The 59,261-nt window shown below is 42.3% G+C and overlaps 3 protein-coding genes across 3 annotated transcripts; 2 read left to right on the top strand and 1 right to left on the bottom strand.

The window, feature by feature from the left end:
- Positions 1-10,000: 10,000 nt before the first annotated feature.
- LOC137913674 (probable G-protein coupled receptor 149) lies at positions 10,001-17,315 on the top strand. The gene is made up of 5 exons (XM_068757310.1): positions 10,001-10,930; positions 12,463-12,643; positions 12,773-13,266; positions 16,111-16,254; positions 16,803-17,315. Exons 1-5 carry the CDS (start codon positions 10,001-10,003, stop codon positions 17,313-17,315), a joined length of 2,262 nt encoding a protein of 753 aa, XP_068613411.1.
- Positions 17,316-19,492: 2,177 nt separating this feature from the next.
- Positions 19,493-35,263, top strand: LOC137913661 (ATP-dependent DNA/RNA helicase DHX36-like). Its single transcript, XM_068757298.1, has 26 exons — positions 19,493-19,732; positions 20,354-20,511; positions 20,617-20,730; positions 20,881-21,103; positions 22,280-22,318; positions 22,469-22,639; positions 22,822-22,901; positions 24,528-24,602; positions 25,084-25,250; positions 25,366-25,447; positions 25,591-25,731; positions 26,699-26,804; positions 27,643-27,730; positions 28,639-28,694; positions 28,809-28,873; positions 29,373-29,516; positions 29,806-29,923; positions 30,649-30,747; positions 31,188-31,361; positions 31,457-31,543; positions 31,628-31,711; positions 31,853-31,952; positions 32,089-32,179; positions 32,834-32,954; positions 33,628-33,780; positions 33,872-35,263. Exons 1-26 carry the CDS (start codon positions 19,493-19,495, stop codon positions 34,094-34,096), a joined length of 3,201 nt encoding a protein of 1,066 aa, XP_068613399.1. The 3' UTR covers positions 34,097-35,263.
- Positions 35,264-35,658: 395 nt separating this feature from the next.
- Positions 35,659-53,070, bottom strand: LOC137913664 (rho guanine nucleotide exchange factor 26-like). The gene is made up of 14 exons (XM_068757301.1): positions 51,640-53,070; positions 51,056-51,107; positions 50,588-50,730; positions 48,732-48,788; positions 47,885-48,045; positions 46,144-46,296; positions 45,873-46,002; positions 45,276-45,350; positions 44,823-44,912; positions 44,379-44,533; positions 40,696-40,905; positions 36,266-36,336; positions 35,988-36,092; positions 35,659-35,801 (listed from the first exon to the last, which is right to left on the bottom strand). The coding sequence occupies exons 1-14, from the start codon at positions 53,068-53,070 to the stop codon at positions 35,659-35,661; spliced, it is 2,976 nt and encodes a 991-aa protein (XP_068613402.1).
- Between the last annotated feature and the right edge of the window lie 6,191 nt (positions 53,071-59,261).

Raw genomic sequence — 59,261 nt, 5'->3', positions numbered from 1 at the left:
AGGAGCAATCCATCAAAGTTTGACTAGATCTGAATGAGTGATGCTTTTGTCCAAAGACATTAACTGCTAAATGGATTATCATGATCCTGCATGGAGGGATTGAGCATGTTCTATGGAAGAGTGCATCCAGACAAAGAGGTGGAGCTATGACTATTTTACCAGTTGTATATTAACTACCTGATAGAGTTTCATGAAATTTGGTGGAAGGGTAAATAAAGTATGTATCAATTTGCCATTCTGATGACACTCTTGTATCAGAATGCAATCGAAATAGGGATTAGTGTTTAATTGATTTAAAAGCAACTGCCCTTGTAATATTGGAATAATCAAGACATCAGTGTGTCTCCATAATCCCCCATCCATTGCAAAACACTGCTTGATAAAAAAGAAAACAGGTCACTTTTACTGTATAGTGGAGAATTTAAGACTCATAGCAAATAGTTTTGATATTTTAGAACCGGAAACAAATACTGACAGACGTCTGAGACTCAGAGACAAAACCTCAAATACAAATCTTTCTGCTCTCTCAGCACCATGGACAGCATCATGGATTCATCAATACACACCATTATGATATTTCATAAAGTCATGGCCTTAATGTCTGATCTGCACAAGCCGACACCCCCCCATCGCAACCAGCCATATTAGATTATTTCTGCTCTTGCATAGCTCCAGTCTCCACTGAGGGATTTCCGCTAGTATGTTCAGCTTTTGAATATCTGCGAAGCTGAAATAACAACAATATTCACAGTAGCTGTCAACACGTCTGAGGGATGTTCACATTTGCTGACAGAACAACCTCTGTGATCACATTTTCCAACATTTTGTCAGCATGCCTCACATAAAACTCCTAACCCTTCTCCCTTATCTTTTGGGGTTTGTTCAGTGTCAATAAACTCAGCATGTTTTGGACTTTTGGTGAATATTGGATTTTTATTGCCCTGTTCCCCGGGTGATACAGGTATTAAAAGAATGTGTGCAAACACAGACGGCTTTATGCAGTCTCTCCACATCTCTTTGGATGTTGAAGCATTTCACGCCGTCAAGTAGTAACATGAACATTGTGATAGTAACATTTAGAGGCAGATTGTTCCCTGGTGGCTCGGCAGATGTGGTTAGAACTCTTGCTTGGTGGAATTTATGTGCTAAGCTACCCCAAATCTGTTTTGATTTATCATCAGAATTTTTAATGGTGACCGTGCAGTTTTGCTATCCAATGGCAGCCACTGTTCATAATTACTTTCCAGGGAAGAAATAGTCCACAGAAAGAGTTTTATTAGGAAGGAAACCACAAGACTAATAAAACGTGATTGATTGATGTAAAGGCACAAAGCACACGCTATCAGCTAATATGTTTTATAATAATAAAATGCAATGTAAGTAAAAGGTTAAGGATGCGTCTTTGGTTGAATCAGGATCACTCAGATGCCCCCCACCCCTGTTTACTGGGAAATATGACGCTTTCTTCTTAACCTGCTGTGACATAAACATCTGCACTCTACCACAAGGGACAGAACCACTCACACACACACACACGGGAAAGAACTCATTGATTTATTGTATGCACATTAATACACTCATAACTGTCACTCAGAGAGAGGGCTGTCAGACTAAGATTTAGTGGAGGTCATGAGACAGCAAGAAATGGAAAAGCAAAAACAGACACAGATGTAAAAGAGGAAAATGCACCCCAGTCCCAACATACTTAATATTTTCATTACAACACCACAAAAATCAAGAGCTTTAAATGTATATATTTATGTTTTTTCTTGCTGTTTGTTCGTTATTTAAGATGAAGTGGATGAAGGAAAATTCTGCTAAGCTCACACAAGAGGAAGGAGATTTATTTATATATGCATACAAACATTTATGTGCCGTCTATCTTTCCTGGGGATAAACATGACCTGAATCATAGTACCTACAATTAACCTATAAAACAAGCATCAACTGCTCAGCTGATAGGAATGAAGTATTTGCCCCTGACATATATACGATTGCACACACACACAGGTAGAAACATATAGCATCTGTGATGAGAACTTTCATTCTCTTTTTTCTGTGTCATCCTAATGTGCATCACTGCGTTTTATAATCGTCAGTTTAGTAGCTATCGAAATGACACACTGGTAGTATCATTTCCTGTTTTTGGTTGTTATCCTTTTCACTTGCCGCGACTTGCGTTGTCACAACGAGCTTGAACTTGTTGATGTTGAAAGACAGGTGACTCAAACAGCTCATTCCCTTTATAATTAGATTTAGACCATCCACATGGCGAAGGTCTGCACTCTCTGAGTGCTTTTCTATTTTTATCTACATTTTTAGATTCCTTAACCATGAAAACATAACTTTATCAACTTGATTCACGTTGATCAATATTAGTTTAGAAGTTATTCACAAAAAGCACACTTTCAGTAATGACAGATTGTTCTGTATCTAGATTCGTAGCTTTTGAAGTTACAACACATCTGTTTGCCCACTACTAATTCCACAGTGTCTTGGTGAAGGCCAGCAAAAACAGAACCTCCTTTGTGGAGGTAATAATGAAATACCGTAATAAGAGAGTATTGAAAATGTCCAAAAATAAAATAATTTTGTTGTGAAAATGTACCCCGATTTCAACTGGATCTATTTCCTCAGGTATTTAATATAGAACCAGGGAATACGGGACAACACATAGAACGGGAGAGGCTGAAAATACTGATGAAACAGAGAGGTTATTTTGGCAGAGAACTGTCCAGACTCCAGAAAGTCAGGTCGTCATCTTCTTCCTCTTCTACTTCTCCTACTTCTTCTTTATTTCGGGTAATATGGACACCACCAAGCGTATTACTGCCCTCGTCTGGTCTCTTTCTTAACTACATCTTCATGGAGACTGCAGTATCATGCAGGAGAGAGGCAGGTCCAAATAGGCAGGAGCTGATCAGGTGAGTTGTGTAACAGGTGCGCCTCGTTCAGTTCAACGATTAATCTGTGCTACTTTAACCAAGTAAAATGAAAAGTATTGTGATCGCTAACTCGGTTATATACGATGCTGCTTGAGTTGTGTTTTCTCTTTTCATACTGCACCAAGAATCAATTTGACTAATTAAACCGTTTAGCCAATAACTTTCCAGATAAAAAGCTGAGCATCTGAACTTCTGAAAACGTATTATCCATCAGTTACAGTGTGAATACAACACAGAATAAAATACCAGGCAAACAACAAGCCAAAATGTGTTCTTGTTGATAGTCGATATTTTAATGTAAAATATTTGTATGTAAAGGATGTACTGTACATGACATTCAAAGATGGTGTTAAATATATTCTACTAAACTTTATAAGCACTTTATATGTTGATCATGAGAAATTGTCTATGAAATATACTGGCTTTTTTAAAAAAAAAACCTTCCTGACTCCAACTTACAATATTAACTCCAGGCCATATGGTTTTTGCACAGGATGTTTTGATCGTAATAGGAACTGACTTCAACACAGATTAGGTTCTTTTTTTTATATTTACTCTTCCGTCGCACCAGATTTTTCAGCAGGGCTCAGGTTGTGGCATTAAACGGTCACGTACTGTAAAGTAAGAATACAGACGGAATGATTGAAAGAGGCCTCTGATCAAAGTGTAGGGCCTTGACTGGCTCCCAGGGTACGATTTTTTGAAGCTAATGCACTTTTTGACAAAAACGCTTTTCGGACCAGCATCTGCTCACCTTTGTTCTCGTTTCCACAAATGGATATCATGCTTTTTCAACTAATGTTTTTCTTTGTGCGCCAACAGGATCTGTCAACTGCCAGTGACATTCCTACAACTGCACTTGGGATTACACTCTCCATTTCTTCCCCCTCGCTTGTGTTAAATCCTAAATGCTTTGACAGGAAATGTTTAACTATGTTTGACATTGAACTGTCAATGCAGGCAAGACAAACTGACCTTTACTTTATTGTATTCCCATACACTATGGGACTAATGTGATTTGAATTTTCCATTTTGCTCAGTTTCAGCTGTAAGACAGGATAACATTAATCATGGAAAATAGACAGCAAATATAGGGTTAAAGTTCCATGAAGATGAAGTACAGTAGCAAGCAGCACATTGATATCTGTTAAAGCTAACTACTGAGAGCTGCCCTCTACTCTCTGATCTGAAATGTTCTCTAATGAAACCAGATCATTTCCACCATAAACTGTGATGAAAGTCTTATTATATTTATTCATTCATTCAGTTTCGTCAGATTTTTCACTTTACGGAGTGAAGGGATTTGCTGGAGCCTAATGCCAGCTTGCTATTGGCGAGAAGCGGGGGTTACACCCCGAATGCCTTACCAGCGCATCGAGGGGCCACACAGAAACACACACAACCATTCGCACACACTTATCCACTCCGGACGATTTAGAGCAGAAATAGAAATAGAAATAGAAAGCCTTTATTGTCCTTGCATAGTAATCAATTCATCTAAATTAGATGTTTTTGGAGGTGAGAGGAAGCCGGAGAACCCGGAGAAAACCCATGCAAACACGGGGAGAACATACAGACTCCGCACAGATAGGATTCAAATTTGGTACCTTCTTGCTGTAAGGCAGCAGCGCTAACCACTACGCCACCATCCTCTATTTTAGGGCGGAAAGACCCAGACTGAAGATATACTTCAACAAAATGAAACCTGCTACCAGTTAATCTGTTGGGAAGTACACGTCTGCACTGTTTTAAGGAGCACTCAAGTTTGATGGCTCATCTGCTTAAAAGGTTTTAAAAGGTTTTCCAAGTCATGCTTGTCAGCGGCATTTGGATGACAACCAAGCTCATGCATGGATGCCAGTAAAGAAAACACTTAGATAAAGGCTCAATCCCATTTGATATGCTTGATTATGAACATTAAAGCATGTATCTGTCTACATAATTTGCAAAACTCAAGGTTTTTGACACCTTTGTCTCATACTTCGTAATTTTACCCCTCACACACTTTCCCATTTTCCTCCTTCGTTCGAGCTGACGCCTTTCTCTGGAAACGCTATCTGATGTCTAACTTCAAAAGAGTCAGTTTATTCTAAAAACACTGCCAGACATATAGCGTTCGTTAATTTCTGAGAGTGAGCCATGCACGCTGCCACTCTCTCCCTGCCTTCATCAGTGGGAGGAAGGGGAACACAATGGGACCCAGAGGGAGGGAGAAATGCTAATGAAACCTAATGATAATCTCCGGTCTGCTCATTAATGTAGAAACATACACACAACATGCACACAGGCAGAGAAGGGAGACTCCGCCACAGAAAAAGGTTGTGCTGTCCTTTAATCTGCTCTCTCTCTTTCTCTCTCTGTCCTTCCTATTAATGCCATCTTTCATTCTATAATAATAACAAGAAAACAAATAACAGATAATCATCATTATCAATCATCAGATAGATTTTTTTCCATAATTTTAACTCCGCAAGCATGATGCAGCTAATTGCATTCTTGCCAAATATTTTTTTTCCTCCTCCAGTAATTGATTCTAGTAAGCCGGGCATTCTGCAGGGTCATTAGTGCAAGACAGGCTGTCGGACTGGAAGCTTCACGTTCTTACAGAGTGATGATTAAAAAAACAAGAGGCTAATTTGTCGCATTTCTCCACAGTCAGGTGCCTTGATGATTCCTGTCCCTATAGGGCTGTGGCAGCGACCCATATGTAGCTGCACTTGATTGTCAGCATCCCTTCATATCTCTAACAACATTTCCAACTTGTATGAAAAGCAGGTATGAGTTCAGGAGATTATGATAATAATGTTCATCACTTATTGGCTACATATTTTGACTGATACATTAGGACAGCAATCCTGCAGTATTACAGGTCCATCTGGTGGAAATACTATGTATGACCTGGCAATAACATTATTTAAAAGTTAATGATTTTTCTGGTCTTTGAAAGATGTAGTCCTTTGGTTACCCAAGCATCTGTTTTTTTTCTTTTTTCTGATGTTAATTCTGGATATCTCCTCCTGATCTCTAAAACTGTAGGAGCACATATAAAAGTAAATGGTGTCTTCAGCTTCAGGCCAAATCAAGCGTGCACCCATGAGAGTTACAATATTTGCTTTGTATCTACTCTTTGTGTCTCTATAAAGAATGCAGCGTGATGCCATCCATGAAATACAAAGATGAAATTCATAGCTGGAAGGGCCGAGACCTTCTTCAATGTGCCCACTCATTTAGAGAAGTCAGACTTCTGTAGCCTCATTATTTATCAATATATTTTTAAATGAAAACCTTTATAGTAATGAAAACCTTTGTCCTGTAAAGACCCTTATATTCCTAGCACAAACAGGAAAAGGAAGCTACACAAAACAAACCCAAAAGAGAGAAGAGGAAAAAGGTCAAACATTTAAAAACATTAGACCTGCAATACATTTCTGTGTATTTGTAGTTATGTATTTATTTGTTACATTTTGTTTAATATATCAAAGTAATATATGATTATTCATATTTGAAAAAAATCCCAGGCAAAGATCTCATTGATTAATAATTGGCATCAGATTATTGCTTTGTATTGGCAGATTTTCACGGTCAGGGCTCAGAACCGTCCGAGAAGTGAAAGTGCATCTTCATCAGCAGCATATAACCTTAGGAAGATAATGAAAATAATAAAAGCAATTGTAATTTGCAGTTGACCATTATATTGCTTAACATATCATTACAGAGTAAATATTAATTTAAAAATCCATCACTATAAAATAATGGCACATTTAGATTGTTCCCCCCATAAAAGTTGCATTCATCATGTAATTTTTTACGCCAGTGCGGAATAAATCTCCTTGACACATGAAAAAGGCACAACATCACCTTCACTTTCTGCAGAAACTGAAGAGAATGAGCCTTCCACCTCCAATCATCACCATCTCCCTGTTGAGAGCCTCCTGACTGTCTGGGGACTGCAGAGAAGCAGAGTGCAAAACCCCTCCAGCACATGGTGAGGACAGAGAAGAAGGAATGTTATAGGGGTCTGCCTCCCCTCTATCCTGTCACACTAACAGGATCACTGTGTACACTGAGCCTCCTTCATCTTTGAGGACCCTTCCCGTGGACTGTTTGTTCCCCTGCTATGCAAAAAAAGCTGATGAAAAGCAAACCATGCACAACAAGGTCCAACAGCCTCCAGCCACCTGTTTTACACACTTCTCCCATACTACCCCACCTCCTCTACAGCCCTCCTCCACAGCAGACACTGACCCTCCTCTGCCCATCACAAATCCCATTGGATGGACAACAACAGACATTGTTTTCCCAAGTGGCACCATCACTTTCAAATGCAGATATAATCTTCAATTCTGCTTCTGCCTCTGCCCAAAGAGCCGCCACATCGTGCTTGATGAGACTTCGGATCATGATGCACTCTGTCGACTCTGTGTGTGTTTAGGGCTCCAGCTGCTTTACACTTCAAAGCTATAAACTAAATGCTCTGCTGAATTTAAGATTGACCGACAGAAACCAGCACACAAGTAGTTGCAATGTAACTTGTGCAGATATGTATGGAAATATGAGCATATGTAGATAATGAATAATGAATCTACTGAAGTGTCTGCAACATGTTAAATTCATTTATCACTGATTAGCTGATTTCATTTTACACTCCAGATGAGCTGTGGCTAACATAAGAAGGTTTTACTTCACAGCTTTTCCATTGTTTCATTTTCATTTCCAAGATAAGATTAAAACCAATTAATGATCAATTGAATGACCGTTGCTCTCAAAGTGAACCCTTGCTTTATTAGTCTGAATATAATTTGTTTTTTGCTTCATCGGAGTTCATTAATGGTCTATTAAAGTGGACATAGCAATTAAAATGCCATATTTTAGGCAATACCTTTTAATGTGTTGCACAAGGTTGTTATCGCTCATTATAACAGGCCTCATTTCACAGATTTAATGAGTCATAACTCTCTACAAAGGCCTCCACAATCTACAGGGAATGAATGGACAGTTCCATCCGGTTTGCAGAGAGTCTGCTCATCTTTTCTCAGTACCTTATTATAAATCGGTGGACATGAACATCTGAAACTCAGCCATTTTGCAAAGGAAAATATATTTGTTTGATTTGGAAGATTGATTGTCATCCGGCAGCACTTCTGTTTGTGATTGTTCAGTTTAAATCATTCATTCATTTATTCATCTTCTTGACCGCTTATTTGAAAGTAGATTTGTCACAATTATACACAAATCGCATATTTTGTACAATGATGAGAGGTACTGCTAATTTTGCTTTGCTCTTTATAATATAAGGAACATTTAATAATTTAAACATTTCTGTTTTGACAGTGCACTACTTCATGACTTATAGATATATATAAATATAGAGATTTAAAAACACATGACTAATTTTACATATTTTCATAGAATAAATATTTACTTCTGCAGTTTTGTTTCTTCCTTTCTTTGTATTCATCTGGCCATCTTTATTTTCAGTCTTTCTGTCGTGAATACATGATGAGATCCCTTTTGACAGTGTTACATTTTCAGATATTTGAACACATTCCATTTGATCATTGTTTCTCAATTTCTCATCGATGCACTACAAGGCAATGAAAATATTTACAGAACACTTTCACCTTCTGCCTTTTAATGCTCACATGAAACCACTACTGTGATGTGCAGCACACACAAACACACACAAAGTAGGTCACCTTCATGTGCGAGGATGAGCTCAGCGAGGGTGTGTGTGTGTTTGTGCACCTTTGTTTGTTGTGTTTTGTTCTTGTGTTTCTCCATGAGTTCTCGAGGCCCCTGGATAGTCTAGTCATGAGACTGACTGGCTGTAAGTCACTTAGCGCAAACTATAATTCAATTGCAAAACATAAAGTTGCTTGCCCTTACAGTCTTGTTTCACGGTCACTTTGGTGTAAGCTGTGCAAGGCTGAAAGAGCTAAGCTACATCAGAGACTGACACTGATCAGTGAATGAGAATATGACATCAGGTTAATAAACTTAAAGTGTTGGCTGTCGCCATGCAAAGCCCTGACACATTTGCATAAAGGGAATGAGTCCAAAATTCATTCATTCATTCATTTACGGTATATTGACCACAATGAGGACAAATGAGCATCCATGCAACCATATAAATAATGAGGAGTCCTTCAGCCTGAAAGTCCTTGAACGCAACAGGAATGGATGCCACAAGGCCACTTCCAGAGTATAGACTCTCACTGACCACAGACAGATATAGAATTTCATTTTCTAACCCATGTCGAACTCCCTTATGTTTGATTCTTTTTTTTGAGTCAGCAAGCGTTGAAGAACTTGATTTTGAAGTACTCCAATGCTGTGAATGTGTCCAGCAGTCCTTGTCTCAGAGCGCTGTTCTACTCTGACAGTAACATAGCACGTATAGTATAAAAGATGTGCTGTACATGCCTCTAAAAGCTGACTCTGTTTTCAGTCTGGTTTTATTATGAATCACCTTCTGATTTTAATTCTGACTCCAATAAGCTAGAAAGTTTTTATTTAAAAACATGTTTTATTAAAAGAAGGCTCGTCTGCTGTAAATTGGTTGCACGAACATAACATTTGTGCAGAGGTTGTTTGCTTTTAAATGGAATTACCCACAATAATTATTTTCTCACTTAAAATCAGTTGCGGTGAAATGTCCCTAATCTGGGAGGGGGGCGGTGGGTTTCTCTTGACCCGAGACTAAAGACTCTTACGATAACGCAGCCTGACGCAATGAACCAGGCCATGTTTTGCCCAATCGCTGATAGCTGACGTGAGAAGAAGCGGCGATGACGGCAGCGCGTAAATCGACTGCTGGAATTAAGCGGCGCTCCAGTTGCGCGCACCACGGCACCCGGAGGCTCCAAGTCGGGACGGCTCTTTTTATCGGAGCAGGAGTCTCTTCGTGTCTCTCTCATCATCCCCACTGTGTGTTTATTATTATTATTATTATTTTTAGAGATACGGCGCATGTTGTGCATTCTTCACAACTATGCAACACAGTAAACTTTTACCAGTTTAAAGCGCCCAAAGACAGGGAAGTTAATTTCATAAAAATGTCCACGACGCACCTCAGCTCCCCGGCGCCCAACCAGAGCTACCTTTCCACGGCCACCGACGAGAAGACGGACCCCGCGGGGGCGGAATCGCACATTCGCCAGCTGCTTTTCGGCTTGAGCGCAACCATCGCCGCTGCTACCTTCGTGGGAGGCGCGTATTCGCTGCGCTCTCTTCTCCGGATGAGGAGAAAGACCTCCTTATGCCTCATCGTGGCGTCCATGTCGGTGGACGACCTGCTCAGCGTGGTGCCCCTCTCCTTGTTCATGCTCCTGCAGTGGGGGGCAGATGGAGGAGGCTCTGGCCGCCTGTGCACTTTATCCGGACTTCTCTACGTGTTCCAGGCTGTTTCCAGCAATATGAAGGCTTGTCTTATTGCAGCCTACACTTTTTATGTCACTAAGAGATTTGGAGTGCTTCAATCTGTCCGCCGACCCCTACAAGTCACGTGGGCCATCGCCGGTGTTTGGGCTGTCAGCCTGGTCGTCAGTGTGTTACCTTTGTGCGGGTGGGGCAGCATTACGCCAGCTTCTTTGGGGTGTTTTCCAGACAGCGACAGTTTTTACATCCTGCTGCTTTTCTCTTTATATTCTCTTTGTTTCTGCGGCTTGTTATTTTTCTTCATCCCCTTAACCTGCCAGCTGTTGTGCTCCAGAGAGCCCCAAAGGACTTTGCTACACCCCATGGAAAGGGGACTAAGTGGTTCCGCTCCCCTCTGTGAGCTCCAATCGTTTTCCAGGGATAGTCTCAGCAGATGTTTCGGCGCCTACAACGAGCTGAGCCCAAGTTCATCCGGGACGGGGCTCAGGGAGAAAGAGAACAGCTGCATTTCCCCAGCATCTGTCGAGGACACACCGGTGGTGTTCGCGCAAAAACGCTTCTCCCTGATCCTGGCTGTGGTTCGAGTTATTTTATGGATGCCAATGATGGTAAGTATAGCTTGAAGAAGAATGGATTTTACAGCAGCAAAACACAGGCCTGTGCACTTCAATGCTCTGCCAAACCACCTTATCTAATACTGTACATACATATATTTCTTCTCCTTCACCTAAAGTCATATTGTCATGTCGGGTGTCATTAAGGAGCCAGTGTCTTATCAGTCCAACGTTCTTGTCTTGAACAACACCTGAATGTCAGTCACTGTGTCTCCTTACAAAATGCTGTGCATGTCTAAAAAAACTATTTACAAAACGTCCACGGCGTCGATGGCGTGCCGAAGAACCACTTTATCTAATACTGTACATTAGCCATTCTTTATTTATTGATCCCCTGCTAATCAAGAATTAGTTTTAAGATTTAATTTCCTTGTTGGATGCATTTTTTTATGCTTTTTCAGTTGGGATGGTATGACTATATTTATCATTATCATAGTACAACACCAACGATTGTAAATATATCAACTTCTCACCCATTTAAAAGAATCAAAAGAATGAATCTGACAAAAAAAAGAATGATGAAATTCCTTTTATATTTCTTCTCCTTCACCTGTAGTTAAAGTCATATTGTCATGTCGGGTGTCATTAAGGAGCCAGTGTCTTATCAGTCCAACGTTCTTGTCTTGAACAGCACCTGAATGTCAGTCACTGTGTCTCCTTACAAAATGCTGTGCATGTCTCCCACTGCTTCGGTGTTTGTTCTTGCTCAACCTAAAAGAGACATTTCAAATGATAGCTGCTGTGCATGACGGAAAAACAAAAACAACATTCCAATGTTGCAACACAAAATTAGCAAAAGAACTACATAATTATATTGCAATAATCAGGTCTCAAGATGAAGAGAATTCTCAATATTTACATTTGAGACTTTTTTTAACAATGTGACATTGTTTTGTTTTGTTTCGTCTTGTTTCTCTTTAACTTGTCAAAGATTTTGTGTCTGCAATTTTCAGTTTCATTTATCTCCAAGACATCTCCACCATATAAAATGTTTTTCCTTTATAAATCCAATCACCTTAGATTATAGTTTCAGGGCTACGAGTAGTGAAGATTTGATTTAGTGCCCCAGATGTGGCGGTGAATCTCAATGTGATCTCGGCCTAAGATTGTTTTTCAAAATATTTTTTTTAAATTGAATTCTGTGCTTCCAGTAAGTGGTGTATCATTTTCCACAAAGACAATGAAGTCAGTATCGGCACAATCCTGAACCTGCCACAGAACAAATCATAAAACGAACAGTTTCATTTTCCAAGAACTGACGGAATGTATGATTTTATAGATTTAATGTCCTTTAATATGGCTTTAAGCAGTTAAATAGGAAGTCACTGTGGTGTATTTTTCTCAAGCTTCCCTATTTCAACTGAAAAGTGAAAAGATAATTTAAAAACGCAAAAGGCAAAAAAACACCCAGTATAGGTAAGAGGTGTAATATATTGAAGCCATCAATCTCCCTCTCTCCTCTTCCTCATTCATAATGAATCACCAACTGTTCTGTGAATTAATTTCCTCTCCCCTATCGTTCACAGACTCTGGTGCTGGTGCGCCATGCTCTGAAAGCACGCAGCTTATCCTTGGAGGCTCTGAGCTACTTTCTCACGCTACTGGCTCCTGCGGTCACTCCATTATTTGTGCTGTCTGAGCGCTGGATCCACATGCCATGTGGCTGCTTCATTAACTGCAAGAGGCAGCCAACACAAAAACCCTCAGGTAAATCCTTACATAATAGAATTGACCACAAAACACCAGCAAGTATTTGCGCAATGAGCCAATTGTAAATTGTGCCTCTTCTTAATGATAGTGCTGTAACATCATTCTCACCTTTTTTTTTTTTTACAGCAGTGAAAAGAAGATTTGAGTTCAACATTTCCTTCCAACAAGGTTATGGGGCGTACAAGTTGTCACATGCCACCGTGCCTCACAACAGTCTGTCCATTGAGAAACCAGCTTATCACAGCCTGTTCAGTTGTGACTTCCCCAATACCCGTTTAGAGCCCCTAGAAAGTGGTGGCCTCTCCAATGTGGGGCCTGATTTTGATTTCAGCACCTCCTGCCCTATGGACAGCTCTTCTCATGCGGACCTCCTTTTGGGAGCCGTGGCTGGTGGAGGAGAGTCGCTGGCTGATTGCCCTTCACTCCCCCACGAGACCAACGGAGATGATGGGGACTTCTGCTGCGTATCCGCTCATGACCGGGAGCAGGATTGCAATCTTGCCGACATGCTGTCTGTGTTCGAGGGGTCGGAGAGGAGGCTGTCACATGAAACGTGTCGGAAAATCGAGCTGACAGACTGGGAGTGGTGCAGGAGTAAATCAGAGCGAACAACCAGACAGGTAGCCCATTGTCCATGTTAGTCGCTTTATTAGGCTGAGGTAATTTAGAGGCTTGTGTCTGTTATTCTCTGTTTAAGGATGGCTTGTATTGATTTCCCACATTCGCACTCTGTTGCTTTCTTCATCTAGTCAACCCACTGCTGCATTTGCATCCAACATATGGCATTGCACTTTAGAAAGGATCATTTTGAAGAGAGTCCTCTCTCAGGACCATACAATGAACAGATTTTCAATCTGGTTTCTGTGTTCACATTTTGTTTAAAAGGAAATTAAGTGCTGTCTTAATGCAGCACACCAGTACAGAGATAAAGGTACACACCACTAGTGGAGGATGCTCTCTTTATGCAGCCAGTCTCAAAATAATTGTGCACATTTTTGTGTGGTCAGTGACTGTTCGAATGTCTGTTCGACTCTGTTGGTTGGCCTGTGTCTGGATGGGTTTACCCTGCATCTGTAAATATGCCTCTATATAATCAGACTGGTAGAACTGGGAGATGTGTTTGTGATTTAGATCAAATGGTTTAGAACTCTTCTTCTCTCCTTGTGCCACATTGATGGCTCTGATCACTGGAGTAAATTAATTAATGACAGCATTTTATTATCACATGTAGTAGCTGTCTCTCCCTTGTCTTTCAGAGCCAAATATAAATTCAGTGCTGCTGGGCAGACTTTTTAAAATCTGTCCAGGGACAGCGGCTCATTAATTTAGCAGGTTTGGTGAGATTGTAGGGATTGCTGTTATTTGGTTTAAAAACTCCAACTTTGAGAGCAACCAAAAGCATACTAGGTATGTTACAGATAATGTAGTGAAGTCTGTCTCTCAGGACCCAAACTTGTGCTTGAATTTTGTTTTGTTTTTTCCCTCAGTCTCTATAGTTCCTTTGTATGCTAATTCAAAGAGCACTACGCATAAACAATGGAGCTTGTTAGGCGCATGCACTAATATCCAATTATTCATTTTAATACATCTCTTTCTTTGTGGATGACAACCTGTGCTCCTGTAATACAACAAGCCTGATTTTCTCTGTATTTTTTCAGATCCATTTGAACAGTTATACAAAAGCAGAACAGTAAAGGCATAATGATGAATGCATCCTGGCTTTGGAGATAACAACACAGATGAAAAAGCGAGCCTCGATCTGTTCCGGAGCAGCAGCCACATATATTAACCTTGCAAATAATGGCTGGGATAACAAGTCTTTTAGTTGAATATCACCATGAGCTTGTAAAATTATCTTGAATAAATGTAGATGTATGCAAGTGTGCATGCGTACACACAAAAATGCACACACTTTCTATATTATTTATATGTGTTTATATTCCACTTCTAAGTTTGAAAGGAGTCAGGAGACAGAAAATTAATGAGGCATACATCTCCAGCTCGGTTTGCATCATGTATAAGTATAAGATTTGTGATTTATACCACTTCGCGGCTGTGTTTTTTCCTTGTTAGCAGGCTAGATCTCATTACCCAGCGTCTGTCCTCCTTACCGCCAGCCCTTGTCGCCTTCAGCGTCCACAGGGAGAGATGGAATTAGAGCTTAAAGACATCTTTACCCTCTCCGTGACTTCATACTCTCTGTTAGGAAGCACATAACCGGAGGGGCATTCGCAAGTCAGCTCCCAGAGGCAAAATGGAACTCTAATGCACATTCAGATGTCTGGCGCTGAATGTCGTTCACCCCTCTGCAAACACACACAAAACTGCAAGTAAATGTTCAGCAATGAGGCAAAAAATAAGCTTATTATTGATTTGGAATTGGCAGGAAAATAAATCAGCCCTAATCAATAGACACCATGCCAGTATCAAGGGATTATTATATGTGTAGCATGTAGCATACTAACAAATGCATAATGCTCACATGATCAAATGTTGGCATGATAATGTTAGCCATATTATTCAGCTGATTAGCCTCTGTGATCCGGTGTGTCTTTAATATTGTAGGGTTTTACCAAACCCTCTTCCGGTTCTTGTTCTCCATCGTGGGTGCGTATTCAATGAGGAGAATGTGGGTTAAGATTAAGACATTTATATAATTAACAGATCAGTACAATTAGTTCGGATATCAGCGCTGAGGTTCGATCCTGTTTTGTGTGTCTGTCTCAGGTCCGAACAAAGGGTCGCTCTCCGCGTCCGTTTCTTTCCATGTCCATGAGTCCGTCCCCCTCAAGGTGGGGGTTCCGCCCCAGCCAATCTAAGCCCATGTTTATCTGTGTTGTGTGATGTCACTGTTGTGATGCGTTCAATTGAAATCAGTCATTACAACAACAAACTAAATGTTGTGCGTTCCTAGTGGTGTCGGCATGTAATTACGTTGTGGAATCCCATCTAAATACGGAAATTCCCTACAATATTTAAAGTTGATTGCATGTTTAATTCTGGTAAAGTGTTTTTCGGGATGCCGTTCCTACTGCAACCCTCTGCCTTTATCCAGGTTTGGGACCAGCTCAAGGGAGACACTGCTTGTGCTACGCTAGCTCCTGCTACCCGTCCTACCCATGAAGCTGCATTATCCTGGTTGCTTCTCTATAGCCCTGATATCTCATTGTAACAACAGAGTGGTGTTGACAGGCCTCTTACATGAGAGCCTCATTAACTAAGATGAAGATGATTGGTCAGCACATTCATTTTCCATGTGCATGACATCAAGGCTAAACTAAATTAGTTTGAGCAATAGGAACATAAGAGAAAATGACAAGATGCAGACGCCAAAATAGAATTTGTTAAAATCTTAAATAGAAATTTCTATGAATAAACCAGCCAGGTTCAGACATACATTAAGCTGCTCTGCTTGATGTTGACTAAACATTTTATCTGTTGTCTTCCCTGGTTATTCTATGTAGCGGTCATCCGGTGGTCTATCAATCCCGCTGTGTGCCTTTCAGGGCACCGTTTCTCTGCAAGCCCCCACAGGAAAGACCTTCTCTCTGTCCACCTATGAGGTCAGCAGCGACGGACTCAAAATCTCCCCCAACAATGACAAGAAGGTAACAACCTTCCTAAATGTGAAGTTAGATCTCGGAACCGCTTTCTGTTCTTGTGAATAAAGGAATGAAAATCGTTAGTATCCAATAAACTACTTTTTGCTTAAATGTTTCCGGTTACATAAACATATGTACGTTTAATATGCAGTGTTTCAGCAATTCTAAAAGGTATTTGTATTTTCATTTTGAAGAGACAACTTCTGCTAGTCTTTATGCAAAGCTGGGTTATATATCTATCAAATACACTGTTAGAACTATTAACCCATACAACAACTTTACATATTTTCTATTTTTTTCTTTAAATTATCATTGTAATCTAGAAGTAAATATCAATTATATATTGAAGTGGAGTGATTTGGGAGGTGAGATAAAACAACCAGCCTTATACAATATCGGTGGGAACATTTGGACCTTGTGGTTTTCAACCAGTCCCAAAATGAAATATGAGAATATTTAAATGATTCCTTTGGAAAAACGAAGATTACTGAATAAATTACAAAAATAAAAACTTTTGCGCCCTGCTGTTTATAATATTTCTCCTTACTTCAAAGGTGGAAGTGTATCGCTCCAAATCAGTTGGCCATGAGCCCAGTGGAGACGACCCAGCCTCAGGAGCGCAGGCTGCAGACAGGAATGTCAGCAGTGTAGGGATGGGCATCGATATTGGATTGGGGCTTGGTCTACGAGCCGGTGTGGGCGACACCAATGTGAAGATTCACCTGGAAGTCCTGGAGATCTGTGACAATGAGGAGGCCATGGACAGCGTCTCCATCGTCTCCAACATCAGCCAGTCCTCCATCCACGCCCGCTCACCGTCGCTGCGATATTCTCGGAGGGAAAACCGCTTTGTCTCCTGCGACCTGGGTGAGACAGCTTCCTACTCTCTGACCATCCCAGGCAGCGGCAACCCAGCGGCTGATATCATCAATATCACTATACCTGACACTGTAGAGGCGCACCGACAGAACAGCCGACGGCAGACGCAGGAGAGCTCGGGTTATCGCGAGGAGATACAACTGCTGAATGAGGCCTACAGAAAGCAAACTGTGGACAAAGAAGAGTAACAAGATGAAGAAATATCCTAATCTTTCCACAATTACTTCCTTCTGGTCACCCTTCAAGAGGAAATACTGGTGATCAAAACAGAGACTTAATTGTTATAATCTATTATTCTTGTTCGTCCTTGTCAGATGCTATCCTGACAGCACATGTATATAGAAGAGTCTGTAAGGAAAAAGGGATAAGCATTTATTGTGTGAGGGAGAAAGCGCGAAAGGAATTGGAGAGTAGAAGGGAGAAAAGGACATTATAGTATCCTGCATTCCTTGCCTCTCGCCATAGGCCAGCCTATCATCATGGAATAGATACAGCAAGGAACTCACTTAGTCGGAAAGCGGCGAGCAGAGGTTCAGTTCTGTTGACATCTACAATGAAGCTACGTCCTTGATGACTCAGCTGCAAGGAGTCACGTGACCCATGTGTTTGACTCACCCCATGGCCATGGGTGTTTAAATACACTATGACCATGATGTATTGCACTATGCGTGGTAATTCTATCAAATGAGAGAGATAGCCCTCTATCAATGTAAAAAAAAATTGCAGGAACCGGTAGGAAAAGGAGATGACAAAGGGTACAGGTAATAAGTGAAGAAAAGGTCAACAAGATACTTATGCCTTCAGAACACATTCAATGCAATTAAACATGTAGGCCAGTGTGCATAATGTCCTGCAGTATATAGGCAGCATATGATTGTACGTTAAAAAAAAAAACTTTATGGGATCATCTCTGCTTACTCAGTCATAGAGCCACCTGAGGACAAACACATGCATTGATTCAGGACATGAATACATTAGACTGTATTGTTATTCAGAGACATTTTTTAGTGGATAGCTGAACTTCGGTGAGATGAGCATATCTGTTCCTCGGATGCATAGTTATGTTTACATGTGCAGTAGAATAGGTATTTCAGAGTATCTTTATAATATATGTATATACATTTGTTTTATGTTGTCTCTTTTTTTATAATAGCTGTTTGGTTGCCATATAATAAAACACATCATCGGCACAGTATTTGTGTGGTTTATTTATCATCCCCCGGAATAACGATGTCATTAAAGGTTAATTAATTTACGCTACAGGACAGGATAAAACCATTTATATTTAAAAATGTAAAACTACTACATGATACAAGTTGAAATCACTGTGAAGCATTTCAGCTGCTAATGGTGCCAGTGGTTATACTTGAGCAGAGATTGATCTCTACAGCCTAACAGAGTGGAATCAATTAGATCTACTACTTGGTCAGAGGAACGCTGCTGTTCAGCTTCTGGTCTTAAGCTCTCACAAACAACCATGATCAATCAACCATTTAAGGCCATGTTGGTGAGAAATTGGAACTTGCACATGAGCTCAGCAAATGTTTGGATGTTTACTAAATTACGTAAACCATCTGTACTGATAGCTGGTGGTGAAAAGGCAAAGTAATAACATTTGATTCTCTACTCTACTATGGCAAAAGGAAATAAAGCACAACAATTAAATACTTAAAAAGATTGGTGCAGAGTTAGCAGCTATCATTGGTAATTGCTCCCCCAGAGAGAGAGTCATGTGATTAATCCACAGCAGATCTGATCTTCTTATCACAGTCCCATCAGAAGAGATCATTAGCAGCAAAGACAGGAACACTTGGCAGACACATCCACCATCAGCTAGAATGAGGTTTTCTTTTTGCTCTTTTTTTAATTTTTTTAAATTACTTTATTACGGAAGCAATAAGCTGCCGTACTTTATTAATTATTATAGTTATAAATTAATGATCCCTATTGGGTGGTGGTGGTGGTGGCGGGCGGTACTGCAGTTTGCAAATACGTCTGTGGGCGTGTTTTGTATCAACCAATCCTTGACCGCTGCGACGATAACAAGTAGCGTGACGTCATATTGTGCGACATTGACGAAAAAGCGACAGCAGCGGTCTTTTCACGGCTATTGTTTATTCTTTTACAAGTCCGATTTTGACGTAAACAAACTGGGTATACATGTAGACAACAATCAGTCGGTGGTCAGTAGCTGCGGGTGTAGCCTCATATTTATAACTTCAGTCTGTCGTTCACAAATGTATTGTTGTTAGCTAAGTAGCGTTTCCGTGTCCGCGGTGGTACAACGCATCAGTTTTACGCGTCCCCTGGAAGTCTGACAGCACTCGAGTCGTTGCCCCCTGCAGCATTTGCTTCATAGGACGTTATGAGTTACGGTGGGAGAAGAGGCAGAAGAGGAGGTCGAGGACACAGAGATGGAAGCGGCGAGAGATTGGACAGAGGTGCAGGAGCTGGACGCTCGAGAGGACACAGCTCCGACTTTGAAGGGAACCGAGCAGCGGGTGAACAGTCGGACCGTCCCCCGCCACACCTGAAGGGCCGTGAGATTGGAATGTGGTACGCAAAATATGGAGCCGTCAGGAGGAAACAGGCCGATCGGAGATCGGTATGGATCGTGTTTTGTTCCAAGCTCTCGCACCTCGTGTAGAACAGGGCCTTCTTCTTGTCACCATATATTTAGACCTTCAACACAGAGAGAATAAAATTAGCGTCACCTGGATGTTATTTTATAGAAGGGGCAAAACCTGCAATCATTGAGTGCTGAGGTGTGTCTGTGAGTTTTTGTCTGTCTGTGTGTGGTCCTGCGATGAACTGGCGGCTTGTCCAGGGTGTAGCCCACCGCTCGCCCATTGACTGCTGAGATAGGCTCCAGCATGACCCGTGACCCGGTAACGGACAAAGCGGTTAAACAGATGGATGAATGAATTAATGAATGAATGAATGAAAACCTGCAATCATACATATCATTTATTGGATTCTGAACTGGCTTCAACCCCTGAAGAAAACTCACTCTGTGTATATAGAGCAGAAATCACAAAATAATATGTTCTTTCAAGTAAGATAATCCATTCGTTTGTCAAAATGCAGTTATCACAAATTAGAAGCTCTATCTATTGGGGAATGTGTTTTATTGTTCCATCATGTACAGATGCATATCACAGAATAGTAAATTATTATTAACTCATTTTATTGTTCTGAATCCATTGCTGAACTTGGCTCTCTATAGCGCGCTGTGGTCCAGATGGATGAGGCTAGAGAGCAGCACATCACTCAGCTGCTTAACTCGGTCCAGAGCGATCAGGCTCGTCAAGACGGGCGCATCAGGAATCCAATAGTCTCCATGTCTGGAAGTGGACATGCAGCTGTCAGTAGAGAGGGCCATTGGTAAGGACAGCATGCAAAGAATGGTGAAATTTGTAGCTTAAAGGGCTTTGAGTGTTATTTTTTACCGCTGTGACTAATTTCCATACCATTCAATTTAATATGCAGTTATTTTGATGGGGATGCACCTGAAGAAGAGAAGCATAAGACTGGGATTAAAAATGAGGAAGAAGATGAAGAATTTATTCCAGACCAGAAGAAGTCTACTCATAAATCAAAAAGGTAACTTTGCAAACAAATCGGATGCTGAAAAAGATGCAAGTTGCTCCAAAGAATAGTTCCGTATTTGATGGTGCCCTGAGGCAGTATTTTCATGTGACCAGTTGTTTCGTAGATGTTTTCACATTTAAAATCTTCTTCTTTTTTTTTTAGACACTGCTCTGCTACAGTCGTTAAAGATGAGCTGCCAGACAACTGGGATGAGGAAGAGGAGGAGCAGCAGCAGCAGGAGGAGGATTATAAAGGGAAGCAGAGAAGGAATGACAAGGATGTGGAGTTTTTATTTCAAGAAGTAGTCAGGGACAGTTCACTGGATGACCGCTTGAAGAGAGACCTGCAGAACAAAAAATCAGATCCCAAGTACAAAGAAATGCTGGTGAGTGTGTAAAGATCACACACACACACACACACACACTCTCTCTCTCTCTCTCTCTCTCTCTCTCTCTCTCTGTGTACACACAAACCAGTATATATATTTTTAAACCTTTTGCCTCTGTATGAATGTGTCAGACAGACACATTACAACTTAGAATGATGCAGGACCCGGCATCTGTGCCCTATAATTAACAGATGACAGTAGAAGTGGATCAAGTAGAAGGCTTACAGAGAGTGAATACCTATTACCAGATACTTTACAAAAGCTATATTGAGGTCATGGCCCACCCGTCACTGCCTCTAATTGTCTAATGTAGCTGCTCCCTGACAGAACTCTGTCTGCGTGAGAATCGTACTAAGCCAGTCAGAGGCAGAGCTGGGCAGGTCACTTCCTGGATCCATACCATCCTAATTACTGGTTCATCTGCCAAGGGCTCACCTTTTCATAAAATTTAATTCACATCTCTTTTTGAGTTCCCATGCACACAATATCTGCCAAAGATTCTAGAATATTTTCCATAGAATTTAGTGATTCCATGTTTTTCCTAGGCTTGATGTAAAAAAAAAAAAAAAAGTTGTTTTTACAGTCTAAAACAAACTTTCTTTTCTGTATTATTTGTTAAAACCAGAAGGTTGTCATTTTAGATAATAATAGTTTTATGTCATGTGTGTAATTATTTATTTTTTTATTTTTTTATTAATTTGTTTCAAGCAGAATAAAAATTAAAAACAAAACAAAATTATATATTAATCATTATTTTCATAAAAAATTAAACTGGAATGAACATTTTTTACGAGTGGAGATTCTTTTTTTTTTTTTTTTTTGCCAGGAGGTGTATACTCGCACAAAATAAACAAACAGTATTAATCACACAACCTCCTTCGGCTCCTGTTGGAGAAGGATATAATTTACTACAAGATTAGAATAATGCAGAAGATTCATCATATGGCTCTATGGTCAAGCGTTATCAAAGATATAGCAAGAATATTATTGGGACTATGTACTGGTAGTATTCTTTATATATTGCAAACATATGTATAAAAACAAATATTTTTAAACGGACTCGCAATCCAGATGCCATTTGTGTGAAAGATGAGGAATCACTGAGTTATTGTTGAACTACTTGACATATATTGACATGGAAGTTTTACAAATGATTGCTCTTTGTGTCTTTAGAAATTTAGGGAAAAACTTCCATCCTATGGTAGGAAAGAGGTAGGTGTTTGATTTCATCTTCCTCTCTCATGCATCACACCATTTTTGGTAAAACAGCTCCTTTTCGTACTCAAAATGTTATGTTTATCCTCCACCTCATCTGCTACTTGATCCTCTTCCTCTCGCCTGATCCCATCTTTTCGTCCTCAGGAACTGGTGCAGCTCATCAACGCGAACCGTGTGCTGGTGGTGAGTGGGGAAACAGGCTGTGGAAAAACCACTCAGGTCACACAATTCATCCTGGATGACTATATCAACAGAGGCATGGGCTCGATGTGCCGTGTGATCTGCACTCAGCCTCGTCGCATCAGTGCCATCTCGGTATGGACACTATTTTTGTGTCTGGTTGTGTTTCTATGTGCATAAGGAGGCTATTGTGTTGTTGTTGTATGATGCATCGTTTTTCCTCTTGCTTTTTTTCTTACGTCGTGCAAGTTGGATTATTTTAGACATTGCTGATGTTTTGTTTTAGTACATCTTTCCCTGTGTGTGCTTTCTTTCAGATAGCAGAGCGCGTAGCAGCGGAGAGGGCAGAAAGTGTAGGGAATGGAAATTCTTGCGGTTACCAAATCCGCCTGCAGAGGTAAGGAAGCCTTGTTGCACATCTTGCACATAGGGAAAGGATGGTTGTAAAAATAGCTGTCAGCAATGTTTCTCTACGAAGGCAAACTGCAGTATCTGCATTTTGGAAAGTTTACTCAAAAATACTCTTGTTGTTGTACTAATGATACATTTTTCAAGAGAAAGCAGTATTTTAGTTAATGTTCTTGTGCTTACACTTGGGGAAAGAAAAACACAAATTGTATTTGTGCTGATGCTGCAATTACTGCGACAAAAAAAAGTTTGGGTCCTTAAGGAAGCCGTATTTATATAAATGTATCACAAGCCAGCTGTGTTCCCATGAAAGCACTGACAATGCTGAGAATGCTTAGATGGTCTGGGGAGGCCTTTTTCCTGCCCCCCCCCCCAGAAGGAAACCGTGCCTTATCAATCAGATTTGGGATATTGCCTATTTTGTCATCATGCAATTATCGATCAACATGGTGTCCACGTTAGTGATTTAGCACGCCAGTACGAGCGGAGTACATCGACGATATGTACAATCAAGAGAAGGTTGCTATCAAAAACACAAAGCCTAAAAACGGCTTCAATTGTTTTCAGTTATTTTATATGGGAAACGTGTATTTGACATTCGAGTGACTTGAGTTAATAGCATGGTCCTGGACATATGTCAAGGTATTACTGTACCGGTATTTAGATTATAAATGAAAATGAAGCAAAGCACGAAACTGTGTCATGGCTCTGAACACGTAATGCTCGAGAGCAATCAGGTTGCTGCTGTTTTATTACCTGACCTTCAGGCTGAGCCTGCAAGAGGATCCCTGTCATAAAACAGAATTGTGCTGATGCAAGTTTGTGCTTAGGTGCCACAATTTACTTACCGGTAATATGCTATTAATCACATAACCTCAGAGGACATCTGTCGCGCTGCAGGATTAATGAACGGAGAGCTCAGACATTTTTCACAGAGAACCGAAGCAGTGGAGTTTATTTAGAGGCTTGGAATTGTGCCTGTGCTCGTCTGGAGGGGAATCCAGCCAGACTCTCTTCATCTTTAGCAAGTTCCTTCTCTAGTTTTCCATAATTTGATACTTGGAATTTAGTTTCTGTGTTAAAATAGCGATAGACACAATTCTTCTGGCATCCATACTGTAAAAATCACTGCTGGCTTTTATTAGTTGGACCCGCTATTAATTTGTTTGTTACCCTGCTTGGTCATTAAAAATTGTTTACATTATGACATTACTGTTGGAAAAATGCTTTGTAACCATGGTTCGAAAATACTTGCTTGCTTAATATTTGCTTATTTGTTTGTTGATTCACATGATATCTAGAAAAACGGTCAACAGATTTTGATATTTTGCACAGGGGTGGATCTTTATTAAATTTTAGGCAGATCTCGCTAGAGATGCAGCTTCTGAATAATGCTTCTAATAATATTGTGGTGCTTTATGGCCTTTTTAAATTCTGATAATATAATGAAAAAGGGGCTCATCAGAATAATAATACCTCAGCATGGACAAATCATGATGTTTCAAAGCTGTACTTGGATTCTAATGCGGATCTGGGAGATGAAACGATGCATTTTGAGAGATAATGTGATTTGCGTTAGAGAATGGTTTTTTTTTTCTCCTCCCACCTCTCGTAGCCGGTTGCCACGGAGACAAGGCTCAGTCCTATACTGTACAACAGGCATCATTCTTCAGTGGCTTCGTTCAGACCCGTGAGTTCGCCACCACTCCCTGCACCATCATCCCTACCATCCTCATCCTCATCGCATCTTCTCCTACCTTTTTTTCCTCTCCTCTTCTTTGTGTCTCTGTTCTGTCTGACCTTCCTCTCTCCCCTTTGCATGGTCTCTCTCTTTTGTCTTCATTGATTTGTGGTGGACCTTTCTGTCTGTGGAAGAAGCATTAATATGGGTCGCCATGCGCATAGGTAGAGAATTGCACACACAAACACACAGCGCTTGTCCGCTCATCCTTGTGTGCTGCTCTTTTCTGGAATTAAAGTACATTTGCATGGCAGCCAGTCCAGCAGCTGGCGTGGATCAGTATGGACTGTATGGACAGTCTGGACTGTGGACACTTTCTGTGACTCTTTCTCTGCAGCGAACACATGAGTCATTATGAATCAGTGCGTTTTCTTTCAAGACGCACTGTCCATTCATGTATATGGTTTTGACTGAGTCTTCTTGCCCTCAGATTGTTGTCCAGTATCAGCCATCTGGTCCTGGATGAGATCCACGAGAGGAACCTGCAATCGGATGTTCTGCTCATCATCGTGAAGGACCTACTCAACCTCAGAGATGACCTCAAGGTTATCCTCATGAGCGCCACTCTCAACGCACAGAAGTTTTCTAAATATTTTGGTACACAACCCGCCAAAGTGCATACTACGCCCTGCGTGACAAAAACAAATCATCCAGCCTAATTGCCTAAGATTATTCTTCCGTCTCATCTTTTCCGTTATTGAACTCCTTACAGATCATTGCCCAATGGTCCACATTCCTGGATTGACATTTCCAGTTGAAGAGTTCCTACTCGAGGACATTGTGGAACTGACCAGGTAGATTGATGCTGCTTCTCAAACACTCATAAAAGACGGCCGCAGCCTTGGCACAGAGAAACTTAACAAACACATCTGGTACCGCTAAATCCCTGTCGTTTGATTGTTAGTCAACAAGCTAACAGTTTGGTGTTTTCTGCCAGGTATTGTCCCCAGAATCTGGACCGTCGCCCTCAGTGGAAGAAAACATTTTGGCAGGGAAAGAACTGCAGACCTGAAAAGGAGGAGAAAGAGGCTGAATACCGGGAGAGCTGGCCTGGTTATGCTCGCACGCTGGAGGGCCGGTGAGTTGGACAGGAGAGCAGATTAGATAAATTGGTATAGCAGCTACCGGGTTGGTGGGATGTGTTGTTCAGCTTGGAAATGAGACAATCATTGGCACACTTTGAATGTGAACTTCAAGTTGACTCTAAAAGATGAGCACAGAGACAACTAAAGGCTTGATTTGTCAAGTAAACACTTATTCATGCATCTGTTACTGAAGAGGTTTATCTACGCCGTGGGTGGCTGACAGTGTTCAGTGGAAAAAGCCATTGCTGTATATTATTTGCTCCTCTTCAGAAATGTAAGAGCATGTATATTTAAGGCAAAGTCTACAAACATAGTAATTACCACTGAGTGCAGTTTCTCCATCCATATTTTTGAGGGGAACTAACTTCCGCTTTGCTTTTAAACTCTGTTCAGTGCAGTTTCTAATCGCTGCCGCCCTTGTTACTGTAGGTGTATTACATGTATAAACACTACAATCTTGTTGTGAAAGCACTATACAGTTGTTGGACAAAGCAGAACGAGTGTCTACCGTGTCTCCCTATGCTGTAAACAGGTTCAGCATTATTCAGATTTATGTAGCAGCTTGATGGTCATGACGTACGGGAGAGATTCACAAGACAAGTCTCTCTTGTAATATATATTATTCAGCTTCCACCCCCCCCCATCACTTACATTGAAGTCAGAACGATTGCATTTTTAATGGACAAATTGAACACCTAATGGGGTCAGAGTTTCATTTCCAGCTTAACTGCATGTCTGCACCGTCAATATTTGTTATGTGACATTTGTACAGTCAAACATTCTGGATCACCAGAAACGTTCGTTGGATCTTGAAGCAAACATCTTGTCATTGTTCCTTTCCTGCAATGATAAACTGATCCATAAAACCACCAAAATCTTTTGGATTTCTTTGGATATATCCTTCCGAGCCATAGAATTTCAACAAAAAAGTTTTTGCAAATGCCTTTTAATCTTTTTTAGATACTCTGATGGCACCATTAGGACAGTGGAGATGTTGGACAATGATGAGAAGATTGACCTGGAGCTCATCCACGCACTGATTCGTCACATTGTGCTCAAAGAAGAGGTGAGCTTAACTTTGTGTGGCAAGTAACTAACAGTAATTACTTTCTCAGTGACACTGAATAAAGTGAACAGGAAGGTTAACATTTAAACACAGAGCTACTTTACAGTCACCTTAGGGGGATCAAACACATTTTGTGAACATTTTACTCTTTCTGTCACTCCAGAAACGCACAGAATTAACCCTATCCATATCAGGATTGTAGATGAGTTAAGAGCAGCGTACATGTCAAAAAATTGCCACTAGTTCAGTAACTTCCCTGTTTTTGGTAATGAAAGGCAAAAATAGACTACTCTCGTTTTCTTTTTTTTAATCTTTCAAAGCAAAGTGGAACTTTTGTATAGAATCTGTGACTGTGTGAGAAAGGTACATGAGAGAGGAGCAGGAGGAGCAGACGGGTCCAGATTGAGGAGTGACTAATGCAGGTCGACAGAATAATTATCCCCTCCCCTACGGAACTATAATCGCTCTGTCATGGCTACCCTGAGCCAGTCAACCAGCTGATTCACTGTGGCACTGTCACAATCCTGAAAGGGAACTGGCTGATTTGCCTATACAGTTCCTGAAGCGAGGCTGCAGGCCATCTCCCGGGCTCTGACTGTGTAGAATGCTTTATTATGTGGTGTGGGACACCTAGGGTTTGACATGCATGCATTGATGAATGCCCACTGGCTACACCTGATGTGTGTGTGTGTGCGTGTGCATGTCCTGAACAGCCCACTGTATCTTAACGTGTATGTATGAACTCGCTGGAACAAGATATGCTGCCTGCATCTGGACCCAGCAGGTTTTTAGGGTGTCTTTCAGTTCCTAAATGTTATGGCATATCTTTGACTGGCAGGAAGGTGCGATCTTGGTTTTCCTGCCTGGCTGGGACAACATCAGCTCTCTCAATGACCTGCTCATGGCTCAGCAGATGTTCAAATCAGGTACACACAGAGTGACACACATGGAAAGCATCTGACCCTGAAGGACAAACCAGCAAATTAATACACCATCGAGGAGATCATTCATAATTTCCATCTTTTTCCTTTGTCATTTTATTTATTTATTTTTATTTATTTATTTGAAAGGATAAAACCCCTTGAGATGAAACCATCTCGTTTTCAAGAGGGTCCTCAATCAAAACAAAACAGAATAACAGTTCCAGTCCCAATATACAATTAACAGAAGTATTTGTAGTTGTCACTATTAAATGATTAGCTGATGGACTATTCCATTGTTGCCTGATGTTTTCTAAATCTACCCAGACTTTTAAAGTTCATCATTGCTCATTTTTGTGATTTTATGTGTAACTTTGAATTGCTGCAGTTCTTGTCTGGGTCTCCCAAATAAAACTTTGATTTCTTCCTGGTTAAATAGAAGCTGTATAAAATAAACATATATCCTGGAAGTGAATATATGACACTTCATATCCACAGTTTTGCATTAAGAATATATATTTTTATGAAGTAAAAATGTCTTGTGTTCATGCTTTAAACTTTTAAAATAAAAAATGTTTGCAAATTTATATATTGTGGATTTTGAGAGAGCAGATACAAATTTTTTGTCTGTGAATGATAAACAAATTTATATTCCATTTATAACAATATAAAATCGTGATTGCCAATTTTTTATTAATTTGACTTCATTTACCATGATAAAATGAAATCATTAAGCTTTTATTGTTTATCAATAACAGCGTGACATGACAAAATGTCAACAAATTCTTGCGTCGTCATTATAATTTATGGGAACATCTGAGGTCATATTTTTAGACACAGTACCAGCAGCAGTATCTCAAGGTTGCACACGGTACTTTGTTTCAGCTATCCTTTGGTCTTTTACTGTGTTTCAGATCGTTTCGTTATCATCCCTTTGCACTCCCTCATGCCGACCGCCAATCAGACGCAGGTCAGCATTCTCCATTTTCTCTCTTTACTGGTTCTCCGACTCGTTCGATTTCTGCCTTCATTCCTTTTTCAGTATCAGAAATATCCAATCAAATACTTCTCTCACTCCTCTCAGGTGTTCAAAAAGCCTCCTCCTGGAGTTAGAAAGATCGTGATTGCCACCAACATAGCTGAAACCAGGTGTGTGTGTGTTAGTGTGTGTGCTTTCACTCTGAAAATCTGTTTTTGGCTCTTCAGTTAATTTCCTTAAAAAGAAAAAAAGAATGTCTTTCCCCATCGTGAATGTTTGTGCTTCATAAGTTTATTAATACCAACAGTGGATTGGAGGCTAATTAGCATGTGTTCCTTAGATTGATTATGAACACTGTCATACTGGTTTGAATGGAGTAGACTGAGTCTCTGACAGGCAATTTGTTAATGCTTTCACAGCACTGAGCAAATTAAGAAGCTGCCTGCACTCCCTTCACATCACTGCACTAAATATAGCCCGTAAACCAACCAAAGGGCTCCGTGCCATCTTTTACTCCTCAATGAGTGTGTCTGTCTGCCTCAGTGAAGCCTTCCTGACAGAAATCTTTGAAGTGTTTTTCTGTCTGATTTGGTCTTTTTTCCCCATCCACCCCCCCCCCCCTCCCCCTGTGCCTCCACTGTCTACTTCCCCCACCACTCTTTCTCGCAGCATCACCATAGATGACGTCGTTTATGTGATAGATGGCGGCAAGATTAAAGAGACCCACTTTGACACCGACAACAACATCAGCACCATGACAGAGGAGTGGGTTAGTCTGGCCAATGCTAAACAGAGGAAAGGACGAGCTGGCAGGTGTGTGTGTGTGAGAGAGAGAGACTTCCTAATCTGGGAGGAGTTGTCCTTCTATTTGTCATCTCAACTTTTCCTCTTGCGTGCACGCATTCTTCTGTCCCACCTCGACACACAATTGAAGGCAAAGCGCCTCCTTCCTGTTGGCTCCGACATCCAAGTGGAACAAGGCCCTAATTAGCAGGAGCTGCTTCTTGAGTGCAGTTTCATCCCATTGATTTTAGATTAAGCTCCTGTCACAAGTCGGATATAACACATCTACCCGACCCTCTTCTTCTGTGCGTATGTTCAGGGTGTGTCCGGGGAAGTGCTATCATCTGTACAATGGTCTCAGGGCAAGCCTGCTGGATGCCTACCAGCTACCAGAAATCATGAGGACGCCACTGGAGGAGCTGTGCCTCCATATCAAGGTTGTGTATGTGCAGAGAAAGAGGCAGATGCTGTGCATGAGTTTTGTATGGGCAGGAGGGCATTGAGGCTGTTTTTGATCTTGAGCATCAAATGGCAGCGTCTCCTGCCTCATGCCCCCCCCCCCCCCCCCCCCCTCCTCATCAGGGTTTTCTTTTTGCGAAGAACATAATGACTCCTACTCGAGAGCTCTCTCCCTTGAAGGAGCAGTCGCTGTCTCCTTTAATGGCTTGCTTGTTATGCTGTTTCAAGTACTCCATACAGTCATATATCACACTATGTAAATGGAGGTTAAAGCTAAAGTTCACATTGCTAGCAATGTTAGTTTTTACTCCAGTGGTCCAGCAGTTCAGTTTAATGCATTCAAGTGTGTGTGTGCGTAATGTGGGGTTTTCATGCTCGTGGTTGAGAGGCTCACTAATGGATCAATCTGCCCTAAAAGTGAATACGGTGCACTGTCAACATGCTAACCCTGAGCTCGTGCTCTATAATACACAGAGATGTTCGGTGCATTTAGAAATCTCCTCTTGATTTAGAAGCCAATATACATTTAGAAAATGTAGTTATTCATGCTCGGCACTTAAAAATGAACCACATCACAGTCACATCTGGTTTAAAGAGCGTAAAGAGTAAAACATAAGAGCTAAGAGAGATCTGAATTACGTGCAGCACTAATTACATCCCTTTGTTCATTTATGTCTCATGTAATGTGATGTGTTCTGCCCAGATATTAAAACTCGGGTATATAGCTCGATTCCTGGAGAAAGCCCTGGACCCTCCCACTGAAAAGGCCGTCAACCTCGCCATCAAGAACCTCAACGACCTGGTAAAAACAAAAAAACACGAGGATCATGTAAACACTATTATGTCAGAATAAAACAAGGCAGCTGTCTGGAGATTGTTCTGATATTACTCCTATTGATCCTGCTATACAGTATTAGCACTGATAACTTGCTCGTTTGGTACGTGATCACTTGAAATGAAATCACGCTCAGCTGCTGTGTCCTTGCATTCTGCGGAAGCCCAGATGCTCTCCCAGGCATGTGGAATAGTAGTTTTAACATTCATCAGCGTCTTTCTGCATTGTCAGCACAAAAAGTACAATATCCAGTTGGGAATCCTGAACTCACCTCAAATTAAATGAAGCTAGCATGTAACCGTTGTCACCTTAAATTCTAAGCGGATTCACTTTCGTGAGGATATTTATATGAAGAAAATCCTGGTTTGCGCTCGAGTGATGTCAGACGTGTGTTTGTTGTGTGCTAGAATGCCCTGGACCATTCGGAGAACCTGACGGCACTGGGTTTCCACCTGGGTCGCCTGCCTGTAGAACCTCACATCGGGAAGCTCATCCTATTCGGGGCTCTGCTGGGCTGCATCAACCCCGTGCTCACCATCGCCGCCTCGCTCAGTTTCAAAGACCCGTTCTTTATACCCCTGGTAGTGCACAGACATAAAGCCGTCATCACATTACTGCACTCATCCTTCTAATTCTCCATTCAGAGTCAGACTAATAGCAATGCTGGTTAATGCAGGGGAAGGAAAAGATGGCAGACATGAGAAGAAAGGCCTTGTCCCAGAACTCCAAGAGCGACCACCTGACTATTGTCAATGCCTTCCAGGTACAGCAGCCCACATCTGCCAGTATGCATTCATTTCTGCTGTATGAACTGATCCAGTCATTTATAACCCAATCACTGGGCTAGGGCTGGGAGGAAGCGAAGAGACGGGGTGCCAGGCATGAGCGGGAGTACTGCTGGGATAACTTCCTGTCTGCCAACACGCTCCAGGTGAGCCAGACTGATTGTGAGCGCTCTAAGCGGAAGCGCTTTGACCATCGATACGCGATTCTGTTTACGAGCCGACTTCTGTCTGGGTGAAGAAGGACTCGCCGCCTCTGTAGTACAATAATTTGTTCTTTGATCACACAGATGCTGCACAACATGAAGGGTCAGTTTGCTGAGCATCTAATGTCTACAGGTTTTGTCAGCAGTAAAGATCCTAAAGACCCCAAGTCGAACATCAACTCCGGTAATGACAGAGGAGCTTTTCTCCTTTCTCCATCGTGACTAAGCCGAGGGAAATCATTTGTCGTACAAGTTTAAAACCGGGTTGTGGAACGTGGCTTGATTTTGTCATTCATTCTTCTTCTCTTTTCAACCCTCAGATAATGAGAAGTTAATCAAGGCAGTGATTGTAGCTGGTCTTTACCCGAAGGTGGCCATGATCAAACCGTCTTACAGCAAAAAGAGGCCGGGGTGAGTGGGAGGAGAAGCGAGACAGAAAGGGAAGGGCTGTGCAGCTCAAGATGTAGATAATCATTCTTATTGATCTTGGATTGAACTGACCAACCTCAGACTCGGTTGCGTTGTGAAACTATGAGACGTATTTGCTCTGCATAAGGAATGCTCTGCAGCATTTACAGGATTTCTTTCTCGAGAAAAGCATTGCATGCCTTTTTTTTCTGCTAAAGCCGACCCCAACATCAGATCTGTCCCGCGGCGCAACCAGTTTGTTTGTTTTGCTCTGGTTGACGCAGAAGACTTTGTAACACGGTGTGGCTTTCATGTTAGAGATTCGTTGACTGCATCACAATTCATGTTTACTTCGCGCTGTGCCAAAGTGGCAGGAGGCATTCTTTGTGCTTGGATTAACAAGTAAGCACCTGACTTTGCCTCTAAAATGACTACATTTTGCATTCAACATATTCTTCATCACCTTCACTCAGATCCAAACGCCCATTTTGAGAGCTTGCGGTAGTTTGGACAGGATAAACAGGCGCATGCTGCATTTCTCATCCTTTTTGCTCATTATTTAGCACCTGTCCTATTTTTGTTTTTATTCCGTTTTGGGGATTTTACTTTTGCCAGTAGCCTTAACGTGCTCAAACGTCGACATCTTGTCTTTCTCAGGGTGAAGGTGTACACCCAAGCCGATGGAAAGGTTTGCATCCACCCAAAATCTGTCAATTGTGAGGAGACTGAGTTCAACTATCGGTGGCTCATCTACCACCTCAAGATGAGAACCAGCAATGTGAGTTGGCCGAGGGACATGGCAGTTCATTGTGCTGTCGGTGCTCTGTGTTTTCATATTTCACTTCACAGTTCTGTATGTTTTTTGCTTTTGAATCTCAGAGGGGCCTGTGGTTAAAGGTTAGCGGTGTTGCCACACCAGCTTCCATGGAATGAATATTTGATTAAAACCCTCCCTTTCAACTCTCTCTCTCAAAAGCCCTTGTGCTTCAAAGCGTCCAGACACAATGTGGTAGTGGGGTGGGAACTGGTCAAGGTAGCTCCCTGACTCCCACCCTCACTACGCTCCCTCTCTGTTTGCTTCCTTTTTTACCCCCTCCCTTCCATCGTTCTTTGTTCTCTTGGTGCAGTCTCTTTGTGAATGCTGCCGTTTTGCAGCAAAACACCTTTCATGTTGTCTTTGATTACTTCCAGTGCTTTCTCATATATATATATATATATATATATATATATATTTTTTTAATTTATTTGCAGGGTTCACACTCAGTGTGTGGCTCCATTTCTCCTTTTCATGGAGACAAGGAAACACACTTCCACCCTTCCTCACTAATAAGATGTTTGTAGCCCACAACACAGAACAGCTGCTGGCCACGCTGTGGCGTAATAATGCCACTGTCACGGGGGGGTTGTAAGCATTTCATCACTCATCATTATCCGCATCCATGTGTCTCCAGATCTTCCTGTACGACTGCACAGAGGTGTCTCCATTCTCGCTTCTGTTCTTTGGGGGGGATATCACAATCCAAAGAGACGAGAACGAGGAGACCGTGGCAGTGGACCGGTGGATCGTCTTCAGATCCCCGGCACGTATTGCCCACCTTGTCAAGGTACAGCGCGTGCAAATCGACGAAGCTCGACTCACGGTGAGATAAATTCTTATTATTTTTAAACCTTCCTTTCCTGTCTTATTTTTTTAAGAGTCTAAAAGAAGAGCTGGATTCTCGACTGGAAGACAAAATTCGCAACCCTGCCCCTGTGGATTGGCAAAACGCTCAGTCCAAAGATTGTGCGGTCTTCACGGCCATCGTGGACCTGATCACCACTCAAGAGAAGCCTGCAGGCAGCGCTAAGGGCTGCGACAGGACGTGGCCATCTGCCCAGAGGGGACAACACATTTGCTTCGACGATGACGACGATGACTAGATATGACCGTTTCATTGGCTGCCTATGAAGAGAGTTCTGCAGTTGAATGATTTATTAATTTAGCTAGGGTCAATTCATGTTCAGATATTGTCTGTACCTCATTTGTTTGTGGATATTTCCTGTGTGATCATTGCTGCTGAATGAACAGAACAGTAATGCAGACCATCTTCATCAGGCAGGTTTGTTTGAAATTCCAAGTTATGCTATTGAGAACATGCGTCCCGTGAAACTAAGCTTTTATTTTCCTTTTCAGTTATATAAATCTGTACTGGAGAAAAACACGTTACCATTAAAGCTTGTTACACATATTTACATGTACACAGATGGTTCACAACCGTTGCAAGTTATTTCATTGCCGATTTCCCTGAGTGCAAATGCAAAGCGTCGTCTGCTCGTCTCCAGACTCTGCAACGCAGCTGCTGCCTCCTTTCACGTGCCTCAAGAGTTGTGGTCTTCATTTGGGCCGTGGCCAGAGCGGTGGGCTTGATGGATGCAGTTATCATCACACTCTGGTCAGGCCATTTATTTCCTCTGGCTGAGTGCGGCAGCAGTAAAAAGATGACTCATGCTGGACAATCACATTAAGAGCAGGGCTTCGCTTCCAATCTCGCCATCATCCGCGCGCTCTAGTTTCAGCTCCCCTCTGGAACATCACAGATATAAATCTTGAGGGGGATTTTTTTTATATAAACACCCCTGGCTGGCAAAGTGTGTGGTATTTCAAGCTGTCCAAATCAATGAGTGAATGGAGAGAAAAATGGCTCCTGTGACACAAATGTAGGATTTGATTCATGTTGACAGTCTGTGGTGCCAAACACCAAGCCCATTGATCACACAGGCAGTTATACCTCCAGTTGATATTTACACAAAGTGCTACAGATTCACGCAGTCCTTTTTGTTTTGCAGCTTAGCCTTGTTCTACGTATTGTGACGGCCAACAGATGCAATTCATAAAATGTTTCAATAAAGCTGCTAACGATGCTCTCTTGTCTCGTCACTGTGCGAGCCTTCGTAGTTCATCTGTTGCAGGAGAAGCTCTTAATGACGGGAGCCGGGCCTCATTAGCGGCTACACTCACTCGGTCTGCTTTATCTGCCAGTGCTTGTGTAAGTCTCACTCGTTACGTCGCATCACTTGAACTTGAGAAACATGTTTAATACAATTTTAATTTTTATATGTTTCACACTAATCAGCTGGGTGTTGAAAGCAGTGGTGGGAAGAGGGTGTGAAGTTTTCTTTCCAACCAATTGCAGGGGAAAAAAAGAGCGTGACAGATTCCACTGTCACTCCATCCCACGCAGGCGGAGCGATCAGTAATTGGGGAAAATGCCGCTCTGCCGCTGCATTCGTGTCGCACTGTCATCATGGCTTTGAATCGGAGTATTCCTGGTACGTAATGGACGCTGAGCGGAACTCTTCATATCTATGTAAAGAGTCAAGGAGCCCAGCCCACATGGACGAGCGCTGGATCGTTGATGCTATCACCGTTGCTGAATTATTCTGGGCCGCTTCTATAAAAGGTTCTCTTTCACAGCCAATGACAAACCATCAAGCCATCCTGCTCAAACGTTTGTCTCCAACCCCTGCAGGCGGTCCATCCTCTGCACGTTGCGCTCGATGGCGGCCTGGCATGTGATTGGCTGGGCACACTCGGCAAGGAACCATCCTCTCTCTCCGTCACGCAGTCGCTCACCTTCACACCAGCCTAACGAGGAGAAGTTTCACCACACGATAACTTGAGCTGTTTCTTTGTGAGGTCACTGCTTCCTATTTAGCAGCCGAATGTAGCTTGTTCTTTGATAATGACATGCCGTCTCCATGGTTACAAGGGGAATGCCCTTGTTGATTTACAGAATAAAACTAGAGCATTTGAGTGAAAAGGCAAGCATACCGTCTTCCACAGTCTGCGAAAGCAACACCACATCAGCCACCTGCAGGGACAACTCATCTGGCTGCTTGGCTGTGTAAGTTCTGATCACCTCCATCTGCATGATATCTGAAACACAAAAGCAACAATCAAATGCATTAGCCTGGTCCTATTTCAAAACACTGCTATGGGAATTCAAACTCAACGTCAAGTTGAATGAATGTGAGGGGGAAAAAAGGTTGTTTCATCAAATGGCCACATGGAGGCGCAACAGACTAACAATAGACGTGATTGAGACTTACTGGTTCTGTCCTGACACTTGTTGCTGTTGACATTCTGTCCCAGAGCACTGATCCACCGAGCTCGCTCATTCCTACACGGACACACGAAGACGCATTCAAAATTCTCAAAAGTTGTTCTAGTACTAGCAATCAGAGTTTTATTAACAAATCACAACTTGACAATTTTGTCACGACTGACAAGGAAGGAGTTTTCCATTTTGCACGTCGGATGTGGCATGAGATCTGCCTGGAAAGGACTGCGGAGATACATTAAGCACAGCAGGCTAGCATGCCGTTGAGGGAAAATTCATTATTCATCCGCTATCCTTCCCGCCCACCTATCTGTCCATCCATCATTGTGAGAACAGAGGTGTGTTTTCAGTCGGAGAGATCAAACACAAGGCTGATTCTCAGGAGAGGACAAGCCTGCTTCTACTAGCTCGCTCTCTCTCTCTCGCTCTCTCACCAGTTTCATGGGAAAAAGCTTGTGGGTGGAGCTGCACAGGTCAGATTCCATTAAACTCTCATTTCACCTGTTCTCATCTACTGCTAAATGCAGCTGAGGATTTAGAAAAGACAGGAGGGAGAGAGACAAAGGGAGTTTTGGAAATGAAGCGGAGGGGCTCCCCTCATGAATCAGCCTGCATCTTGCAGATGGAGACAACACGCACAGTCGATTACAGACGCTTCACAATGGCCTCAATTGAACCTCATAAAGAATAGCCCCCTGAGTCACACCGCATTTGTGTTTTCCCATTGTGATTGTGCACCGTTTGTGTCTTTTTTTAGGACACACAACGTGTAAAATATGAGTTCATGTCATCCGTAAACAACAAATTTCCTGTGTGACATCAATATAAACCTTTGTAACCAATACTTTGAGCGACGTCAGCAATTTAGTGTGCCCACAACATAATATAATCCCTGATAAAAGGCAACCTTTGGATTGGATTTGGTTTACTGTCCGTTTTCAGTTAGTGCTCTGCCACTATGTGAGCTTCACTCATTTTTTCCTTTAGGGCTGACATGTAGCCTGCAAACTTGGCGATCTGCACAAGTTGTTGCTGTGTGGAAACATGTTGCCTTTTTAGAGGTGCATCAACAACGCACATTAAACAAGGGCTCCAATAGACGCCAGCTATTCAATTTTCACAGATCGATTTACGGTATGTGCTTTCTGATTCCACCTGCCTCTTCAGGCTCAGCGGAGTCATCAGACACCACCACCACCTACTACTCAGAGCCGATACACTTAGGTCACAATCCCCACTGAATATAAGTGTTGACGACTTTTAGACTACTTCATGACGTTGTGTCCGGTGTGCATTGCACATGCTAAATTGTTCATAAAGTAAAGCTGATATTTTAAAAATCAGGAAATTGTGACTGACACATGAATATTTTTATAAAATGTCACAACCAAACTAAAGTGCTGATTGAAGCTGCTGGCAATTCTCAAGTATCTACATACGCGTGAAGATTAAATGGCAATGGAAGAAAAACACATTAAAAAAAGATTACAACCGAGTGTATATTTATAGCTCTTCAGGAACACAAACGATCAATGATCATGATGTTGCTTTTAGCTTCCCTTCCTGCCTCACGGACTGAAAGTTTGGTACCTATAGATTGAAACCTAAATGAGCTTAAGCCTGACCTGCCCTGTCAGATGTTTGAGACACAACCACGCAAACATTCCGGTTTGCTTTGTCATTCCTGAACAGCTGAACTACTTCATGAAAGCAGTGAACGTAAATGTTTCCTGCATACCTAACAGACACACAGACAGACGACAACATGCGTTTGACAGGCGCTCAGTGGTTATCTGCGGAATGTGAAGCACATAGCAAAAAAGACAGAGTTAAGGGGGGGGGGGGGGGGTCAAATCATGATGTGCAAGCGTGCAGCAGATGTACGGATTCCTCTTCTGCTTACGTAACTGGTGCTGCTTTGTCTTATAGCTGCATATTTCATTAGCTCTACTACTTTGCTGCAAACATCTGTGGCTGCTCGCATCCACTGACAGAGGAGAACTATTCACTGACTGCAGACAGGACATGACTTCAGGGTCACAAGAAGTTTTGCTGGCATGCAAAACCAAACAAAGACTACAGATTAAAATGAGAACACACCATACAGAAAGAGAAGAATCATCGCAAGCTATGCAAGAAGGGGCATCCACACAGGCGTCCTTGTGCCATTTCCAGTCCAGCTGTCAGTCTGAATTCCTGACGTATTATGTCACTGCTGCGGTCAAAGATCATTCTACTGCACTCATATTCCTGAAGACCTCCCACAGAAGCGCGCAGATGCAGGTAATGCATCAGCGTAAAGGTCAGCAGGCAGAGAACAGATGGAGCTGAAAGCATAAAACCCCCACAACGGACGACAAGAGTAAAATTACATTTGGGTCGTTCAATTTCCAGCAGAAAAACATAGACCCGCCTCTAGTCAGAATCTCATATCTCCCTCACCCCTGGGAACTTGTCAGGTACTTATTTTCTTGTTGGTGGGCGTCTTTTGGTTGATTCCTACTTTTTAGTGTTTTTCTTCTTTGTCCACAAGATATTTAGCAAAATGTAATAGATTTTGATAAACATTTAGCGTGAGGGTGAATCTTGAAGAATGGAGAACAAATGCATATTGTGGATCTAACAACATCATGGTGACAACAGCAGAGTGTATGTATATCCTGGGTTCTCTATACAGCATGGCATGCAGCACATTCACTCCCACAGTAATTTCTACTTCCGGAGGAAGTCATCCTGTGGCCATGACAAAAACAAAGAGCAGACACTGGCTGCCGTCTAAAAGATGAGCTGCGGGGCAGTGAGGAAGGGTCCGGGAGAGTGGAAGAGCGGGTGGAGGGAAGCGTGGGAAACAGCCCACTAAACAATGGGCCACTGCTTGTTGGCAGCAGCTTTTACAAAGCCAAGCAATCATTCAGTACTCCAGTGAGTAGAGGGCTACAAACCAAACACACACACACACACACACACACACACACACACAGCCTACACAATTACAACTTAGCTCAGGGCCCCAAAACCAAAAGCTATCAAAGAAGGGAGTCTAGGGAATTTCCATTACATCACAAACACTGGGGGCACTCAGACAAGTAGACCCCCCCCATGTATATGTGAGTGCTATATAAAGCTCAACTCATGCCCCCCCCCCAACGCAAGACGTAGGAGTAGCAGTGATTCTCTTAGTGACATCATGGGGCAAACATCAGCAGGTGACGCAGCTATTCAGCCATAAGGCCAGCTTTGAGCAAGCGGGACAAACAAAGTCAATTTGTTTGTCCCGCAGACAATTTCCTGGGTACAAAATTATACAAATATTTTCTTCATTTTTGCTTTTTCCCCCCCCAATAGAAATCCTGAATGGTTTCACCCACTGATGCCTGGGGTTTCTTTTAAATTTCCAATAAACTGTGATGAAAGGATGTAATTTGATTCCTCTGCTACCGCGTGAACACCTGTACCATCTTCTGAGCTCCTGTCAGGAGGGTTATGCTCTCTCTACAACATTGGAATGATTAATGATTGAATGATTAACAGCTAACGCTCGTTGAAAGTTTTCTACAGTCGAGCTGAAAACATACCTTCCATGATACGAACACAGAGGGACTTTTCCTAACAGAAAACAGGCCTTGTGAAAAGGATTGATCCCCGGAAAATAATTACAGTGAAAACTGAGTGTGTGTGCGTGTGTGTATGTACGTGCACACACATGAGCTGTAAATCCTAACGCTTACCAGAACAAATACACCCTGTATGAAAGTCAATATGCGACAGATCCTCTCCTTTAGTACAGGTTATGTAATCTATGCAAACAACCTCGATTTTACTCCATTCCCTGTACGAAGAGAGATGGATTCTGGGGGATGAAGTCTGGTCTAAGCTTTACAAACACAACGGCAGGCATGAAGTTCACTGCACTAAAAAATGTGCAACGAATTTCAGCTACAACCGGCAACTTTTCCACAGAGAACATGTTTATCTAAAGCAGCCTTTAATATACCTCATGCTTGCATAACGGACAGATGAACCGTCCTTTATACAGCCGAACAACAGCAGTCGGGCAGAATCTCCAGAAGAGGTGTAACTAAATATCCCTGTGAGCCAAGGTCCCAAAAGAGGTTTAGATATAAGAGCCAACGGAGAGAGGAAGTGAAAAAGAATATCAGATCAAATACAGGAAGATAAGGGAGTCTGTGTCAGGGAGAAGGACCTGAGCGATCTCCGCTGGAAAAACACATTGGAGTGAAACTTGTGCTGTCTTGGCTCTACACCAAAATATACAATCTTAATGCCACTCTGCAGGCCGTGTGTGTTTGTGCAAGGATGCAGCTTTAACTAAGTGATCAGACAGCTCCACTCAAAATCAACGTCAGGTGAATCTATAACTCAAACTCAGGTGAAACAGAAACAGCAAAGTTTACTCACAGCAACTCCGTCCCCAGGATCATGACCACCTTTTCACTGGAGTGGTTGCTACGGAAACACAGGCGGAAAAGATGGTTGGCGCCGGGTTGCCGTGAGCTCAGCATGCTGCCTGTGCTTCTGACTGGTGACAGGTTGAGATCCTCTGGCTGGCAGGAGCCCACCCAGATCTGGTCCCTGAGAGCGTAGTCTATCACGTTGTAGCTGTCGTCGCTGAAAGAGACAGAGCGTTTTCAGGAAGGAGTAACTCCTCAAAATGTGGTGGCATCTCAGTATCACTATGGGCTGTTGAAGATCCAGGTTTAGTGGGCTAAAGCAGCTGGCACATGCTGTTCGGTTATAACACACAATGTACCCGCTACCTTTTCCCATCCACCCAGTTGAAGCTCACCGTTTTAACCACATATTTGATTTCATTGGACCTCAGCTATTCGAATCCAGACAGGAAGGTTGCAAAGTTATCCAAATGGCCTGAATGAATGCAGCTGTCTACAAATCCCCCACAATACATCAGCTGCCACCTTGTTTCTTCAGCGCGTGCTTACATTTCTCACAAGAACGCTTTACCTGAGCGTGACCCAGCATCCAGCAGAGCACTGAGTCGATGGAAACATCTGGAGCTTATTGTGAATATCAGTATCTCTGAGGCAGCGCCAAAGCCTTGAGAAGAAATGTGCATGTGCGTGTTTTCAACGTGCCCGGAAAAACAGGAGCCGCATGTGTTTCATCATCCCGAGACAGAGACAGCAACAGAGTCGAGCAGCTACTGGACTAGAGCTGGCTTCTTGTGACGTAACATGACCATCAATGCATTACATTTAGTGATTTAGTAAACACACATCAGTGTGAGCCTACTGGCTCAGAGGCTTTCAAAGAGGTTCAGCTGTTACCCATAAACCCTTGCTGTTAACCAATCAATCAGGTTACAGCAAGCTGCCTTGATCCTCTTAGAAGAGGAAAGTGCTTGAAGTAAGAAACCTATAAAAGTGGATGAGATGGGCAGGATTGTGAGGACAAGGACTGATGCCTATGATGTGGAACAGACTGATCTGAAACGTGCCTAACATTCCAACACACATGCAAATTCACAAGGAAGCCTAAAGACGGCACAAACGCACGCACACACACACACACACACACACACACACACACACACACACACACACACACACACACGATAAGACTAAAATATTCTTGTGCAATGCAGGATTGTTGAGACTATGGCATTGGTAAACAAACAAGAGGAACTGGGACAGAAAGCATTGGGATTATAGATTGTCACGTACGCAAAGATAGGAGTGACAAAAAACATGCAAGGTCTTCACTACAATTTAACAACATGGAAAAACAGAGGAAGAGAGTTAGAGGGAGAAAAATGATAAACTCTAGCGTTGGAAGTGTAAAGGATTCCAAACCCCCGACAGGAAAATAAGAGGAAGTGAAGCTGAGAGAGGAGCCAGCTGGTGTGGACTCGCTGTTATGCAAGCGTCCCCGTGAGTGCAGCCGGACAACCCTTTCCCTGCTGCGTGACAATGTGGATTCCAGAAATCCAAGTCCATTTTGGATGCAGGAAAAGTGAATAAAATGAAAAGTTTGTTACGATGAGGGTCTACTGACCTCCTTTTGTTTTCTCTTTCACAGCGGAGAGAGGATGCAAAAATGAGAATCTTTTTTAGATTTTTCATTTTCTAACCGCTTATTCCGTTATCGGGTCGCGGGCCAAGCTGGAGCCAATCCCAGCAGTCAATGGGCGAGAGGCAGGGGACACCCTGGACAAGCCGCCAGTTCATCGCAGGGCAACACAGAGACAGACAACCAGCCACACACACACTCACACCTATGGGCAATTTAGTGTCACCAATCAGCCTAGGCTGCATGTCTTTGGTGGTGGGAGGAAGCCGGAGAACCCGGCGAGAACCCACGCGGACACGGGGAGAGCATGCAAACTCCTCACAGAATGGCCACAAGCCGGAGACGAACCTGCGACCATCTCGCTGTGAGGCAACAGTGCTTACCACTGCGCCACCGAGCCGCCCTCTTTTTTAGATGTAAAATTAATTTTCTATGATCTAACCATTGTGGTTATTATTGATTAATGTGGAAATCAAAAAGAGCAAAAAGTCCAAAATATATGGAGAATTGTTTCGTTCTTGTCCAGATCCAAACATTCAAAACTCAAAGATAGTTCTCCACACTGAAGAGCTAGAATATGCTCTGTGTGCCTGAAAGTGACTTTGAATAATCGACTGTATTTATTATGATATACAGACAAATCCGCGTTCTCTTCTTTGGCTATTAAGGAAAGCATTCTCAAGTCATATCTTTTCACTCTGCTGTATGTTTGACCTTCACACCCCTGGTGTTCACGGTGTTCCCAGAAATGCCTGCTACTGAAATAAGACAAGCCAAAAGGATTCAAGCACACAGTGTTATTGCATTTGGCAGCATCCTGTTCGTTGCTTGTAAGCAATCCGCCCACAAACTCGGACTCACAATGGCCACGAGAGAGCTATTACACCATCATGTCAGGAGGTCTGGCTGGATGATTACTGGATGCAGAGTGTAATCAACTGCCGCTCCCTTTCAAAAGAACACACATGATACCAGAGCCTTCCTTTTCCAAATTCCTCTTCCAAGCACACGCCTGACACCGCACGCCACCGGAGCCTGCTGTCCCTGAGCCCACTTAAAAAAAAAATCCATACGTTCTTTTTCTTTTTGTGCATGGTGTTAAAATCAGTTCAGGACTCAAAGGGGGACGGCGAGCAAGACACACCCAAAATGCATACACAAACGAACCCCACAGACGCTTGTGGAAGTCTCCCCACGGCTCGCTTCATAATTTAGTGGCAAACCAAGAGGGAAAAGAGGAGTCACCGGCAGGGTAGACAACAAGCAGCTCTACTTGTTCCAGATGCTACAGGGGCATGTTCAAAGTTCAAACCTCAACAAGCACCAGAAAATCACATGCACATTAACGATGACATGTTGCGGCAAGTTCAGTAATGTGCACCTGTTGCATTCTGCATCTGCAGGCGTTAATGGCCGTTAAATATCGAATCCTATTCTACTGACAAAGATATCACCAAAGGTTCTGTAAATGTCAACAAGTTTTTTTTTAAAGCACCATCAATGCAATTTAGGAGTTATTTTACATCCATTTTGGCAAAATGCTCAAAAGTTTTATTGGATTCCCATTTATTGCCAAAGTAAAGTCATTAATTCACGGAATAACAAATACCAATAAACTATTTCTGAAATCTACGTTTACAAGTATTTAAATAAGCAATGTCAAAGTAGTGTTGAATAAACATTGACATATTTTATACCTACTTAAAAATCTTTAATGCTTCATGTGTGACGCATCAACATTTATGATATTCAAGGTCTACAATTTGTTATGTTCAAATTCTAGAATTGAGTCAACCCTGTTCTCACTGTCATGTCTGTTTCAGCAGGGCCTCCAGAACTGAAGATTCCTGTTTCTCACAACAAGTTAAAACACGAGGGTGGCGAAGACACGCCCTCGACTCAAGGTCAGGGTTGCATCTAGGAATACACACAGCGTTGTCACCGCAAAGGTTGTCGGTTAAACTTTCACACTCAATGTGTTAGAACACGAGCGACAAAGCGAAATATGAACACAAAGGCCACGCTCGCAGCAGCCAAGTCAAATGTGGGCTCACCTCTTCTTCCTGGTGACGATAAAGACATCGTTGAAGAGGAAGAAGTAGACCTGCTGTCGAGAAGTCCGCTTGAGGAAAATGCCATTGTCCTCCACAAATGCGGTCAGCTCGCCTCTCTTCACCATCCACCTGGAGGAGGAGACCAGGGGGAAAGGCTGGAGGACAAGAGGAGAGGATGCGTTTAATGGGAAAAGGCAAGAGGTAAAGGAAAAGCTGGCTAAACGGCGGCTGAGGAAATGTCTGATCGAGGTCTAGGAATACCAAATGTGGAAACATTAGTTGCTATAGAACATAGCATGCTATCTGGTCGCTATTTGAATGGATGTGTCAACAGAAGCTGCAGTTCTAACAACTCGGATTTAAACCCCAAAAAATGGTTAGTAATGTCTATTACGTGTGTATATGTGTGTGTGTGACATTTGACATTTTACACCAGGTTAGTACCTTGATCTTGAAATCCAGCTGAGAGTTGATGGTATACATCATTTCGGTTCGCTCCATTGTGCGAGCTCCTTCGTTACACTTTCGTACAACCTGTTCTCACACATGCCACAAACAGACACACACAAACAGAATTGTTACAAATGTGTAACATGAACATCAAGAGCTAAGAAATTAACCCAATTAATAGGATGCGCCCAAGTCCACAAATTAGAAACAACAAAGGAACCTAAATATCAAAACGTGCCCCTTCAGTACTTGTTTATTGTGTGCAGAACGTTTCTGGAAAATACAATAAACCATTTTTAGGCTAAGCTCTGGAAATTGAGTCGCTTGAACAGACAGAACTCAATTTTATATCCTCCTCATAGTTTGTCAGTGGAAGGGGATAATTAAATAATGCTCGATTGACACACATGGTGTTAAACACATCCATGGCAGCATCAACCCACACACCTTGCTGACCGCTTGCAAGGCCCTCGTGCACTCGTCATATTGTGTTGAGTCTTTGGGAGTCTTCTGACAAATTGTCTGCAACAAAGTGATGTCACAGATCATAATTTAAACCAAATTAAAATCATTGTACAGTATACGCAACAATTCACAGCAAATCATTGCATCAGTGTTCACCATAGTCGATCTGCATGACATATTGGTGCCTGAAGAAAGCTGTGGGAAGAAGTGACGTGAAACCAAACTTTCCCAGGATCCAAAAGCCTCTGAACGCACAAGCAGAAAGCCCAAAGCCCCGAGGGAAAGACTTGACAGAAGAAAATAGAGAGGAGGAGGAAGTAAGAGTAGAGTAGAGTAGAGTAGAGGATGAGCACAGTGGGAATAGAAAATGTGGAACCAAAGGAAGCAAACTGATGACAAATCAAAACATCAAAAGGAAGAAGTTCATTCAGTTGAGGTTAATGAATAATGGTCTGATGATCTACAAACATTTTTGAAACTGGAAAACATCCCACGCAGAATAAATCATGGATACAAAAAAAGAACTGTTGTGTAAGAATTCCAAAAGCTTATGTTACTGGACTTCTTCACTGCACTCACATCCATAAGCAGCGGCAGGCGCGTGATCCTCTGCATGGGCAGGATCAGGAATGAGATCATGGGGAGGTTTTTGCAATCTGGGTCACCCTCGATCCTGGTCAGCACCTCCTTAAAAACTGGATTCTTGGACCTGCAGGGTCAAAGATAGAAGGGTGTTTTGATGTCAATTAAGAGAGGAAGAAGATGAAAAAATAGTGGGAGGTAGAGGGAAACACTCTGGTGTCAGTACAGCCATGTTGGATATGATAAGAACATCCGTTCGGTCACTCACACCAGCCTCTGTAGAGTTCTCTGCTGATAGACCTCATTGGAGCAGTATGTGATGTAGGGATCAAAGTTAGACTGAGCATGTCTGCAGACGATGCCACTGATGTCATCGATCACAATGCTCTGTTGGTGTTTTTCCTCCAGTTCTTTAAAGAACCTGAACACAACGATGAACGGTTAGTATGTCAGGGATTCATGCGCTGCATAGCCCCAGCTTGAGTCAGGCACATCCCATCATTCGTCATCCCACGCATGGGGAGAACATGGGATACAGAGCCAGATATGCAGGAAGCACAGCCGCATCTTTCATCCAAACCACCAGTGAGAGGAAAGAGGAACTCCACGCCTCCTCGAATAGACTTTGCCTCGCGTTAAAAAGAACACAGAGGCCTTTCCTTTTCCTGAACAGCTCAGGCAATGTTTTAACATCACACCACGTATCCAGCTTCAAGAGAACCGCTTCAGCAGGGATCGTCCAAATTGACAAACAGGAAGCAGTCTCACAGATACAGGATGCTGACCTTGACTAGCTGGACCTTTTTAGTTAATCTGCAAATGCGCTGCTAAGACTATCTATGGGAAGCAATGCTTTGTGTGAAGCTGGAGCCTCCCCCATCTCTGACCCCATAGTAGTGCATAGTCTATGAATTGTACCTTTACAAATTAGGTCTGGAATAATCAGTGTAACACACACACACATGCTAGCCTATCCTTCGATCCTTGGCTTTAAGGCATGACCAGGGAATAAAAACATCAATAATCCTCCTTTGACACAATTCAATCCCTATAGCAGCATGATGTCATAAAGAAAAGAGGACAAGGGAGCATATTAACCTTGACAGCATTCAGAGAGGATAACCAAAGCACATTCTCCATTATGTCTTTCACACCCAAAAGCAACAGTCCAAGGACAGTGTGACTCATCAACAACAAACAACAACAATATTACATCATTTGTGTCAGTTTTACTGAGGATCACATCCATAAACTTCTGGAAATAAATGAATGAATCAAATGTAACACCTAACTGAATGTGCATCATGTGCTGCTTGCTCTTAGTCGTAAGCGTCACCGTTCTCATTAGGGAGCGGGCGACTTGTGAGCAGTGTCAGGATAACGTCAAAGGTTTTGTTGCTGAAATTCTGTCAGTCGTTTATAGAACTCATTCCAGCGATGATGTAATGGCTTCTTCTTTCTGTCAGTTCATGGGATCCTTGAAAGGTCATTTCCTGTGCTATGTATAAGATTCAACAGCCTATGCATGAACACTATCAAACAAGAGCGGAATAAAGACTCATGGCAACAGCTTTTGACTTTTGCATTTTTCCTGCACTAATATTTGGTGAACAGTTGATGCATCAGGTCTGTTTCTGAGCTCCCTCGCGCAACACAGAATGTTCATTTGATGCTGCAATCCTTCTGACTGTGTGTGTGTGACCTCCCATGTAGACAGACATCTACTCAGGCTGCATAACCAACATCCTTTGTTACTGGAAGCAACCTTGACTGAAGCCAGAACGTCAACCGTCCTAAACGAATGGCGTCAACAGATACGCTTCACGTGGAATGAGTGCAGCCTACCAACTGTCATGAAAGCCAAAGAATGCAAACACAAACACTATTAGACTTTTGCAGAGAAAGAATATGCTACAAATCCACACTTCAGAACATGCCATGACTAAGCCCACAATAAAAAAAAAGTGTATTAAACATGAAAACACACTGTAGCACAACCACACACTTACTTTTTACTGGCCTCACAGACGTCAGTGATGTTTGAGAAGAGGTGGTGGCGTTCGGTCTTAGTCATGGCCTCGCTGAGCTCTGCAGAGTTCTTGAACATGCGGATCAGGATCTCCAGACTATGCAAATAAGAGTGCTCTGAAGAGATCAACTCAAAAATGGCCTGAAAGAATGGAAAAGAGAGCAACGAATGGGAGATGGAGGAAAATAAAAGAGTAAGGCTGAAAAGAAGGGACAACTCTTTCGTGTGGGTGTTTTTTCTTTGCTTGTTTGTTTTTTAAAAATCAATTTGTGACTCTGCATACTTCATTTTATGGAATCTTTGATGGCTGACATTTGACACCTACATGTCAGTTACGTGTGGAATGCTGCTTTATATTGACAATCAGGGTAATGCTTTTTCTCTGCTCCCTACAGGTAAATAGAATAATAGAATGTCATATAACATCTGCTTTAAGATGTATGATAATCAATAGTGCATAATTCCTGCTGTACACTTTAATGTATTGGTCCAGTTAGAGCATGGCTGCAACTAAAAACTAAATTTCTGTAATTTTTAGGCTAGTTTTATTGATTAAGAGGAGTTGAAATGTCAAGAACACCAGAGCTCAAGCACCTCTATTCATTATGGCGAAGACTCCGCTACAAGATGGCAACACTATCCTGACTATTTTGGCTTCATTTTTGTCAAGTAGGAGAAAGTGGAGATGATTTGTCCATCTCTAAATAAACCAATGTTCTCGACCAATGATAGTGAGCCTCCCGTATTAATTGGACATGCTTAATTGATCTTGCATGCAAAGTAAACATTGGATTATTCTAAGTCTGACACAAAAATGTGATTCCCACCTCTTGCCTTTTGCGCTCCTCCTGGCTCATCCGGTCAGACAGACCACTTTTCTTTACCTGCACGAAACACACAATTTAAACTGATATTAAAGTCATGAAAAGATTTCACAAAGTTGTCAAAAAGGTTTCATGTTAAGTTTGGAGTGTATGGGTGGGTGTGGCCTGTTGTCCTGGCACACAAGGAAAGCACTTGCATGCCACACTGAATGGAGCGTTAATGGATTTGTTGTAGAGAATACGGGAAAAGAAAGGTCCTCATCAACTAAAGAGGCACATGGTGGGTGTTGGAATAAGAAGAGTGTATTACATCATTTTTGAAGTTCTGAAAGCTTTACTGATACTAATTTTAAAGGGAAGAATTGTGTTACATGTTGATGCTGTCAGTATTTGTACTTGAGTAAGACTGAAAAAACATCCTATGGGATGGATATGGAATGATATTAAAGCTCTGACCATTAAAATTTGTCAAACTAAATCAGCTTCAATAAAAACAAATGCCTCCATTGAATCTCTTTTTTTCCACATGCAGGCAAAAATCCAGTGATTTGATCTGTCCTAACATCAAGCTCCTTATCCTGCTTTGGTATGCAGGCACGAGGTCCAGGCCCACCACACCAGCACCTGCGTGGCAACACTCAGCAAACAATAAGAACAAACAAACCTGCAGAAGAACCGGACATCTCCTGTGGTTCTTCCTCTCACACATTCAGCAGCCTATTATTTATCTTCCTCTTACCCTCTTTGGATATGCAGCAAAACAATCTATGATCTATGAGTGTAGGGGGGGGGGGGGGGGTAGGTTTTAGTAAGCTTGCAGCCGAATGAAGGTTTTGTGACACGGCTGAAAATGAACCACAATCGACAATCATTCCAGATCCGATATGAAAGTTCTCTTCTTGAAGTCTGAATCCATGTTTCCTTTTCTGAAGCACAGGAAAACTGATGAACCGTCAGGAAGCATAGGCCGCTTGGGAGGATGCAGCAGTTATACTTTCTGTAACTATATGAATTCCTGGAAACATAAAAAAGAATTCTAGGGTGTGGCATTTAATCAAAAGCTAAATGATGAGGAGTGGGAAGATAGGAACTGCGGAAATAGAGACGATCAGAGAGGACTCAAATGAGGGCAACCTGTCTATCCGGTTCTGGGCTTAGCTCTGGATTGATCTAATTTCCCATCACACCAGTGTTACGCTATCACTTTTAAAAGAAAGTGTTAGAAGCGGAGGAACAATGCTGCGTTGTTAGATCATGTACTGTCTGGCCCAACGCAGCTGTGGAGAAAATAAGACAACTGACTTTGGGATAGTCCTGGTCAGTCTGGTGATGCTGGAATCAGCCAAACAACAAGGAGATTTTCACATTCTCTACCCTTAGATCTAAAAACGAATCCTAACTTCCTCCATCCATACCAATTTTTTGCTAAACAGACTGAAATGCCTTGCCAGAAAACTAAATTAACTCACTCCCCTTCTCTGTATTCCTCTTTATCTCCCTTTCTAGCCCTAACTAAATTATGCAATGCGGAACTCTCGTCTGTAGAGGCAACATTTTAAGCATATTTGCAGTCTGACTTTGCCAAAACACTGGCATCAGTCCCAGCAGCACTTTCAAGACATCCTGTGGATCTGGCTGACTATGGGCCTCCCTGCCACCCAAGACCAAGAAGAACTGCTCCTCGGCTACCTGAGAGGATTGGAGGAGGGCAGTAGCAGCGGGAGGATGGGCATGAACTGTGGCCAAACTGGATACGGTAGCATTCCTCAGAGCACTAGCATTCCAAGAGCATGTGGCGTATGTTTGTCTGCTACTGGAAGGAGGGAAAGGTGAGGAAAAAAAGAGGAATTATTTCTGACCACACTGAGCTGGCTCCAGGAGGTTCGTAGCGGTCTGAACTGCACCACAATGCCACTATCGGGTTTGGGCTCTCTGGAATAGGAGTCCTCATCCGAGTCATTATGTAAAGCCTTCTCCTGGTAGTTCTGGTACAGCTCTTCCTCTGGAACACAGTGTTTGATACAGACATTTATCATGTTGAAGTTTAAGGGTGCTTCCCCACCGACCGCAACAGCTCCGGGTTGTCAGACTTAATACAGATGGTCCTTACTTACTGACACACCCGTTTTAACGTTGACGGAGTTATGACGGGCTTTTGGAAATTTAAAAGTATGTTAAATAACGACAAGAAACCGGTGTTACGACGAGCGGGATGCACTGGCAGCGTAGCTACGAGTGAGCGCGTACATATGTGCAGTATAAATAGGAATAACAGATACAAGTGAGATAAAGGCAAAGACGTTAAAAAAAAGACGAGTGATTCTCACCTTCGCTGTCAAATGTCCGTTGTGTGGTCAACTGTTTCTTCCTATCTGGACTCTACAAGAAAAACGAAACACAAATAAAACACAAACGCGAGAACCTGGATAATCTCTAAGAGAATAATGAGGCACACACACTGATGAAAAAGGCTTGTGTCCTTATTGCCCCCTGCCTATGACCTGTCTGTGGCCTTTCTGGTGACCTCTGTCAGTGACCCCCGCCTAATTAAAGAGCCACTGTGTGTAAATGTGTGTATGTGTGGACACGGTGTCACATTACGTCATGTCTTCCAACAGCACATTTATTGTTTCCTTGTAAGGCTTTGTCAGAACTGCTGCTGCTCGGAACTTTTTTCCTCAATTCTCAAGTCTGTGTCTTAGTTTCCCAGATTGCACTTTGTCTACTCCGCCCCCCCCCCATACATAAGACTCAAAGCAATTATAGCACACACATATTAACCAATCAGACGATTGTAATGAACTCTTAATCTGCTCCAACCAAGGAAGCAATGTAAAACCTCAAAGTATTTAAAGGTGTGCTGATCCTGATCAACACCAACCACTGCCTTTTCTCTGATGAGTTTTCTCACCTTGATTTGTCCAGCGGTGTTGGACTTTTCTGTCCTCGGGCTGGCAGGCGTTGAACTCTCGTTGCTTGCAGGTTTCCGTGCGCCAGGGCTTGCAGGTTTGGCCGCTCCAGGGCTGGTGAGGGTGACACCGTCAGGACTTGATGGGCTGTCTGCTGATGCTGGGTTATCATTATGTGACCCTTGAATGACAAGCTGGGACAACTGATGGGCCCTTTGATCGACAGACGGTTCCTCTCTGTCTACTCCACTTACACAAGCCTTCCTATAGGACTTACTCCTCAGGCCTCTTCTGAGCGTCCCAGGACTCTCACTTTCTTCATCTCGACCCCCATTAAGGGGTCCGCCTGTAGAAAAGAAGGCTCCGGTTTCCACCATGCTCATGGTTTTTAGTGCCCTCTTTGAATTGTCCAACCCCAGCAGCCCTGCCAAGCTCGGTCCTTGTGTCCCGGGGGGTGGTGCCTTGCTCTGCCGAACATCCGATGCTAAACCCTTGGGAATGAGCTGGTGGGTTCCCATCTTCAGGGCAGCAGGGCTGTTTGTGCTGAGGACAACGGAGGGAGAGGGAGAAATAGTTGGGGAAAGTGACGGAGAGATGGAGGAGATGGAGGAGATGGAGGAGATGGAGGAAGAGGAATGTCTAGTATCCTGTGAGGAGGCAGATGAGACAGAGGACGGATTGCGAGGTGCCTGTCCTCTGTCTGCAGGGGACGGGGAGCGTGGAGTCGGGGGGTCAGAGGACGTGAGGGAAGAGAGAGAGAGAATGCTGGATGTGGAGCTGTGCGAGGGGGTGGGGGTATGTTGGAGTGGAGGAGAGGGGCTGGATGCCGATGGAATGAAGGACAGTTGACAGTGATCATAGTTGCTGTTGTTTGGAGGGCAAGGACACAATGCAGGAGGGGAATCATTAACAGGAGTGGGTTCAGGCGAGGGAGAACTCATGGCAAATCCTTTCTGGTTTTTCTGCGACCTGATACTTGCTGGACTGGACAGGGGTTTCTGGGAGTCCTGGTGCTGGTTATCAGACGATACTGTCACTACATTTTTTTTCTGCCCCTTGTCGCAGTCTCCGTTACACACTCTTTTATCCAGACAAGCAGATTTGCCATGCTCGGACTTAAATTTGGACAAAAACATTCCATTGGAGAAGTGACCGATACTGATGCTCCGAACCACTCTGCTTTTCTTTGTCGGTTTGCGCAGAACATGCTTCAATACCGAAGTGCTTTTCCCTGAGAGGTGGGGCGTGACTGTCAGTCTCTCAGCAGGTTGATTTGAAGGACAAGAGGACTTCATGTCCTCCACAGGGAAGTCTGTGGTCATAGCGCCATTTGCGTGGTAGCTGAAGGGTCTCGGTTTATGCAAATCTGTGCGACGCTTCCACAAAGGGGTGATGTTGGGATTAGACAGATCCACATCGTTGCCGATATCCATGACCTTACAGGGTCTGTGTGTTCTTCACTAGCTCTGTTCAAACCCAGAGTCCACAGAGCAAACACTGCAGCCCTGTGGAGAACTGATCGTACCCCTAAAGGGCAAACAAAAGACAGGAATAGCAATCAGTGTCAAAGACCTGCGAGCCGTGTCCAAATGTTCAAAGTTTACTCATTAACAGACGTTCGGTCGAGATACTGGCAGCTAAACTTATGAAACGACAAAAAAATCAGAGGCTAAACAAGCAGCTCATAATCTTTTTGTTTATGTTCACTGGGGTGAACTGGCCTTATTTCAAGCACACAGCTTGCAGGGCTTCTTCAAAAGTGTATTCAAATGGTGCCACAACGGCACCAGGGTTGCAGAACTGTCTTTGGGTCTTTCTTTTATTTATTTTTATCCCAACAAATTTGCTCATAAGGTTTATGACAGACATAAAGCAATGCCGAAATGTCCAGATTCAGATAGAGCACAAATCATTTTCAGGATTAATGTATTTATCCAAAGGAAACAGAATTTACCTCTAATCAGTGGAGCTGCTGTAGAATCCGATCATTGTACCTGTTGCAAAAAAAAAAAATCCTTCTCTGGCAAATTTTATGGCCTTCATTTAGAGCGCAATCGAAACCAAATGAAGTTGGTGAGAATCTGAGTGTCTGTTCGTCCTCAGGTCGGCAGCAATGTGCGCGTCTGAAGCGTGTTGACAGCGCTGAGCGGTTTCAGGAGGAGGAGGAGGAGGAAGGAGGGCGATGGAAATGAGAGGGAAACTTTACTCCCAACTTCCCAAGTATGCAGAAACTACTACTGCTGTACTTCAAGCTGTGGTGATCAGTTTAGATGGGAGAACGTTCGTTTACGTTGTTTTTTTATGACGTTTTTAATGAAATTGGACTCATATAAACCAAATAATGGTGATAATGTCCGGTTGGTTGGTTCATTTCATCATATGACGTCATTTAGGTCTAAAATGAGATCAATCGTTCAGTGAATATCAAACTATTCATGCGAGTTCAGAAAACATTGCATATTGGTTTTGAGCCAGACTAAATGGACTAATTGTTGTTTTGCGCCACCTCGTGGTTGATATTGTAATTGCAACAGTCCATGAAAATAGTGATTTTTAAACGTAGTAATTCATTGATTTCACATTATCACTTCTATCCTATATATAAATGTTCCTTAATTGTTTTGTTTGTTTTTTTCCATTATTAGTATTCCAACAGATATGACATTTTAGTTGTATTATGGGGGTGGGATTTAATAAGTTTTCTTCTTCCCACTCCTTTTCAAGCACGATATAATGTATTATTTGCTATTTTTGTGTACATGACCTTTGGTGTTTGTTTTGGACATATTTATTGGGTTTTTGTTTCTTTGGTCGATATATGGTTTCTTGTACACGAAAAGGTATTATTTATTTATTTATTTTTATTTTTATTCTGCTTGAAACAAACAAATAAACTAAACTAAACTGAACTTTAATGCGAGGCTACAAATAATCCAAACTGTGAATTTGAATCCGCTGCATATGCAATGGGCGTTGAACATCAAATCAATGATCAAATACTGGAATTATTGACGTCCTGCACTGTGTTTACAAAATATGTCTGTAGATCTCTTTTTTTGGGAGTGGCATTAGGTAACAGAAGATTTAGATAGAAATCTATATCCTGTAACATAATCCTGCGATTCAATCATAACTTCTCATTGAATGCACAAAACGGAAACTTTCCATCACTTACATGGAAACTCTAAAGCAGACGTCAACTTTGATAGGTTTTGTCAACTGGTCGGGTAGACGTATCCGCGTTGTGTAGTTTGTGCGCCACCGTGTGGCCCTAGTGCGCCACCTTTTCTCCAGTGCTCACATGGAATCAAAGAGGAGACCTGAGAACATATTCCTACATAATAACATGTTTAACATACAAATTACTGACACTGTTCACGTTTTCTGTTATTGAAGTCCAATCATAAATTATATGTGGATATTTGAAGCTATACGATGATCAGTGGGTTTGAAATGTTAATGTAATGTAACCACAGACCGGTAACAGATTACATAACATGTGCTTTCATTGTGCCATCATTATGAAAAAAGAAAAATTTTTTTTTTTAAAGGCCCTCTTCCTTTTATCCTTGTGTATGCAACACATATAAATTATTTCCATTCAATGAAGTGAAGTGATATTAACTTAACTATCAGCATTTATTACCACAACATTTCCATGCTAGTACATATTCTTCCTGTAGACACCATGTGACCATCCTCATTATGTTCTGCAGAGGAAGTGCAGTATGGTGGAGGTAATAAGGTGGAGGTAATAAACCATTATGTAATCGCCGATGTTTGTCTGTCTGTTAGCAATATAACTCAAAATGTTATGGACAGATCTTGATTAAATGTTTAGGGAATGTTGGGAATGTTACCAGGAACAGATGATTACATTTTGGTGATGATCCAGAAGAGATCCTGGATTCGAGATCACTTTGAAATATCCGTTAACATTGCAGTCAATGGAGCTTCAAAATGTGTTCCTCAATATCTCGGTTGATAATCCTGAAGCAAAGCAGTGATGAATAAAGCATAACGAGAAAATCTTTACATTAAAACTTGCATTATTTGTCAAGTCAAATGTTTCAGAGAAGAGACACGGAATGTCACTGAATATATTTCCATGTGGAGCAGCTCTTCCCACCTCCTCTCCTCTGTCCACTGTGGCTCACCTGCTCCAGTAGGCAGATTGAATATGAATATTTAAGTCACTAATCACTGAGGTATGCGCACAACATTCCTGATCTGTCTCGGTCCTCTGGCATTTAGAAAAAAGTGCTACACACACTGACCTTTTCACATCCTACCTATCTCCTTTCTTTGCCATCCTCTCCTCCTTTTCCTTTAATCCAGAGTCCATTGCAGTTCTCAGCTGCGCTGTTTGCTCGGTGTCCTTGCCTCCCCTCTCCTCACCCTTGGCTGCCTCCCACACACGTCCTCATCCATCCTCTCAAAGAACAATACAGGGGTAAAACCAAAGACCATAATTACGATTCCTTTAACTTGTAATTGATGTAAAGGAATGTAGAAACAGCAGAAACAAAATCATGGATTACATTATGAATGCATGAGCCATATGTCACAGAACTAGGATAACAGCTCTTAATTGCGTGCGTGCGTGTGTGTGGGACTTCACCATGGTGTCCCATGCTGATAGCAGCGCTGTGTGCTTCATGAGCATACCCACTGGACTGGACTAACACAGCATGTATGTATACTCGTGCATATGGAGCCAACAAAGGCTGCACTTCCACATGCTTCAACCATAGCTAATCACCATGGATACGGGTCCCGATTGGCCAACATTTTTGTGTTGACCTGTGGTTGACTCCCCCCTCTGAGGATTCTCATTGGCTGTGTGCCCCTGAATGATGACATCATCATGTGGCATGTTGCAGAAAATCCGGCATGGACAAAAAAAATAAGCAGGATTTGATGAAAGCTGGAGGTGGAGGTGTGGCTGCATTTGTTAAATTTAGGGGAGTTTTAGCTTTCTGACAGTCAAAGTGTAAAAAGGTTTTTCATTCTCGCACATCAGCTGCTTGTAATAACCAGCTAACAAATAATACTCATCACAATATATACACGGCATATTTTGAGCTGCTCATTTGTGCTGTCCTGCGCAAAAGATCCTTTTTCACTTTTGATAGATCAATCTTCCTGAAGTACATACATTTCTGCAATAGCGTATTGTCATGTAAAATTCCAAATACATGCATGCATTACTTTAATGCAATACTTCTACTTCAACCAGAGTCAAAGTCTACGCAGGTAACTGTAACTGCTTGATGTGTGTACTTTTTCCACTTGTGCTTTTGCTGGTTCAGCTTGAACATCAATTAAATTGATCACTCCTTGCCTCTTTCCAATACCTCAATTTCGATTGGCGTCTGTCTTTTGTCCGCACCTAATGATTCATCATTGCATTTTAGGTAAACAGCTGTGAAAACTGCAATCCATTAGCAATATGCTGGATGCAATTTAGGGATAATTGCTTAGCTTTGGGATTTACTGCAGCTACAACACAAGTCCCATGGGTCACGTTTCTCTGACTAATACTCACAAGTACACACACAATCTTAAAGCTGACTCAGCGTTTGTTTTGCAGAGTTGGTTTGAGTCATATGGTTGCAGAAAGCCAGAATAGAAACAGAGTAAAGAGATGCGGATATGAAAGGAGGAACATGATGACGCTCCTGTGGTGCTAATCTCATCAGACGCCTTTTTAGATTGTGGAATACAATGTTTGAAGAGAAGGAATGCAGATGTCTTCAAAAGGAATTTATTTTTCTTCTGTGTGTTTACACAGTGGGTTCCCAAACAGTGATGACCATTTACCTTCAACACACACAAAAAAAAAGTTTTTTTTTTCTCGCATTCTGCAAATACATGCAAAAACATACACTAGACATTAAATCAAATCTGAGTGGACAAAGTGATGAAACTGGAATTCAAACATTGAATACACATTGTACATAAACACAAACACAAACACAAAAGCTTTGTCTCTCTGCATTTAAGCCTTAGTCACCCCCTGCCAAGGGCTATTTATTTCCTCTTCCAGCTTTATTTAACCATCATATGATATTTCCCACTTGTTCTATGCAGTTTCTTCCCCCTTTTTTCCAATCTCTTATCCTGTAACAAGGTTGTGAGTCAAAGTCTACTGAGGCCAATCATTATTGAAGCCTGCTACTCGTCCAATATCACAAAACCAGCTGCAGATGCCCAAGGTGAGCGTCATTTTTAAGAGAAGGCAAAACATAAAAATAAAATCCTCTTTTCACTCTCAGTGCAGAAATATTTACTGAGAGGCAAAGTAAAAATGCACAGCTTGACAACTCTCTTCTGCCTGCTCAACACGACTGGTCCTCTAAACGTCTCTGCGATACAGCCGTCACGCACACCTCAGTGTCCTGTCAGTCAGTCAAACTACAGAGGCTGCCTTTATAGTTCCCTCCCTTCCAACGCTTGTCAGTCTTTCCTCCCACTCCTCTCAACTTGCCATGGCTGTTCCTGAGTGGCCCAGAATACTGCTGAACAACACTTCCACCCACCATGTCACTGAAGCCACCGACAAATCTGGCAGCTCTCATCTGCTCACATCGTTTTCCTCGCCAACTAAATATCCATCCTTGTTCCCAGCTGGTCTTCAATCGTCAGACCGGTGAGATTATTCGCTTTCTCTACAATGACAATTTATATTTATGAGGCTTTCTGTTTTCCTGGGTCAAAGTTGAAAAACAGCAACACTGGTACTTTGTCTCGTGAAGCTTGTGCCTGTACGAACTACAGCTGGAGGAGAGAAATGACACAAATCCGGAGGGCTGAAAACACCTAAATAAATCGCACAAATGCAATGACGCCGTTGGTACATACACACACGGACGTCATTGAGTCCAACACCGCAGCAAGACTTTAAAGATGTATGGAAATCTGAAGTGAACACAAAGGTCTCCGGGAAGAATTTTAAAGAAACAATCTTGGTCATGAATGAATTAAGACACTGCAGCATGAGCTCATCAGTGAACGCGGTGAGCTCATGCCTTAACCGTTAAAGCAGCAGACCATAATACTCTGACTGGGATTTTGTAACAACTTGTTGGGAATCCCAGATCGCTATTTTGTCACGCAATTTGGGAACAACCTCGTTGTAAACTTCAGCTTTAACTGATTGTCTGTTTGTGCAGAACAAAACCAACCTCATATTCCACTCATCCCATAAACCTCAAGACCGGGAGAGTTACAAGAAGCCCTTTGTCATGTTGTTTGATTCACAGCTAATTTAATGAGTCCACGGAATGCTGAAGTAAACCCTCAACAGTGCGCACAAAGCTGGCACACAAGAGGGCTTCTTGTTCTGGTATTTCTTTAACCGCGCATGTCGACTGACAAAGATATCCTCTTCATGGAGGATGAATCTGCTCCATTATCCCAAGCAACATTCAACTTTAAATATACTTTCAATATTTACATCATTAAGCGTCTGAGAGATGCAATTCAGTAAAAATGAAAGACGCTATCACGTAGCATTAAGGGGAAGTCAGGGTGTCTGGAGTTCATCCCCTTCAGACACTAAATCCGTCGCGTTAGAGACATGATTCTCAGTTCACAGAGAATAGAGATTTTAAAAAAAAAA

Source organism: Brachionichthys hirsutus, unplaced genomic scaffold (genome assembly GCF_040956055.1).
Source record: "Brachionichthys hirsutus isolate HB-005 unplaced genomic scaffold, CSIRO-AGI_Bhir_v1 contig_987, whole genome shotgun sequence".
NCBI lineage: Eukaryota > Metazoa > Chordata > Actinopteri > Lophiiformes > Brachionichthyidae > Brachionichthys > Brachionichthys hirsutus.
This window is presented reverse-complemented; position numbering and strand designations above follow the sequence as displayed.

Bases quoted from the DNA above. Each gene is read 5' to 3' on its own strand.
- LOC137913664 (XM_068757301.1), bottom strand. From the start codon at position 53,070: ATGGATATCGGCAACGATGTGGATCTGTCTAATCCCAACATCACCCCT. The intron at 44,913-45,275 runs GTGTGTGGGTTG...GTGTGAGAACAG, and splicing joins CCTTGCAAGCGGTCAGCAAG to GTTGTACGAAAGTGTAACGA. The intron at 40,906-44,378 runs GTGAGCCCACAT...TGTCTCTTTCAG, and splicing joins ATCGTCACCAGGAAGAAGAG to CGACGACAGCTACAACGTGA.
- LOC137913661 (XM_068757298.1), top strand. From the start codon at position 19,493: ATGAGTTACGGTGGGAGAAGAGGCAGAAGAGGAGGTCGAGGACACAGA. The intron at 21,104-22,279 runs GTGAGTGTGTAA...TTGTGTCTTTAG, and splicing joins CCAAGTACAAAGAAATGCTG to AAATTTAGGGAAAAACTTCC. The intron at 25,251-25,365 runs GTACACAACCCG...AACTCCTTACAG, and splicing joins GAAGTTTTCTAAATATTTTG to ATCATTGCCCAATGGTCCAC.
- LOC137913674 (XM_068757310.1), top strand. From the start codon at position 10,001: ATGTCCACGACGCACCTCAGCTCCCCGGCGCCCAACCAGAGCTACCTT. The intron at 12,644-12,772 runs GTAAATCCTTAC...TTTTTTTTACAG, and splicing joins GCCAACACAAAAACCCTCAG to CAGTGAAAAGAAGATTTGAG. The intron at 16,255-16,802 runs GTAACAACCTTC...CTTACTTCAAAG, and splicing joins CCCCCAACAATGACAAGAAG to GTGGAAGTGTATCGCTCCAA.